Source organism: Mustelus asterias, chromosome 1 (genome assembly GCF_964213995.1).
Source record: "Mustelus asterias chromosome 1, sMusAst1.hap1.1, whole genome shotgun sequence".
Classification (NCBI taxonomy): domain Eukaryota; kingdom Metazoa; phylum Chordata; class Chondrichthyes; order Carcharhiniformes; family Triakidae; genus Mustelus; species Mustelus asterias.
Genome location: NC_135801.1, coordinates 70,262,068 through 70,334,156, shown reverse-complemented (window position 1 = coordinate 70,334,156; position 72,089 = coordinate 70,262,068). Strand labels below are relative to the sequence as shown.

The 72,089-nt window shown below is 42.9% G+C and overlaps 1 protein-coding gene across 2 annotated transcripts; it reads right to left on the bottom strand.

Moving 5' to 3' along the window:
• Positions 1 to 25,976: 25,976 nt before the first annotated feature.
• Positions 25,977 to 69,176, bottom strand: larp7 (La ribonucleoprotein 7, transcriptional regulator). 2 transcript variants are annotated; one of them, XM_078213575.1, is made up of 13 exons: positions 69,014 to 69,176; positions 61,974 to 62,216; positions 61,781 to 61,881; positions 52,205 to 52,288; positions 51,014 to 51,178; positions 50,382 to 50,487; positions 49,949 to 50,299; positions 49,656 to 49,794; positions 42,163 to 42,317; positions 34,636 to 34,760; positions 32,909 to 33,068; positions 26,593 to 26,684; positions 25,977 to 26,432 (listed from the first exon to the last, which is right to left on the bottom strand). In XM_078213575.1, exons 2-13 carry the CDS (start codon positions 62,173 to 62,175, stop codon positions 26,352 to 26,354), a joined length of 1,761 nt encoding a protein of 586 aa, XP_078069701.1. In that variant the 5' UTR covers positions 62,176 to 62,216; positions 69,014 to 69,176; the 3' UTR covers positions 25,977 to 26,351. The 2 variants fall into 2 exon arrangements, with proteins under 2 accessions (XP_078069701.1, XP_078069708.1); XM_078213582.1 differs by lacking the exon at positions 69,014 to 69,176 and adding an exon at positions 68,717 to 68,829.
• Positions 69,177 to 72,089: the final 2,913 nt, after the last annotated feature.

Sequence of the window (72,089 nt, the reverse complement as noted above, 5' to 3'; positions counted from 1 at the left end):
CTGGCATGCATGAAGGAGGTGATGAAGAAGGCCCTTCTCACCACCAGCCAAACTAGAACTTGGTGCTTGTTTGAAAGTTCTGGTGATGAGGTGTTCTGCTAAATAACTTTGACAGACTGGTCAGGGAACGATCTGACGGGATCCACCATCTCCTTTCCCTCAGAGCCTCGAGGCCCTTACGAGCAGACAACTGCTTGACCACCTTGTGGGCAAAGGTGTTCTGAACCATTTTTTCCACAAGAGACAGATGGTACGGCCAGATCCATCCTTTGCAGGATTGGGGACAGGTAGAATCTCACTACTTAGTGAAACGTGCTTTTGCCTGCCAAGGATCTATGCACAACTTGGTGCATCTGCACACAAATGTGGCATTCAGGATGAGGACAGGGTTGGGTACATTTTTTCCTCCCTTATCTAGAGATTTGTGCATGGTGTCCCTTTGGACATGATTCACCTTGGATCTCCAGATGAATTTGAAGGTGGCTCGGGTGACTGCTGCGGCGCAGGATCGGAGTATAGTCAGATCTATGCCACGTACACCAACCCCGAGAGTACCTCACACTTAATGACCAGATGGTTTGCCCACAATGGGAAGGAAATGTTGCTCCCACATGCCTAGTTTCTGCTTTACCTTGACAATATGCTCCTCACAGTTTTTGGCGCATGCCCTAGCCACTCTGAACAAAATCCTCAGCACCCTCAGGGGGTGAAGGGGACAAAGGACCAATCAGCCCAGCTATAGAAACGTAGATAGCAGAAAGGAACTCGCTTGGACATGCAAGGCTGAGTGGGGTACCCAGCAACCAATCAATGAACAGCACAGGGAGCAGTCCACAAATAAGAATGAGGCTAGTTTGGGGATGGGGGCTCCTCTTGAAATTGAATTTTTTTAGAAGCCAAAATAGCAATTTTGTACTTCAATATTTTTGTACAAAGAGCAGTGGAGATTTGAGTATGGTAGGTTTTTGTGGGGAATATATCTATTTTATTGGAAGAAACTATGTCTTTTGGATGGAATATTGTGTGTGGGCTCGCTCTTGCTTGTTGTGTGTGAGTTTGGCCTGTATGGAGACAAAAGAAAGAGATGTGATCAGAAGGGATGCAGCAGGGTTTGGGTGGATTGCATGTTTCCTGTGTGTGGTGTGCCCTACCCAAAAGGAACAGAATAGAGTTCGAGCAACAAGGCAGATGGGATGGTGGTGTTGTGAAAATCTTGTTAGAGTACATGTTGATGTGTCCCTCCCGTGACTGAATGTGTGAGATCCATGAAGAGAGTCACAATCTGAGTACATGATGCCATGCTGAGAGTTTGATAGTGGAAGGAGCTGAGAGAGGACGGAGTGCATGAGATCGTTCATTTGTATTCGGCGCTGGGTGGTGTTTGGCAGGAAGGTGACGGCCACACTGACCTCCTGGGGAACAGCCTCCCAGGCCGGAGAGGTGAGGTTGGTGTGCTTTCTCAAGCTGTCCCTGGGATACAGCAAATGGCAGTGGGCCCAGACTCCTTGAATGATTGGCCCTGGCAGTGAAACATGACGCTGCCTTCTTCTTGAGGCTGCTAGGCTTTTCATAGAATCCTTACAGTGCAGAAGGAAGCCATTCAGCCCATCGAGTCTGCACCGACTCTCTGACAGAGTATGTTACCCAGGCCCTCTCACCTGCTCTATCCCCGTAATCTCACACATTTACCACGGCTAATCCATCTAACCTACACATCTCTGGACACTAAGGGTCAATTTATCATGGCCAATCCACCTAACCTTACATCTTTAGACTGTGAGAGGAAACCAGAGCACCTGGAGGAAACCCATGCAGACACGGGTAGAATGTGCAAATTTCACACAGAAGACAGTCACCCAAGGCTGAAATTGAACCCAGGTCCCTGGTGCTATTAGCCTTTTGTCTCTGGGTTCCGGTTATCCCAGGGAAGACAGCTGGGCTGGACAGAGAGATGTTAGTGCGCTGAACCGGTATTTAAATATGAGATGGGGACTTTTGAACCCGCCAGCTGATGGTGGATGGACAAATCTGGCAGGTGATTCACAGGGGAGCTCCCCTGCCCATAATTAATGAGGTTTTAAGCGCTAAATCTGACATGGAATCTCACCATTCTGGCCAGCGGGAAAAGTGCTGCTGGAGCTGCCAACCACTGTACTTAGTATCAGAAACGGAGAATTCTGCCTACAGGATGGAATTTTCCTATCATGTCAACTATAGGAATCATTGCAGGTGGGACACAGATCATACAAAGGTCCGTTGACCTTGGGCAGGATTCTCGGGTCGTGGGGCGAGCGTGGATATCCTTTACAGCCAATGATGCACTTTATGAAGTGTAGTCACTGTTGTACTAAGAGAACGTAGAAGAAGGGGGTTGGGGCTCCGAAAGCTTGTGTGGCTTTTGCTAGCAAATAAACCTGTTGGACTTTAACCTGGTGTTGTTAAACTTCTTACTGTACTACGAGAACTGCAGCAACTAATTTGCACACAGCAAGCTCTCACAAACAGCAGTGTGATAATGACAAAATAAATAATCTGGTTAGAAATGTCCATTCAGAAATAAATATTGACTAGGACACTGGTGATAATTCTCTTGCTCTTCTTTGAAGTAGTGCCATATGGGACCTTTAGTGCCCACTTGTGAGAACAGCAAGAGCCTCGCATCTCAGCTAAAAGACAGATCAGACAGCTCACCACTCCCTCAGGACAGCACTGAGTGTCAGCCTTAAATTTTGTGCTCAAACACTTGGGAGTGTAATTTCAATCTAAAGTCTTCCGACTCTCAGGCAAGAGTGTTAACAACTGAACCAATTCTAACAACCCCACAAGCCAAAAAGATTGGAATCCTGTCATTTCAGTGTACATTTCAATAATAAGTTGTACAAAATCAAAGAGGCTATTAAACCTCATTGCACAGTGCGGGGCCAGTTCCTGTGCCTGCTCCCTCTCATTATTCTCCTGTAAGGCTTCTGGATTCCCTCTAATTGGCTTGTCAGCTGGATATGTCAATGCCTGATAATGGCTTCTGCTATTTAAAGTACTTGTTGATAACATTATTGCAATGGTCCATTGTCTGGCATTGACTTTGCTACAGTACCCAGGAAAAACCTGAAATGTCATTTAAACCAGATACTGTTGAACCGAAGAAAAAACAAATATTTGCAAAGGAAAATCAACATTGAGCACAAACCTCTGAATACAATAGGATCTTTCTCAAACAAAAAGGGAAAGATAAAGATAAATCTAGAATAATAAAATGGAGTTTTTTTTCATTTGTCTGCTGGTCACCTGGACATGAGTGGTACCTGAATGTACAATCACAATATGAATCAACGATTTGGATGAGGGAACCAAAAATAATATTTCCAAGTTTGCTGATGATGTGAAACTTGGTGGGAATGTGAGTGGTGAGCAAGATGTTAGGAGGTTTTAAGGTGATTTCGACATGTTGAGTGAGTGGGTAAATACATGGCAGATGAAGATGCAGTATAATGTGGATAAATGTGAAGTTTAGATGGAGAAACAGAATGACAGAGTGTTATTTAAATGGTGATAGATGCATGAGTATGTCTGATTGAGTACGCCACTACAGTAACTGACTTCATTAGTAAGTGTATTTACAGTAACTGACTTCATTAGTAAGTGTGTAGAAGACTGCGTGCCAAAGAAATAAATCCACGTGTTTCCCAACCAGAAACCATGGATGAACAGGGATATCCACTGCTTGCTGAAGTCAAGTCTGAGGCGTTCAAGTCAGGCAACGCTGACCTATACAAGAAAGTGATGTGCAAGAAATCCAGATATGATCTACGGAGCTCCATCAAAGATGTCAAGAGACAGTACCGGACCGAGCTAGAGTCCCAGGCTAGCCACATGGACTCCCACCGACTATGGCAAGGTCTGAAAAGACATAACAGGCTACAAGATGAAAGCATGTAAAATCGCCGGCTCCAACTCGCCCCTCCCTGATGAGCTCAATGCATCCTACGCCTGTTTTGAGCAAGAGGCCAGTGAGAGCACACCCTCCACCCTGTATCGGAGGTCACGTACCAACCGACTCAAGAACAGCTTCTTCTCTGCAGCCGTCAGACTTTTGAATGGACCTACCTCGCATTAAGTTGATCTTTCTCTGCACCCTAGCTATGACTGTAACATTACATTCTGCACTCTCTCCTTTCCTTCTCTATGAACGGTATGCTTTGTCTGTATAGTGCGCAAGAAACAATACTTTTCACTGTATGCTAATACATGTGACAATAATAAATCAAATCAAATCAAAAGATTGGGAAATGTTGAAATACAAAGGAACCTCGGTGCCCTAGTACACCAGTCATTGAAAGCAAACATGCAAGCAATTAGGAAGGCAAATGGTATGTTGGCCTTCATTGCAAGAGGACTTGAGTACAGGAGCAAGGGTGTCTTACTGCAGCTATACGGGGCCTTGGTGAGACCACACCTGGAGTATTGTGTGCAGTTTTGGTTTCTAGACCTAAGAAAGGATATGCTTGCCTGAGAGGAAGTTCACTGGACTGATCCCTGGGATGGCAGGATTGTTATGTGAAGAGGGATTAGGTTGACTAGGCCTGTGCTCACTGGAATTTAGAAGAATGAGAGGGGATCTAATTGAAAAGTAAAGAATTTTGGCAGGGTTGGACAGACTGGATGCAGGGATGTAATTTCCTCTGATTGCGGGATCTAAAACAAGGGGTCACGATCTCAGGATACAGGGTACGCCATTTAGGATTGAGATATAGAGAAGCTTCTTTACTCAGAGAGTGAACCTGTGGAAATCTCTACCACTGAAGGCTGATTATATTTAAGAAGGAAATAGATAGATGCCTAGACCCTAAAGGAATCAAGGGGTATAGGAAGAGCATAAAGTAAAGTAAAATTTATTTATTAGTCACAAGTTGGCTTACATTCACACTGCAATGAAGTTATTGTGAAAATTCCCTAGTCACCACACTCCAGCGCCTGTTCGGGTACACTGGGGGAGAATTTAACATGGCCAATTCACCTAACCTGCACATCTTTGGACTGTGAGAGGAAACCGGAGCACCCAGAGGAAACCCATGCAGACACAGGGAGAATGTGTAGATTCCGCACAGACAGTGACCCAAGCTGGGAATTGAACCCAGATTCCTGGTGTTCTGAGGCAGCAGTGCTAACCACTGTGCTACCGTGCTGCCTCGGGAGTATGGTGTTGAGATAGAGGATCAGCCATGATCATATTGAATGGCGGAGCATGCTCAAATGGCCATATGGCCTACTCCTGCTCCTGTTTTCTATGTTTCCATGAATATAAAAAAAGTAATATTATGTATTACACTTAGCGTAAGAAAAGGGAACAGCGATTCAGTTTACATTACGCCTCATTTGGCTTGGCATATCTATTCTTTTTGATGATGTAATTGTAGAAGTTTTGAGATGTTATTCGATGTGCCACCCCATGTACTTCGAGACCTGCATTAATGGCTCTCAGTTCAGCAATGCCTCCATTTTAAAATTCTCATCCTTATTTTCAAACTTGTTCCTATCTGTGTAACCTCCACTCATTCTACAACCCTCTGATAAATCTACGCTCCTCAAATTCTCAGCATCCCTAATTTTAATTTCTCCATCAGGATGGCTATGCCTTCTGTTGCCTGCATATAGGCCCTAAGTTGTGGAATTCCTTCCCTAAACCTCTCTGCCTCTTTACCTCTCTTTCCTCCTTTATGATGCATCTTCAAACCTACCCCTTTCAGAGCATTTGGTTGTCCTTATGTGGTTCAGTGAACTGCCGTACGATATTTTATTATGTTAAAGGTGCTATACAAATGCAAGTTGTTGTTATTCAAGGCAGTAAATGAATGCAAGTTGTTTGCTGTTGTTGTTATCATAGAATCATAATATCCTACAGTGCAGAAGGAGGCCATTTGGCCCATCGAGTCTGCACTGACTCTCTGATAGAACATCTTTAACCAGGGCCCACCCCCTACCTTAATCCTGTAACCTCACACAGTTATCCCACTAATCCACCTAACTTGCACATCTTTGGAGTGTGGGAGAAAACCAGAGAACCCAGAGGAAACCCACGCAGACACGGGGAGAACATGCAAACTCAACACAAACAGTGACCCAAGGTTGGAATCGAACTTGGGTCCCTGGTGCTGTGAGGCAGCAGTGCTAACCACTGTGCTACCGTGCTGCCCCATCCTCTATCTGATCCTCAATCTCAACACCATACTCCCATATTGTTGAGTAGCCTGCCAACTATTTCCACCCTTCCGACGTTAGCATTTCCCAGAAGAATTTCAGGGCCACTAACTTTAAAATTGAATGTTTTATTATTTTACATCCTGAATAATTTACCGAGAAAAATGTAACTAATTTATAATTAATTGTTCCACTTCTCACAATACATTGAATTTATACACTTGCAACAAAATAATGAGACCATAAGACCATGAGATGGGACGTAGATAGGGTAGATAGAAAGGAACTAGTAGATGAGTCAATAATAATGGGGGCATAGATTTAAGGGAAGGGGCAGGAGACTTAGAGGGGATTTGAGGAAAAATCTTTTTTACCCAGAGGGTGGTGATAATGTGGAACTCACTGCCTGAAAGGGTGGTAGAGGCGGGAACCTTCACAACATTTAAGAAGCATTTAGGTGAGCAGTTGAAATGTCATAGCATACAAGGTTATGGCCCAACTACTGGAAAATACGATTAGAATAGATAGGTGCTTGATAGCCGGCACAGATGGGCTGAAGGGCCTCTTTCTTTGCTGTAAAACTCTATGGGTGGAATTTTCCCATCCCACCCACCACAGGAATCGTAGTGGGTGGGACATGGACCATGCAAAGGTCTGTTGACCTCAGGCGGGATTTTCCAGCATTGGGTGAGCACGACCCGGAAAATCCTGCCCTATGATTCTATAAGACAGGTGCAGAAGCAGGTCCTTTGGCCCATCAATTCGGCTCCGCCATTTAATCAGATCGTGACGGACCTGATGTGATAATCCTCAACTCCACCTCTCCGCCTTATCCCTATAACCCATGAGGGTTGGACCAAAAAGGATCTTATGGATTTGAAATGTGAACTGTGTTTCTGTCACCACAGATGCTACCAGACTTGCGAGATTTCCAGCATTTTCTGCTTTTATTTCAGATGTCCAGCATTTACAGTATTTTGCTTTTATATTAATGGTGGATGGAGTTTTCACTCTAATCAGCCCAGGCGGATAGATCAGGGAATTTTAAATTAGAATTAGACATAACATTTAAAGTTTAAAGTTTGTTTATTAGTGTCACAAGTAATACCATAAGACCATAAGACATAGGAGCAGAATTAGGCCACTCAGCCCATTGAGTCTGTTCTGCCATTCAATCATGGCTGATTTTTTTCTCATCCCCATTCTCCTGCCTTTTCCCCATAACCCCTGATCCCCTTATAATCAAGAACCTATCTATCTCTGTCTTAAAGACACTCAGTGACCTGGCCTCCACAGCCTTCTGCGGCAAAGAGTTCCACAGATTCACCACTTTCTGGCTGAAGAAATTCCTCCTCTCTATTTGAAAGGACCGTCCCTTTAGTCTGAGGTTGTGCCTTCTGGTTCTCATTTTTCCTACTAATGGAAACATCCTCTCCACGTCCACTCTATCCAGGCCTCGCAGTATCCTGTAAGTTTCAATAAGATCCCCCCTCATCCTTCTAAACTCCAATGAGTACAGAACCAGAGTCCTCAACCGTTCCTCATACGACAAACTCTTTATTCCAGGGATCATTCTTGTGAACCTCCTCTGGACCCTTTCCAAGGCCAGCACATCCTTCCTTAGATATGGAGCCCAAAACTGCTCACAATACTCCAAATGGGGTCTGACCAGACCCTTTTTGTATTCCGGCCCCCTCGACATGAAGGCTAACATTGCATTTGCCTTCCTAACTGCCGACTGAACCTGCACATTAACCTTAAGAGAATCTTGAACAATGACTCTCAACTCCCTTTGTGTTTCTGATTTCCTAAGCATTTTCCCATTTAGAAAATAGTCTATGCCTCCATTCCTCCTTCCAAAGTGCATAACCTCACACTTTTCCACATTGCATTCCATCTGCCACTTCTTTGCCCACTCTCCTAACCTGTCCAAGTCCTTCTGCAGCCCCCCTGCTTCCTCAATTCTACCTGTCCCTCTACATATCTTTGTATCATCTACAAACTTAGCAACAGTGCCTTCAGTTCCTTCCTCCAAATCATTAATATATATTGTGAAAGGTTGTGGTCCCAGCACTGACCCCTGAGGCACACCACTAGTCACCAGCTGCCATCCTGAGAAAGACCCCTTTATCCCCACTCTCTGCCTTCTGCCAGTCAACCAATCCTCTATCCATGCCAGGATCTTACCCTTAACACCATGGGCACTTAACTTATTTAACAGTCTCCAATACGGCACCATAGTAGGCTTACATTAACACTGCAATGAAGTTACGGTGAAAATCCCCAAGTCGCCACACTCCGGTGCCTGTTCGGGTACACTAAGGGAGAATTTAGCATGGCCAATGCACCTAATCAGCACATCTTTCGGACTGTGGGAGGAAACCGGAGCATGCAGAGGAAACTCACGCAGACACGGGGAGAACGTGCAACTCCGCACAGACAGGGACCCAAGCTGGGAATTGAATCCAGGTCCCTGGCGCTGTGAGGCAGCAGTGCTAACCACTGTGCCACCATGCTGCCTGCCCTTGAGGTTTGACAATCTTTTATACTGGTATTAAAACTTTGCAAAGTTACACTTAAATAATTCAAGATATATTTTCTAATGGGACAAAAATAAAGAGTGGGATTCCACCTACCACCTGCCCTCTGTCTCCCAACCACTCCCCGCCTTTCGCAGCGTACTTTTAGTGGTGGATGTAGCTTATCATTGGCTGCTGGATCTTCCACTCCCGTTGATGTCTGCGGCATTCTATGTGGCTCAGCCAGGCCTGCAGCCAGGGAACCCACCACGGGGGTTTGCCTTTGGCATGATTGGAAGTTCCTGCTTGTGGGAAGGGCTGGAAAATCTGGTCCAAAGCAACAATTAGTTCTATTATGTTGCCCTGATGGCCCAAATGCATGGAGGATTTACAGTCGGATCACAGAAATGTCTGTTAGTCAAAAACTTGAACCTAACCAGGGCAATTCTGCATCTCATTTCCTATGGATGCCCAGAAGGGAACTTCTATTGCTTAATATTTTTCTGTTAACATGCAATTTCCAATTTTAAAAAGTCAACAGACTATAGAATCACAGAATCATAAAATCCCTGCAGTGCAGAAGGAGACCATTCAGCCCATCAAGCCTGCACCGACAACAATCCCACCCAAGCCCTAACCCTGTCAACCCATCTACTTATCTTGCTAATCCCCCTGTCACTAAGGGGCAATTTAGCATAGCTAATCAACCTAACCCGCACATAGACTTCATAGAATTTACAATGCAGAAGGAGGCCATTTGGCCCATCGAGCTGCATCGACAACAATCCCACCCAGATCCTGTCCTATCCCTGTAATCCCTCATATTTACCTTCCTAATCCCCCTAACCTTAATGGGCAATTTATCAAGGCCAATCAACCTAATCCTTGATTTGATTTGATTTATTATTGTCACTTGTATTAGTATACAGTGAAAAGTATTGTTTCTTGCGTGCTATACAGACAAAACATACTGTTCATAGAGAAGGAAAGGAGAGAGTGCAGAATGTAGTGTTACAGTCATAGCTAGGGTGTAGAGGAAGATCAACTTAATGCGAGGTAGGTCCATTCAAAAGTCTGATGGCAGCAGGGAAGAAGCTGTTCTTGAGTCGGTTGGTACATGACCTCAGACTTTTGTATCTTTTTCCCAACGGAAGAAGAAGGCAGCGGAAAGTGTAGACAGAGTCAATGGATGGGAGGCTGGTTTGCGTGATGGACTGGGCTACATTCACGACCTTTTGTAGTTTCTTGCGGTCTTGGGCAGAGCAGGAGCTATACCAAGCTTTGATACAACCAGAAAGAATGCTTTCTATGGTGCATCTGTAAAAGTTGGTGAGAGTCATAGCTGACATGACACATTTCCTTAGTCTTCTAAGAAAGTAGAGACATTAGTGGGCTTTTTTAACTATAGTGTCGGCATGGGGAACCAGGACAGGTTGTTGGTGATCTGGACACTGAAAAACTTGAAGCTTTCAGCCATTTCTACTTCATCCCTCTTGATGTAGACAGGAGCATGTTCTCCACTACGCTTCCTGAAGTCAATGACAATCTCCTTTATTTTGTTGACATTGAGGGAGAGATTATTGTCATTGCACTAGTTCACCAGATTCTCTATCTCATTCCTGTACTCTGTCTCGTCATTGTGTGAGATCCGGACCACTACGGTGGTGTCATCAGCAAACTTGAGAATTGAGTTGGAGGGGAATTTGACCACACAGCACATAATTTAATCCACATATCTTTGGACTGTGGGAGGAAACCAGAGCACCCGGAGGAAACCCACGCAGACACGAGGAAAATATGCAAACTCCACACAGTCATCTAAGACCGGAATTGAACGCGGGATCCTGTGCTGTGAGGCAGCAGTGCCACTGATCTCCATTCATTTGTTGTTTAATCGTCTTTTTTAAGTAAACACTGTGGTGATAGGGGATAGTTTCAGTACCCTTCATGTTCATGTCTACAGTGATTGATCATTGACAACAAAAACTGCTGGAAATCTGAAACAGGAACAGAAAAAAAATGAAACCTTCAACAGCTCGGCTATTATCTGTGGAGCAAACTGACAAGATAATGGTTCATGGTAAACTCTTCAGCAGACTGTTATTGATGACAGGATGAGCAGTCCATCAGGCAAATGCAGCACGTCATTTTGTGTGCATTGTGATATCGTAATATTGCAGATCAGGAAGGTCCTTTGGTCAATATGTCCAGGCTGTGTTGTGTTAACTGACTGCAACCTGGGCAATAATTGGGGAGTCCATCTTTCCAGCCAGCGTCTGCATGTGGCAGGGAAGAATAAGATGTACACATGTTTCTTCTTGCAGAGGGCATAGAGAGAGACCTCTGTAATCAGCAGTGTGAAGAAAAAACTTGTCATGTCCTCACAATCCCATATTGAGGATCAGCAAATTGGGATTAGAATAGATCAGATGCTTATGGCCAATTCAGTCATGATGAGCTGAAGGGCCTCTTTTTGTGCTATAAAGTTCTATCACTCTAAGACTTTAAATTCTTTTATAACAGGGCGTACAATCTGAAAAGGGTGACAAATCACCTCGATTTTCCAGAACCACCCCATAATTTACCTTTTTGTCCCCCGTCCTGAATCAGGCGTAGCTCCTGGGATGCGCTTTTCTCCCAGAATTTTGTGTCTCGGCAGGTCTGTAATTTACGCATGTGTTTGACACAGCATATTCACGTCCTGAGTTCAGGGTTGGCCTTGAGGCCAGTCAGCCACACACACCCCTCCTGGATGTGTCACCATTACCCCTCCCTTTTTCCCCCAATAGGTTCGCCAGTAACCTCCATAGCAAAGTGTCCCAATTTTGTTCGACTGCAGTTGGTCACCTGGACCTGAAGCCCATAGCAACAACATAATCTCTCTGTCCTTGTCATTCTCTGTCTTGGGGAGCAGGAGAGTCTGGATCACCCGCTGACTCTGGACAAGCTAACAAAGACCTCAGAAGCTTCAAGAAGAGCCAAACTCCCGGAAGCGATAGTTTATCAGTTTAGTGGCATTTTATGGGACTAGATTGGCTCAGACTTGGTGGAGGGTGTATGAGAGTATGTTTCTGGATGGCAGCAGGTCAGGCTACGAGGAAGGGGCATCAATACCCTCAGCTCCAAGCCAGGAGGGGAGAGGGAACATTTAAACAACTAGCAGCCAATTTCACAGCGGACTATAAAACTCTACCCATGATCAGAGCCAATGTGGTCAAGTCTTCTGTGGAGTTGGTGATCCACATTGATCAGACCTGCATCATGCTCAGCAGAAGGATCTTTAATTGCCTAATGCTCAGAGATATAACCGCCTAAGGGTAGGACAGAGTTTATACAATTGCTCAAGCAGCTTAGGCCAGGTGAAGGCCACTGATGGAATATCGCACTTGTACACGATAGACAAAATGGGCTTTGGGGGAAGGAATCTATAGTGGAATCGAACTGCTCTATGTAGACATCAGTTTTAATCAATTTTCCAATCAAATTTGAAAAGGTCCTCTCTTCTCTGTCTTGTTCTGGTATTGTATCTTTTTTTTTTGGCCAGTTCATCAGGGAGGATAAGGGCATAAGAATAGTGATGATTCTTTGCAGCAGAAGAGCTAAGATCAAGGTCTGCCTGCACATGGCCAAAGTTGCCATTTACTTTTTGGGTCTCTGATCACAAATTGATCAGCAAATCATCTACACACAATGGTCCTCAAAGCCCAGCTAAAAAAGGAGATTGATTGTATCAAATGAATCCTGAGCTGACTGTCAAAAAGTCATTTTGCAGAATGTCTCCATAGAATCCCTACAGTGCAGAAGGAGACCATTCGGCCCATCGAGTCTGCACCGACCACAATCCCACCCAGGCCCTATCCCCATAACCCCACATATTTACCCTACTAATCTCCCTGACACTAAGGGGCAATTTAGCATGGACAATCCACCTAACCTGCATGTTTTTGGACTGTGGGAGGAGACCGAAGCACCCGGAGAAAACCCACGCAAAGGAAGAATGTGCAAACTCCACACAGACAGTGACCCGAGGCCAGAATTGGACCCCAGGTGCCTGGCGCTATGAAGCAGCAGTGCTAACCAATGTGCCACTGTGTCGCTCCACACCAGACAAGTTTCAAACAGGCACCATTACATAAATGAACTGGTAGTGAGAAGTGCCTGTCTCGATAGATGCTTCATGTCCCCCTGGAGTCTCTGCGCCTACCACACACTACCCTTAACAGCTGTAGTGAGGCAGAGCCCGTCACCCATGTTTTTCTGGAATGTGTGCTTATAAAGAATGTCTGGAAAGAGATGCAATTCTGGAGGTTCATCCTGAGCAGGTCCATAACACAGGATTCTGAGCTTACTCAACAGGCTGTTCCAGTCATGCCAACTGAGAAAATATCCACTATTTTGGGCTATCAACATGGTGAAAGATATTCTTTTGTGCGAAATGGGTGAAAGCAAACAAATACTTGTTTTACATCTCAGCTAATTTTCATTCCTTTTTAGTCAAGTGAAAAAACGGCAGTCATTTTATACAACTCCACTTTCAATCCAGCTTCTAGTTTTATTTGAAACAACACCAATACCAAACAGAGGAATCTTGTTTGCTCCATTGACAGCGATAGACCAACCTTATGGGCTCTGAGTCTCTGTGGGGTCAAAAATGACACACACATTTACAGTTCAAATATAACAACATTTCCAGCAATCAAGACAGCAAGATTTATACTGTAGATGGTGTAAATGGCAGGAAGATCTCTGATAGCCTCGCGCTACTCAGGGATACGATCGCCTACGTGCAGGACAGGCAGGTGGATACCTGCCTCATCAGCCTAGACCAGGAGAAGGCGTTTGACAGAATATCGCACAGCTACATGATGGATGTGCTCTCCAAAATGGGCTTTGGGGAGGGAATCCACAATTGGATCCAACTGCTCTACACAGACATCAGTAGCGCAGTTTCAATCAATGGGTGGGAATCAGATAGGTTTCAGATCAGGTCTGGAGTCAAGCAGGGCTGCCCTCTCTCCCCCGTCCTTTTTGTGTGTTGCATTGAACCCTTTGCCGAGGCCTTCAGAAGCGACCCAGGCATCAAAAGGGTTACAATCCCAGGCAGCGGAGACACGCAGGTCAAAGCCTCCCTGTACATGGATGACATGGCTGTCTTCTGCTCGGACCCCTCGTCTGTTCACAGGCTCCTCCAAGTCTGTGAGCAGTTCGAGCTGGTCTCGGGAGCCAAAGTCAACCGGGGCAAGAGCCAGGCCATGTTCTTTGGGAACTGGGCTGACAGATCCTTTATCCCCTTCACCATCAGGGCAAACTACCTTAAGGTGCTGGGGATATGGTTTGGAGCAGCAGGGGCATGCAGCAAAAACTGGGAAGAGCGCATTGCCAAAGCCAGGCAAAAATTGGGCTTGTGGGAGCAACTCTCTAGCACCGGAAAAAACCTGGTCATCCAGTGCGAGGTACTGTCCGTGTTGTTGTATGTGGCGCAGGTCTGGCCTATCCCCAAATCCTGCACAGCAGCAGTCACCCAGGCCATCTTCAAATTTATCTGGAGATCAAAGATGGATTGTGTCCGGAGGGAAGCGATGCACAAATCTCCAGAGAACGGAGGGAAAAACGTTCCCAACGCTGCCCTCATCCTGATGGCCACCTTTGTGTGCGGCTGCATCAAGCTGTGTGTAGATCCTCGGTACACTAACAGCAAGTGCCACTACTTTTTGAGGTTCTACCTGTCCCAAGTGTTGCGGAGGATGGGTCTGGCCACACTGCTGCGGAACGCTCCAAGTAGTTGGACCGTACCACAGCACCTGTCCTTCGTGGAGAAAGTTTTCCGGAAACACACCTTTGACCACATGGCGATCAAGCAGTGGTCAGCACGTACTGTCCTTGAGGCCCTGAGAGAAAAGGAGATGGTGGATCCTGTTGGATGGTTCCCTGAGCAGACTGTCAGTGTCATCTGGCAGAATGCCTCATCACCAGAACTCACAAACAAGCACCAAGACCTGGCTTGGCTGGTGGTGAGAAGGGCACTCCCCGTCCTTTGTGCACGCTCGAGGTCTCAACATCACCGCACGCTGCCCTCGAAGCGGCTGTGGGGGTGATGAGACGGTCGCACACCTCTTTGTGGAATGTGCCTTTGCAAAGAAGGTCTGGAGTGAGATGCAGTGATATTTGTCGAGGTTCGTCTCGAGCAGCTCGGTGACGCAGGACTCTGATCTACGGGCTGTTTCCGGGGACGCACACCGAGACAAATATCAACAGCTGCTGGAGGGTCATCAACTCGGTGAAGGACACACTTTGGTCCGCCCGAAACTTGCTGATCTTCCAGTTGAAAGATTTGTCCTCGACCGAGTGTTGCAGACTGGCACATTCCAACATCGAGGACTACGTGCTCAGGGACACGCTCAAGCTTGGGGCAGCAGCCGCAAAGGCACAATGGGGAAAGGCCACCGTGTAAAGCTTTTCAACCGAGGCAGACCGAGGGCCCGGTAACTGCAGAACGCCCTCGGCCTGCGTAACTGTGTGATTATCTGAAAAACAAAAAGCACTACAGTAAAATCTGATGTATGTATATAGTTTTTAGTAATGAAATGTAATGTTGTGTAAATAAGCATCGTATAGTACTGAAAAAATGACTTTTTATTTGCACTGGTTGTAATTTTTGGATATGTCGTTTTGCAATGGTTTATTTGAGAGTTTTCTTTTGTGAATAAAGTATATTTTTGAAATAAAAAAATACTGGAGATGGTGTAAGTGGCATGTAAAAACTAATTAATGTTTAGCAAACCCTCCCTGCACCAATTAAAAATTCTATCCCTTTGGCTATGCCTCAGACACTGATGCCTTGTACAATCAATTTACTTATCCTATGCTAGTCTCTGGATGCTAATCAAGTGGCATTAACCCACCCATACTAACCCAGCCACACATGTCTCAGGAATTTCTGGCATTTCTTTAGGTCTATTGACTGTTTAAGTTTACACAATGCACAATGCTAATTAGGCTGAATTAATCCTATCTCTATGTAGATGCTGGGCACTTAAATCTTGTGCATAGTATGCATTTTTTTAATGAAGATCAAATGGATAAAGTAACTCCTTGTATGCATTCTCAGTAAGACAACAGCAGCACCTTTTGGTGTAATCGCCACTCTGTTGTCACATATTTACTATGCAAATAGCTTTCCTCTCCTACTTCAAAAATGAAGTGGTCAAGCTGGTGGGATCGGAGGGGGAGGGAGGAAGAGGTCGAATGAATGTACTAAAAAAAATCTTTCAATGGCAAAAGGGCCTAAATTCTTTAGATTTAACTTGCAGTGAAAGGGCAATCGGGTGGTTGTGCGATTGTGCAAGAGGTTATAATAATACAAGTACAAGTTTCAATAATACTGGTATTTTCATATGGTATTGTATTTTCTGCATGGGTTTCCTCTGGGTGCTCCCCATAGTCCAAAGATGTGCAGGGTAGGTGGAATAGCTGTGATAGATTGCACTTAGAACCATAAAATTCAAACAGTGCAGAAGGAGGCCATTCGGCCCATTGAGTCATAGGGGTTTACAGCAAGGAAATAGGCCCTTTGGCCCAACTTGACCACGCTGCCCTTTTTTTCAACCACTAAGCGAGTCCCAATTCCCTGCATTTGGCCCTTTTCCCTCTATACCAATCTTACCCATGTAGCTGTCTAAATGCATTTTAAAAGACAAAATTGTACCCGCAGCTTGTTCCAGACACTCACCACCATCTGTGTGAAAAAACTGCCCCTCTGGACCCTTTGTATCTCTCCCCTCTCACTTTAAACCTATCGCCTCTAGTTTTATACTCCCCTACCTTTGGGAAAAGATGTTGATTATCGACCTTATCTATGCCACTCATTATTTTATAGACCTTTATAAGATCACCCATCAGCCTTCTACGCTCCAGGGAAAAAAGTCCCAGTCTATCCAGCCTCTCCTTATAACTCAAACCATCAGTCCGGGTAGCATCCTAGTAAATCTTTTCTGCACTCTTTCTAGTTTAATAATATACTTTTTATAATAGGGTGACCAGATCTGTACACAGTACACAGTATTCGAAGTATGGCCTTACCAATGTCTTGCACAATTTCAACAAGACGTCCTAACTCCTGTATTCAATGTTCTGAACAACGAAACAAAGCGCGCCAAATGCCTTCTTCACCACCCTGTCCACCTGTGACTCCACTTTCAAGGAGCTATGAACCTATACCCCTAGATCGCTTTGTTCTATAACTCTCCCCAACTCCCTACCATTAACTGAGTAAGTCCTGCCCTGGTTTGATCTACCGTTGCATTTATCTAAATTGAACTCCACCTGCCATTCATCAGCCCACTGGCCCAATTGATCAAGATCCCATTGCAATCCTAGATAACCTTCTTCACTGTCCACAAGGCCATGAATCTTTGATGCCATCTGCCAACTTACTAACCATGCTTCCTAAATTCTCATCCAAATCATTAATATAAATGACAAATAACAGTGGACCCACCACCGATCCCTGAGGCACACAGCTGGTCACAGGCTTCCAATTTAAAAACAACCCTCTACAACCACCCTCTGCCTTCTGTCATCAAGCCAATTTTGTATCCAATTGGCTACCTCACCCAGGATCCCTTGAGATTTGACCTTATGCAACAACCTACCATGCGGTACCTTGCCAAAGGCCTTGCTAAAGTCCATGTAGACAACATCGACTGCACAGCCCTCCTCTACCTTCTTCATTACCCCTTCAAAAAACTCAATCAAATTCATGAGACGTGATTTTCCACTCATAAAGCCATGCTGTCTCTAATCAGTCATTGCTTTTCTAAATGACTGTAGATCTTGTCTCTCAGAATACCTTCTAACAACTTACCCACTACAGATGTGAGGCTCACTGGCCTGTAGTTAGAATCATAGAAACCCTACAATGCAGAAGAAGGTAATTCGGCCCATCAAGCCTGCACCATCAACAATCCTACCCAGGCTGTATTCCTGTAACCCCACATATCTACCCTATTAATCCCCCTGACACTAAGAGGCAATTTATCATGACCAATTCACCTAACCCGCACATCTTTGGACTGTGGGATGAAACTGGAGCACCCGGAGGAAACCCACGCAGACCCAGGGGAATGTGCACATTTACAGCGCAGAAGGAGACCATTCGGCCCATCGGCACCTACGTAAACACGGGGACCCACGCAGACACGGGGGAATGTGCAAACTCCACACAAACAGTGACCTGAGACTGGAATTGAAATCGGGTTCCAGGCTTTTCCCTGGAGCCCTTCGTAAACAAAGGCACAACATTTGCCACCCTCCAATCATCAGGCACCTCACCTGTGGCTGTCGGTGAATCAAATATCTCTGCTAGGGCACCCGCAATTTCCTCCCTAGCCTCCCACAACGTCTTGGGATACGCTTCATCAGGTCCCAGGGATTTATCTATCTTGATGCGCTTTAAGACTTCCAGCAGCTCCTTTTCTGTAATATGTACACTCCTCAAGACATCACTATTTATTTTCCCAAGTTCCCTAACATCCATGCCTTTCTCAACAATAAATATTGATGAGAAATATTCATTGAGGATCTCAGCCATCTCTTGTGGATCTGCACATAAATGACCTTGTTGATCCTTAAGAGGCCCTACTCTCTCCCTAGGTACATTGAGTCTGTACTGATTCTCCGTAAAGGCATCTGAGCCAGGTCCATACCCCTGCCCTATCCCAGTAACCCCACATATTAATCATGGCCAATCCTACACATCTTTGAACCTACAAACCTTTGAACACTAAGGGGCAATTTTGCATGGCCAGTCCACTAAATCTGCACATCTTTGGATTGTGTGTTTAATTCTGGCGTTGAGTAACTGTCTGTGTAGAGTTTGCATGTTCTTCCCATATCTGCGTGAGTTTCGTCCGGGTGCTCCAGTTTCCTCCCACAGTCCAAAGATGCGTATGTTAGGTTGATTGGCCACAGAATTTGTGAACAGAATTCCCACTCACCTGAAGAAGGGGCTTGCAGCTCCGAAAGCTTGTGTGGCTTTTGCTACCAAATAAACCTGTTGGACTTTAACCTGGTGTTGTTAAACTTCTTACTGTGTTTACCCCAGTCCAACGCCGGCATCTCCACAGCATCTGTGGGGACAGAATAGAGCCAACATTTCAAGTCAGGATGAGAGTCAGCCACATGTAATGTAGACAGAATTTGTTCAAATATGCTTGGCTGAATCATGAAATGGTCAGAGTCATAGAGGTTTACAGCATGGAAACAGGCCCTTCAGCCCAACTTGTCCGTGCCACCTTTTTTTTTAAACCATTAAGCTAGTCCCAATTGCCCATGGTTGGCCTATATCCCTCTATACCCATCTTACCCATGTAACTGTCTAAATGCTTTTTAAAAGACAAATTGTACCCGCCTCTACTACTACCTCTGGCAGCTTGTTCCAGACACTCACCACCCTCTGAGTGAAAAAATTGCCCCTCTGGATCCTTTTGTGTCTCTCTCCTCTCACCTCAAACTATGCCCTCTAGTTTTAGACTCTCTTCCTTTGGGAAAAGATGTTGACTATCTCGCTGATCTATGCCCCTCATTATTTTATATACCTCTATAAGCTCACCCCTAAACCTCCTACACTCCAGGGAAAAAAGTCCCGGTCTATCCAGCCTTTCCTTATAACTCAAACCATCAAGCCCGGTAGCACCCTAGTAAATCCTTTCTATAATAGGGCAACCAGAACTGTACAGAGTATTCCAAGTGTGACCTTACCAATGTCTTCAACTTCAACAAGATGTCCCAACTCCTGTATTCAATGTTGGGAAATGCATTCTGGGGCAAAATATAGGTTCAGTGTTGGGAAAAACCTTCTGGGGAAAAATATAGGTTTCAGGATGGGACGTTCCAGTCCCCATATTATAAATATGATGTAGAAGCATTGGAATAGGTGCAGAAAAGAATTACTGGCGTGCTACCAGACTCAAGAGGACCCTTCAGGAGGATTAAGGAATGTGGAGGTTCTTTGCTGAGAAAATTAGAAGGTTTGAGGGGTGAACTGATTGAAATCTTTAAGATGATGAAAGGTGTTAATAAGGTAGATGCAGAGAAAGTGTTTCCACATACAGGGTATAAGAACTAGAGGCCAGGGTTATGAGCAAATTAGTAATAAATCCAATCAGGAACTCAGAAGAAGCTTGTTCATTCAAAGAGTGGTAGAATGTGTAAATTTACAAAGAGTAGTTTAGGTGACTACTGTGTATATATTTAAGGCAAACTAAACACAAGGAAAAAAATGAGATATTTGTTAAACACTCAAATAAAAGCAAAATACTGTGGATGCTGGAAATCTGACATAAAAACAGATAATGCTGATAAACTCAGCAATTCTGTAGAAGGATCATTTAGATCCAAATCATTAACTGTTTCTCTTCACAAATGCTGCCAGACCTGCTGCGTTTATCCAGTATTTTCTGTTATTATATGAAATATTTGTTGATGAGGTTAAATTAAGAAGGGTGGGAGAAGGCTCAAGTGCACCAGAAACACCAGCAAGCTGAACTAAATGTATACAACACAAAAAAAGGCCAATGTAAAACTATTTTACTTCTTTTTTCCACTACTTATGGGTGGCATGGTGGTACAATGGTTAGCATTGCTGCCTCATAGCACCAGAGTTTGATTCCCAGCTTGGGTCACTGTCTGTGTGGAGACTGTACGTTTTCCGTGTTTGCATGGGGTTCCTCCCACAATCCGAACAACATGCTGGTTCGGTGTGCTGGCTATGCTAAATTCACCCTCAGTATCCCTGATCAGGCACCGGAGTGTGGTGACTGAGGGATTTTCACAGTAACTTCATTGCAATGTTAATGTAAGCCTACTTGTGACACTAATAAATAAACTTTAAACTTTGCTCGTAGTTCCCTTTGATGTTCTACCAAGTCATTCCCTATCTTTATTTGGACACCAATTGCATGAGACCATGGATATCATAATTTTGCATTTCTGTTTTCTCATTAATCTAATAATGCTGCTGGATATCACTTCTCTGTTCAAAAGACTTATAGCATCCCTTCATTCGCTCCCTCTATTGCTCAATCTGCAACTCTTGTTTCATTCTAAATCTCATAGAATAGAGTCCCTCCAGAGAAGGAGGCCATTCGACCTATCGAGTGTGTACTGACCACAATCCCACCCAGGCTCTATCCCTGAACACCTCATTTACCCTGCTAATCCCCTTGTCACTAGGGGCAATTTAGCATGGCCAATCAACCTAACCTGCACATCTTTCAACTGTGGGAAGAAACCGGAGGAAACCCACGCAGGCACACGGAGAAAGTGTGAACTCCACACAGACACAGACTCCAAAACCAAGCTGGGGTATGAACCCGGGTCCCTGGCGCTGTGAGGCAGCAGTGCTAACTACTGTGCCAGCGTGCTACCCATCTCTAGGCTATGTTGTTAACATGCAGTTCCACTCCATTTCTCAGCGCCAAAACATTCTCTTGCCACTAACATGTTTGACAGCTCCAAGCCTTGCCCTTTGTGGCACTGCTTACTTGTGATCCCATTCATAAAGCTGCTTCACAGACATTTTATCCTGTCTGGTAGCTTCTCCTCCCTTCCTGGTCACTCTCTTGTGTAGCTCAGCATCCTATTATTTACAAGTACTTAGATAAGTCTTTTTTTCTTCAAACTTTTATGAAATAAACCATAAACAAAAACTTTCATGAAAGCCGCATCATAGTTACGAAAATAGTTAGACGATATTAATTTGTGCCATAACTGTAATCTGGTCAATCTTTTACATGAGGTACACGACTAAATGCAGACACATAGGATTCCAGGTTTTGAGTTTGCGGATCAGCTTTGAAGAGACATTCTTGTGCATGGGCAGGAAAATTGAATATGATCAAAACACGCATCTAAGAAAAATGTTTTTGCAACAGTAAAGCACATCAAAGCATCAGTTGCCTTTAGCGCCTTACACACAAAAAATTGCACAAGCATCACCCCCTGAAAAACAGGTGATCACATTTTTTGTGGATCTGCTGCTGGGTTTTGGGTGGAATATTTACTAAGGTACAAATAATTTCCTTTGACACAGGTTTTCTGCTATCTTTGCTCTTTTCCTCTCATTTAGAAAGATGAGATCCCCCTCTCCAATCATTTCCCTGGCACGATGGTCAGGTCACCTGCATCCAGACATCCGAGGAATCCATTCTTTAGTGAGTTGTTATCAAGTGAGAGTAACTTGCAAGTTTAATTTGCCTGCAGTCACCACCTTTCTGCAAAAATGTAATTTTAAATTGGATTTATCTGTATCTGTGTGCTTTTGAAGTATTTTTAGTTGTCATCCACAACTACTGAATCCTGGCCCGCACTCACCAGAGCTAAAGGCAATGCCAAACATGTCCCATGTTTCCAACTATACATGTTTGGCAGTAGAGAACACTCAATTATTTGAAGTTGATTTATTAATTTCACAAGTACATTAACACTGCAATGAAGTTACTGCAAAAATCCCCTTGTCGCCACACTCCGGCACCTGTTCGGGTACACTGAGGGAGAATTTGGCTTGGCCAATACATGTAACCAGCACGTCATTCGGACTGTGGGAGGAAACTGGAGCACCCGGAGGAAACCCATGCAGAACGGGGAGAATGTGCAAACTCCACACAAACAGTAACCCAAACCAGTCTCTGGCGCTGTGAGGCAGCAGTGCTAACCACTGTGTTACCGTGCTGCCTCATTTTGTTGGAGCTACAAATCATCCACATTAATCCCTGAAGTCCATTGAATCAGCTCAGTAAGTGTAGAGAGGCAACACCTTGCCACTTCACGCTGTATTGCATGAGCCCATCACTTTTTGTTGTTCTCATCCTGCAGCTAAAGGTGCATCAGAACACACACAGTGAAAGGTCATAGGCATGAAAAATGGACCGTTTCTCTCGACACAGATGTTCCAGACCCACAGAACATTTCTAGCATGTTTTTTTTATTTTTGATTACCAGCATTTGTAGCATTTTTGCTTTAGTGTTATGGCAATATGGGATCTAGACACCACAGTATGCTTAAAACTACAGAAATGCTGTAAAATCTTAGCAGGTCTGAGCATCTGTGGAGCGAGAACAGAGCTAATGTATCAAGTCTGTGTCAGAGTCAACAAGACTTGAAACATTAGCTCTGACGGTGGCACAGTGCTTAGCACTGTTGCCTCACAGTGCCAGGGACCCGGGTTTGATTCCCAGCTTGGGTCACTGTCTGTGCAGTGCCTGCACGTTCTCCCTGTGTCTGCATGGGTTTCCTCTGGGTGCTCGGGTTTCCTCCTACAATCCGAAAGACATGCTGGTTAGGTGCATTGGCATGCTAAATTCGCCCTCAGTGTACCCAAACAGGTGTTGGCGTGTGGCAACTCGGGGATTTTCACAGTACCTTCATTGCAGTGTTAACGTAAGCCTACTTGTGACACAAATAAATTTTAAAACTGACAGTCATCGAGGCTTGAAATGTTGGCTCCATTCTCTTTCCACAGATGCTATCAGAGCTGCTGAGATTTTCCAGCATTTTATGTTTGTTTTCCGGTTCCAGTATCCACAGTAATTTGCTTTTATGCCATGGGCACTTGAAAATATTAATAGCAGGAAAAGCAAAAAAAAAGAGAACTACTGACTGCTTCTGTTCAAGATAAGGTGGCTAAGGGAGTGTACCTCAGAAGAATCACTATATAGACCAGCTTTAATTTTGAAAAATAAAACCCTCCAATTTAAAACAGATATGTATTTCTAAAAGCTGTTGGACTTTGGGTTGACAATTACCTCATATTTTTAGAAGTTACAATTTAGCTTTACGTGAATTGAGGACCACACTTGATATTAATCAATGTATTGCCCTATATTTTATATTTTGACTTCACAAGTAATTTCACACAAAAAGCTAGAATTTGATGTGGGAGGTGTGAAAAAGGAAGTAGTTCTGAGTTGTGAACAGCCCACTGAATACAAAACACATTGACCAGTTGCCTGTGGAACTGCAAAGAAAGACATTCCAAAAGACTTCACAATTAAGTATCCTCTAAGTAAAATAGTCACTGAAATGCTAGTGGTCCTCATTCATCAAGCAGGGGGCCGACCACATGCTGTGAGCCAATCCTGCATAGTAGAAATCTCCACCCCATGCAGAGACAAGTTTTGCATATTTAAAAACCCACAGGAAAGAGCATGCACCATTCTCTCAAAATATTCGTAGCAAAACACCCCAAGCAGCCTTTGGCACGTTCCCCTGCTGCTTCCCTTTCTGTCACATTTATATCCAGCGAGTGGATTTCCATTGTGTCCTGAGGCTGTTGGCCTGTAAGGAGTTCAGTCTGCTCATGTCTGTGCGTGGATTTCAGAGGACCAGAGTGATCCATGTAGATTGTCCAGAAATAATAACCATATTTTGTTTATAGGTGTGGGCCTTCTGCAGTGAGGGGTAGCACTGCAGATGTCACATTGCTGGTCACTACAGGCAGGGTACATGCTCATAGAAATGCTACTCTCGCAGCAGAGAGAGACCAGCATCCGTCGTTTCCCTTCCTCCTCTACAGGCTCAGCCAATTAACACAGCGAGCTGAGTTGTTCAGCCCAGGAAAATTTGTGCTATTGAACTGATTTCAACCAAAGCAATGATAAAGCTGCCACAATTAAGGATGGTAAAGTAGTAATTAACCAGAAACTCCTTAGGAAGTGCAGACAGTTCAAGACAATATTAGGCTTGGCTGTGAGTAATTTCCCTCCACTAGCCCCCAGTTCAATTAAATAAGCCATCAACAATAGGTTCAGATAAATGGGAATGACAAAACCCCATAGACTGTACCCCAATAAATCATTGAATAAGATCCCTACAGTGCAGAAGAGGCCATCAAGTCTGCACTGATTCTCTGACAGAGTACCTTACCCAGGCCCTCTCCCCTGCCCTATCTATCCCTGTAACTCCGTACATTTCCCATGTCTAATCCATCTAACCTACACACCTTAGGACACTGAGGGGCAATTTAGCATGGCAATCCACCAAACCCGCACATCTTTGGACTGTAGGAGGAAACCCACGCAGACACTGGGAGAACGTGTAAACTCTGCACAGTCACCCAAGGCCGGAATTGAACCAGAGTCCCTACGAGGCAGCAATTCTGTTTCAGATGCTTGATATTGCAACAACAGTCTCCATTTATACATTGGATAATTTCCATGGCAGCCCAACCAACGCTGGACAATTAAGTAAAGCACAAATGACAAGTGACTCCATGGGTGTGGGCATCTGGCATATCTGTAAATATTTGGAGACTAAAATCTTATTTTTGCATCAGCAACATCCTGCAGTAACACCATTATAATGGTACCAGAGAGAGATTTCCTGAGAAGGAATTTACACAGTGAGAATACCAATGCAAAATGAGCTATATTTCTTCAAGGCAAAATACTGTGGATGCTGGTATCTGTAACAAAAACAGATAATGCTGGAAAATCTGAGCGAGTCTGACAGCATCTGTGGAGAGAGAATAGAGCCAATGTTGAGTCAGGCATTCTGACTCGAAACATTGGCTCTATTCTCTCTCCACAAATGCTGTCAGACCTGTTGCGTTTTTCCAGCATTTTCTGTATGTGTGAACTATATTTCTTCCCTTCTTAGAGGTGCAGCCTGCTTAGATGCAGATTAATGAGTCTCTAGTATCCCGATTTCCTAGTTTTCTTATGTGTGAAGCATATGGGCAGCTGACTATGGAGAAGACCATAGTGGAGCTCCCCATGGTTTCCTCCAATAGTCTGAAAGACTTGCTCATTAGGTGCATTTACCATGCTAAACTCTCCCTCAGTGTACCTAACAGGCGCCGGAGTGTGGCGACTAGGGGAGTTTCAAAGTAATTTCAATGCAATGTTAATGTAAATCTACTTATGACACAAATAAATAAACTTTATTAAACTTAAAACTCATGACTACACGGGTACTCTTTCCAGCAGAAGCTAGGGCATTGCAATCAAGAGCAGAAAGTTTAGATAATGTTTTCCGACCCCAATGCCTGGGGTAAGAGTGTTGACCTAATAGAGATCATGTAACTCAGCACAGACCAGGACCCAATCGTGACCTTATAGAACCTGTCCATGTGAATTTGAAAAAAATCATATCTCCCCTTTTTCGTGGAATTTTCACATCTCAAGGCATATTGACAGGCTCGATCATCCAAATCAACCACTTACAAATACTTGTGTAGATCTGACAAAACGCAAGGAGGCATTTTTGAAAAACAAAAGTTTGCAAAGTGTTTATTTTCAACAGTTTCACAATGCCAAATTTTGGGTCAATGTTTAAAAGTATACACTTAAAATGATTATCCAACCACATCTGCCATTTCAATGCATCTAAGCAGCTTTAGTACCAGAAAAGAATGATGGAAGTAGATTTATGACTTTTAAATCTCATCAATGAGAATATACTGCAAACCCAAATTTACACAATTCATAGAAAGTTGAAATGCATTGCTAGAGTGTTCAAGAGTGTGATTGAGAGAATCTCTGCAAACAGTATCGGTATTCAGTATAAAACTGTTAAAATTCTTCAAAGTATAAAAAAAAAATCCAGAAATGGAAACAATATACTACATGGCGTGACCATCTTCAGTCTTCATCAGAGAAATGTATGTGCTTCCCCGCTTTGTGTGTCTTGGCCACGATTATCTTTTCAGCCTTGACAATCAACTGCAACACAAAGAGGTTTTAGCAACTTATTTCTTTTTTTCACTTCAGTTTGAGAGGAAAAAATATGACTTAAAACAAAAACATCACAATTATCGGGGCTGAGCATTTTATTTTGAAAGCACTTAATATACTCAAAAGGACGACGTTTTTTGTCAACTACCTTCTCCATGCCCCGCTTTTTGTCCCGGGGTCGGTTTAGCTTCGCTTGTCTATCCACTAAAATCTTCTGCCAATAGCGTTGTTCGCCGTCACCTGTTGACAGAATGAAAACAAAACAAGGAGTTATTTAACAAACGAGTTTTGCTGAAAGATCATCAACCTGAACCTCTCTCTCTGCGTAGCTGCCCATTGACCTGCAGAGTGTTTCCAGTATCCTTTGTTTTGCTGGACAATTTCTACATTTCTTTCAACTGAAGATCTTAGCCTTTATTGGCTTTGATTCTGTACTCCACTCAAAAAACCATTTAACTTGACAGACCCCAGATAGCGATTGTTTGTAGGTGACAAGAGAACAAAATTACAGCTTCTTCTCATCCAGTGGGTGGTACGGTGGCTAGCACTGCTGCCTCACAGTGCCAGGGTCCCAGGTTCAATTCTGGCCTCGGGTCACTGTCGGTGTGGAGTTTGCACATTCCCCCCCGTGTCTGCGTGGGTTTCCTCTGGATGCTCTGGTTTCCTCCCACAGTCCAAAGATGTGTGGGTTAGGTTTATTGGCCATGCTAAATTGCCCCTTATGTCAGGGGGATTAGCAGGGTAAAAGCGAGGGGCTGCAGGAATAGGGCCTGGCTGGAGATAGTGGCCGGTATAGACTCAATGGGATGAATGGCCTCCTTTTGTACTGTAGGGATTCTATGATTAAGTCCTTAATGGCTATCTACAGAGTCATTCTTACTGCATCAGGAGTTCAGTGAAAGCAAGTGTTGGAACCATGACTCATTTTCCACTCAAAATTCTCTTGGGTACCAGCACTATTTGTAGTGTCCATGGCTTGTCTGAGAAAACTAATGTGATATAGCCCAGTGGTTGTTACACTACTTTACTGCCTTAAAACAGCTGCTCCATTCAGGAACATTTTAAGTTTTAATTGTATGTTTTACAACATGGTTATTTATTAACATATCTCAGCAACTTTGCAAAGCCTCAATTTCTCAGTATAGGGCAGCCTGCGCGCATTATTTTGGTCCCTCCACCTCCAAAACGAGATGGTGCCTCTGAAAAGGGCATGAGGGTGAATCCAACCCGAGTACTTTGTGCTTATAGACACAGATTTTGTTCCTTGGATTTGGATTTGCCCGAGGGCTAGATATAGGGTCGGATTCAACTATTTAAAATGACTGAAGGGCATCAATAACCTCCAAGTGGATCAAATTGAAAAAGCAAGGATAAAAGCATATTACTGCGGATGCTGGAATCTGAAACAAAAACAGAAAACGCTGGAAAATCTCAGCAGGTCTGACAGTATTGGTGGGGAGAAAACAGATCTAATGTTATGAGTCTGGACTCAAAACGTCAGCTCTGTTCTCTCCTCAGATTTTCCAGCATTTTCTGTTTTTGTGTTGAAAAGGCAAAGAGTCAGGCCAGAAGCTTTACTTTCCTCATCAGTCTATGGACTAGCAAAATGGAGGGAAAGAGGATTGCAAAAAAAAAGAAAACATTCTTTGTTAATATCTAAACTACTACTGGAGTTTGCCTGATTGCCTTTGGGAACATCGGCAACAAAATGACTGCAGTGCTTTAAGAGGATAGCTCATTATTTTAAGGGCAACTAGGGATGGGGAAAACAATGTTGGCCTTACCATGTAGTAACATCTATGTCCTGTGCATGAATAAAAAAAACTACAGACAAGTATCCAACTCAGTTATTTTAAAAGATTGTAGTTATATAATGTTCGTTGCAATAAAATATCTCAAAGTAGAATGACTTTTACACAAGAAAATGCACAAGATAATCTGCACCAGTAATATCCCACAGCAACAAACAGGTTCCAATTCTTCAGCTACATGTTGCCCACTGTGACATTATGCTTAAGCGTGGAGCCATGTTAATATCTGTGCAGATGACATTTGCTTTTATCTCTGCAAGTGTCACGCAATAATCCCCCGCTATCTGTTGCCAAGGCTTTCTGCCATAAAGTGATGGGTCAGTCTGCACAACCTGCAGCAGGAAATTGGATAAATGCAGCAATCCCATTTGCCTTGATCCAATATTTTTGGAACTGCGTTCCCAATTGCACCACTCTTCCCAGATGTACATTCAATCGCAACCTAACATAACCCAGGAGTTGCAGTTGCATCCAAACCAAGTTTAAATTCCCATATCCTCACCAAAATTGCACACTTCCACCCACAGCCCCGATCGTCACTGAAACACTAACCCACTTCTTTATCATAGAATCTTACAGCGCAGGAGGCGGCCATTCAGCCCATCGAGTCTGCACCGACCACAATCTGACCCAGGTCCTATCCCCATAACCTCATGCATTTACCCTAGCTAGTCCCCCTGACATTAAGGGGCAATTTAGCATGGCCAATCCACCTAACTCGCACATCTTTGGACTGTGGGAGGAAACCGGAGCACCTGGAGGAAACCCATGCAGACACGGGGAGAACGCGCTAACTCCACACAGTCACCCAAGCTGGGACTTGAACCTGGGTCCCTGGCGCTGTGAGGCAGCAGTGCCGCCCTTTGTTCTTTGAATCGACTTTCTTTCTTGCCTCTCAAATTTCACCGGCAAACTCCAAAACTCTTATGAGTGCAACTTTTTACAAATCTATTCACCAGATCTTTGACACTGTTCCTTAGCATGCTGTCCTTCATACCAAAATTAATAACTCTGCTTTCATATTGCTTGATGATCCTGTCCTTGCTACCTCTGAACTCTCCTCCAGTGCCATTATCTTTGCCTGCTGGCCGAATTCTAGTCAACAGAGCATTCAATCGCCCACTATCAACTTCCAGGGGCCTACCATTGATTAGAACTAATATTTATATGGCTAGTCCAGTTCTATGGCTACAAGAGCAGGTCAGAGGCTAGGATTCCTGCAGCGAATAACTCTCCTCCTGAATCCCCAAAGCCTGTCCATAATCTACAAGAACTGTGATGGAATAGTTTCCTCTTGTCTGGAGCAATGCAGCACCAGCAACATTCAAAAAATGAAACACCATCCCAAACAAAGTACCCCACGCTTGATGACACCCTATCCACCACCTTAAACATTCAATCTCTCCACTGCTGCACTGTGGCAGCAATGTACCATCTCGAGAGAGTCGGTGCAGACTCAGTTGGCCGAATGGCCTCTTCTGCACTGTAGGGATTCTATACAAGATACACTGTAGCAACTCACCAAGACTCTTTTGACAGCACGTTCCAAATCCATAACTGCTACCATCTAGAAGGACAAGGGCAGCACGTGCATGGGAACACGACAACCTGGAAGTTCCCCTCCATGTCACACACCATCCAGACTTGGAAATACATCACATTCCTTCACCATTGCTGGGGTTAAAATCCTAGAACTCCTTCCCTTAGAGTACTGTGGGTGCACCTACATCACATGGATTGCAGCAGTTTAAGAAAACAGCTCACCAACTGCTGCTCAAGGCCAATTAGGGATGTAATAAATGCTGGACGAGCCAGTGATGCCAACATTCCATGAACAAATTTTAAAAATATCTTGTCAGGACCATATCTTGGATGAACTGGGCTCCATAACTTCAGCAAATGATAATTAGAACTTAAATGATTTTATTTTCTACTGTAAACCTTCTTTGATTGAATAAGCATGCTGTGTGGCATAGTGGAAAGGAGTCACTGAAATGCTGCCTCTCCCTCTGAGGCACCTGGCACAGATGAATCTGATACAGGATTTGGGACTGTAAGAGGACTTTGGCAAGTTCCACCAAACAGCATTTTTGCCCAAGCAAGTTTAATGTGTCCTATTCATTAACATCAACAACTTATATCTATATAGCACCTTCAACATAACAAAACATCCAAAAGCACTCCACAGGAGCAAATAAAACAAAATGTGACACTAAACCACATAAGATATTTGCAAAATACTGCAAATGCTGGAACATAGAAAGTAGAACCAGGAGTAGGCCATTCGGCCTTTCAAACCTGCTCCGCAATTCATTTTGATCATGACTGGTCATCGAATTAAATATCCTGATTCCGCCCTTCCTCCCATATCCTTGATCCCTTTAGCCCCAAGAACTATATCAAATTTCTTCTTGGAATCAGACAACGTTTTGGCCTCAACTATATTCGGTGGTAATGAATTCCACACATTCACCACCAAATGCTGGAAAATCTTAGCAAGTCTGGCAGCATCCCACAGACTCAAAACATTGGCTCTATTCTCTCTCCACAGATGCTGTCAGACCTACTGAGATTTTCCAGCATTTTCTGTTTGTGTGTAAGAAGATATTTCATCAGATAACCAAAAACTTGGTCATAGGGAAAGGTTTTATGGAGCACCTTAAAAGGAGAAAAGTTAGGTAGAAATTTAGGGTGGGAATTTCAGACCATACACACTAATGAAGGTGGAAAATTTTAGGTGTCTGACAAGAATGCTGACCAAGAGCCAATAAAAAGTGGGAGTCGCTTGGTGCTGTTGAACCCCAGAAGGGGAACACATGACAGCTTGAATTAAAACCTAACCCTAAGTAAGGCCTAGGCAACTGAAGGCATGGCTGCCAATATTGGAGAGATTAAAATTGGTGAATTAGTGAGTGCGGAGACCATGGAGGGTTATGGGGCTAGAGGTGATTAGAGAGATAGGGAGGAGCAAAGATCTCGAGAGATTTGAAAACAAGGTTGAGAATTTCAAAATCAAGGTGTTACCTGACTAGAAGCCATTGTCGGCTGGTGTCCCACATTCTACTTCACATAAAATTCAGGCAACTTGCTACCCATGTCCTAACTTGCACCAAGTCCTTTTCACCAATCATATCTCTGTTGTCTGACCTCCAATGGTTCCTGGTCAAGCAATATCTCGATTTTATAACTCTCATCCTTGTTTTCAAATCCCTTCATATCTTTGCTCCTCCCATCTCTGTAATTATGCCTTCGTCATTTCTAGATTTCACTATTACAATGCACTTTTGGTGGGTCCCCCACATTCCACTTTCCATATACTTGAGGTCATCCAAAAAGCTGCTGCCCAAGTTCTAACTCAAATCAAGTAAAAAAAAAGTAAAGTTTATTTATTAGTCTCAAGTAAGGCTTACATTAACACTGCAATGAAGTTACTGTGAAATTCCCCTAGTCGCCACAGTCCGGAGCTTGTTCGGGTCAATGCACCTAACCAATACGTCTTTCAGAATGAACAAGAGCTTTAATGTTGGATGAGCTGAGACAGGAACTAAATTGAATGATGTATGGGAGGTGGAATGAGGCGGCCTTAGGGTGATAGCGCAATTATGTGGCCAAAGGCTCATCTCAGGGTCAGGTATGACACAAAGTTGCGAACAGTCTGGTTTAGCCTCAGTCAGATGCCAGGGAGGTGAGTTGACACAGCTAGGGAACAAGAGTTTAGATGGAGACTGAAAACAATGGTTCACACGGCAGTAATTATTAGAAATGTTCAACAGCAAAATAATTTTATCCTTAATTCCACCAATCAAAACTGGGCTTGGGTTAGGGTGCAGTAACCCATGAACAAAATTCTCTGCAGTTAAATGGACATAGGTCCATGCAGACATAAGAAAAAGGTTTCAAAAGCATTTGTCAGTGGTCATTTTCCTGATGTTTATAAATGTCACTACCTTTCTCGCCACACAGCATATTAAGAAGTCAAGATGAGTGTTGCTGTCTGCAAACTTTATTGAGATAAATGCTAGAGGTTACATGAAACACCTCTCTCCAACTGCATGTATTGCTTTACACATCTGGAGAGATGCATTCAGCACCATCCCACAACAGGGAGTTGAGATATGCATTTCAGCATTGCTGGTGTTCAAACCACCTTCGTTACAGCAGCCCCCTTTCTCCTCTCCCCATCATCCACTCTCCTATGTTCCCCCAACAGACAATGCATTCCACTCTTATGTATTTTTTATTACTACATCAGACAGTAAAAATCTTAGAAATTCTTTGACCGACCACAATCCCACCCAGGCCCTACCCCCATATCCCTACATATTTTACCCACTAATCCCTCTAACCTACGCATCTCAGGACACTAAGGGGCAATTTTAGCATGGCCAATCAACCTAACCCGCACATCTTTGGACTGTGGGAGGAAACCGGAGCACCCGGAGGAAACCCACGCAGACACGAGGAGAATGTGCAAACTCCACACAGACAGTGACCCGAGCCGGGAATCGAACCCGGGACCCTGGAGCTGTGAAGCAGCAGTGCTAACCACTGTGCTACCGTGCCGCCCTCACTTCTGACAATAAAATGGACTTTTCTTACATGCAGCTAAATATTTGTGAGGGAAATCAGATATGAAAATTTATGAGCGCAGACCTGTGAGAAGTTCAAGCTTCCAGTTGTATTTGCTCTGTATCTCCCGTTGTGCCCTCATCACAGTTTGGGCATCTGCAGGGGTTTTAAACCGAGCGTGTCCCTCGGTATCTCCTTCAAGCAGGTCCACATACAAAACCTCAGACGTCGCCATCAAAGCATCCTTCACAGAAAAAGTAAAGTTTATTAGACAGGAGCATTCAAAATGTTTGAAATATGAAACACGGTGCTATGGAATGACAGTGCTTGTCATCAGGTTATATAGCAGTGTCTAAAAGAGGCTTTTGGCACTCTAGGTCATGAGCTCAGAGACCGGTTATAACACAGCTACTGCTGCCCCCTTGATATTAGCTAATCTACCTCAGACCAGAATCAAGCCCAGTAACCTTCTTTGTCTGCATTGCCGCCAGGGACTGTATATGGTTAAAGAGTGACTGGAGAAGTTACTGTGGTGGACCTGCACTACATCACCCAAATGATTCTTCCTTGAGTTGGTGGGCTAAACGATCATCTGGCTTTCACCAAGGACCCTCAAACTGTTGTCCTATTAGAGGGAGTAATGGGGCGATATCCAGCAGCAAGTGTCATTCGTAGCGGTGTTTTTTGTAGCTCTGTCATTCATTCTGTGGAACTCTTTGCCGCAGAAGGCTGTGAAGGGCAGGTCAGAGTGTCTTTAAGACAGAGATAGATTGGTTCCTGATTGATAAGGGGCTCAGGGCTTATGGGAAAAGGCAGGAGAATGAGGATGAGAAAAATATCAGCCATGATTGAATGGCAGAGTAGACTCGATGGGCCAAGTGGCCTAATTCTGCTCCTATGTCTTATGGTCTTATCTTATGGTAGCTGAGTTTGCCCTCCTAGCTCAGAGACCTTGAAGTCAACGGCAGCAATCTCATTTCTGCCTGGTTGAGATCAACCAACTTTAACTTTCTGATCTATGCCCAGTTATATCCCAAGCAGTTGTTCCTGTGAACCTTGACAGGAACCGGCGGGCTATCCAACTGCAGAAAGCATCACATTCCAGTTAAATTTTCCCCCTCATCCTGTAGTTATACATGTAAACTGTCAGTACAGGTCATTGGGTGGTAATCAGAACAAAAACACTAACAAATTTTTCAGGCCTGTTTTAAAACCACTCCTGTGGTCTTTGCTGAGGTTTACCAAAGCTCAGCAAAGAGCTGAGATCAAACTGTACCAGTGTACGTAGCTCAGTAGCTCCACATAACTCCACATCATAGCTCAGTAGGCCAGGCATTGAGTTTACACAGAGTTACTGGGATAAAAATTAAATTAAAAAGCTATTTTAAAATATCAAGTAAAAACTGTTTGACTTGCAACAAAAACTTTGGAATTAGACTATAGGTTTCTAAAGAAGGTTGATCATATCGGCCAGTTAGCCTTTACAATCAGTAAATACTTTTTTGACCATCAGCCTGATTAACAAGGCTCTCATTCAGGCTTTTCGGAGGGACAAAATATAACAAGAGGGCATTTTGTATATGAGACGTGGGCGGGTGGGGAGTTTTTTTTTAAACATATAATTTTACTGTAATGGAAATAAATTATATTTTTGAAGCCTACATTAACTCTGAATCAAGTTGAAATACCCATTTGTCCAGGGGAAAAAAAAAGATTAAATCCTAAGAAAACCATTCAGACGCATACAAAATGTTATAGTATAACCTCGAGAACCGGTCTGATGAAAAACTAGCTCGAGGACACACATTTACCTTGATTCGTTTCCTGCCCAGCAGGGGTTCAGTACTGGTGATCTTCACAATGACTCCACTCTCAAACTGAGGCCCCAGGGTGTTAACCTTCAAAGAGGGCTGAGCTCCTTCATCGTTAACCTTTGCTTTAGTACAAGAGAACAATACAGTCTGCATCAATGGCTTTGAAATTCAAGATATTTTACACTAACACATTCATTCAAGGAAATCTAGCATTCCACCCCCATCCCGACAGCCCAAGCACAATTTCAAAGCCTTTTGTTTCTCAAAACTATTTGCATACTAATTGACTTCCATCTTCCAGTTGATTCTCCCTTCAGAGAATGTAAATTCCAAATCTTCAATGCATCCATAATGCTCAACTGATTTGACCAGTGAGTATAGCAGAGGCTTACAAAAATCTTACAAAACCAGATTTGACCCTGATCTATGTTGAGTTATTTGATCTCATATTGGCAAGAGTGGGAGTGCTGCAATTTGTGTCAGCATCCCAGAATTTTGTGGAGGGATTGGGGCAACAGCCAGTTACCTAGTCCTAATCTCCATCTACAAATTGTTCTTTAAAAATGTCTATGATTAGCAGGGTGAGTGGTTAAAGTCTAAATTGCACAGCCCCAAGTGTGTGGTGGAGACAGATTAAATTGAAAATTCAAAACAGAATTAGACTCTCATCTGAAAATCAAGAAGGTGCAGGGTTACGGGGAGATAGCAGGGGTAAGGCACCAAGTGAATTGCTCATTTGAAGAGCTGGCATAGGTGTGATGGGCTGGGTGGTCTCATATGGTGACAGTGATGTGATTCTGTACGTGTGCACACGCATGAGTGCATTATACACAAGGCAAGGTCAGATTTAGGCCTGCCTATTGTGCCTTCCGCCTAATTAATTGGACAATGTTCAAAGCTACCACTATCAGGGCTCACAAATGAATAGTGACCAGGTACCTCAGTGCAATGGTCATTTGCAGAGCCAAAGGCCACTGATGAGTTGTTGACACCAGCTAGGTTTCACATTCCGGGCGGCACGGTGGCACAGTGGTTAGCACTGCTGCCACACAGCGCCAGGGACCTGGTTTTGATTCCTGGCTTGGGCACTGTCTGTGTGGAGTCTGCACACCTTCCCAGTGTCTGCGTGGGTTTCCTCCAGGTGCTCCAGTTTCCTCCACAGTCTGAAAGATGGACTGGTTAGGTGTATTGGCCATGCTAAAATTCTCCCTTAGCATACCCGAACAGGCGCTGGAGTGTGGCGACTGGGGGATTTTCACAGTAACTTCATCGCAGTGTTAATATAGCCTACTTGTGACAATAAAGAAACTTAAACATAAACTTAAAATGTGGTAAAATACCCTAAGATACTTCACAGTGGCATTTTAGAACAACATATAGCTAATTATCATGCTATTAAGGCAGATGACCAAAAGCTTAGTCAAAGAAGAATGCTATAAGAGGCATCATAACAGGTGAAAATGAGGTAGAAAGATGGAGAGGTTTTGGGAGGGAATCCTATACCTTAAGGCATTGTCAGCTGAAGACATAGCCACCAATGTTGGAGATTAAAATCAAGATACGTAGAAGGTTAGAATTAGACGTGTGCAGATATGGGAGTGTGTTTTGGGGCTGGGGGCGATTCTAGAGATAGGAAGTTAACATCTACATATGATGTGGAGATGCTGGCGTTGGATTAGGTGGGCACAGTAAGAAGTCTCACAAAACCAAGTTAAAGTCCAACAGGTTTATTTGGAATCACGAGCTTTCGGAGCACTGCTCCTTCATCAGGTGAATCATCATTATAAGGAGTGAAAATTTGCATGTCAAATTTACCCAACTGCACAGCTGCCCAGGGCACCGTGGACTCCAGCAGCAGTGCTACAAGGCAAATAAGACTGTTTGTGCATAGCAACCACAACTCACAGAATCATTGAATCCCTACAGTGCAGAAGGAGGCCAGTCGGCCCAAGGAGCCAGGTCTGAAGAAGGGCCATCCAGACTCGAAACGTTGGCTCTATTCTCTCCACAGATACAGTTAGACCTGCTGAGATTTTCCAGCATCTTCTGTTTTTGGTTTCTACCAACCATTTCCCAGCCAAACTTTTGGTTTCCCAGAATCTGGCTTTCAGGAAGTTTTCTCTCCCATCGTCTGCCATCAATAGATGTGACTTCAGTCACCTAGATGTCACATTCTACAACTTCCTCAGAAACTGCCTCTTCGGCCAAGTTTGTGCTCACACATGCTAATATCTCTTTCTTTAGCTTGTCAGTTGTTTTCTAGCAACACCATGGTTAAGCACCTTGGGATATTTTTTCTTTGATTAACTCATTATATAAACATGAACTGTTGTTGACTAGTCCAGAACTCTTTCCATATTTATCAAGTTTGTCACTGAAGTTTTCAATTGGTGTGTTAAGACATATTTTCCACATAAGTTAGACAACTTGTCGCCAATAATAATCATGATGTGGAGATGCCGGCGTTGGACTGGGGTAAACACAGTAAGAAGTTTAACAACACCAGGTTAAAGTCCAACAGGTTTATTTGGTAGCAAAAGCCACACAAGCTTTCGAGGCTCTGAGCCCCTTCTTCACCTGAAGAAGGGGCTCAGAGCCTCGAAAGCTTGTGTGGCTTTTGCTACCAAATAAACCTGTTGGACTTTAACCTGGTGTTGTTAAACTTCTTACTGCCAATAATAAATACAGCTAACATTTCAATTAAAATGCATTCCTTTCTGAGAGTTACAAAGCCAATGCTCAGGGTGGACAGGGCAAGCCCTGAATCCATGTCCTTGCTTGCTCCAAAAACCAATTCAAATTGAATCCAATTCATGGTCCCCACAAGAGAGACATACCAGATCCAAGCTGATATGTAAAGGCATTACAATGGATATTGGGCTTGTTTTGACACTTGATTTTAGCCGAGACGCAGCACTGAAAATACTTGGGCGCACTTGTCGCTCTGTAACCCAGCCATCGTATATATAAAGTGCAGAATATGATGATATATTCCAATCCCAGGCTTCTGCTAACATGAACATCCAAACAAATTACGTTCTGTTGTGTACAACACAACAGTGCATTCAAGTTTGTCTGACACATTCTTGACGTGTAAATGAAACAGTGAGCATGTTCAGCCTGGATCAAGATAACCGCGTCTGAGATAAATCAATCGGAATTAATTTAATCTACTAAAAGAGATTAGTTTAGACAATTTGCGTTAAGTAGGTTTTAGATTTCCTATCATTCCTTTCTTAATGTATTCATCGAGTTCCAGACACAGTTCGCAGCAAGATTGCGGAGCAGGATAAATGAAGCATTGCAACTCTGCAACAAAAAATTAAAAACACATAAGCATCAAAAGCCATTGTTCTATTCATTTTATGGGGATGTTACTTCATTCCTGTTAACTTTTCAGCTGGAACTGAACAGTACAAAACGGGGCAAATAAATGGTTAAATTTCAAATAAAAGCTTCTTCAATTAAAGCAGTTAATATTGTCATCCTTTCAAAAATTTAGTGAGTATACATGTAAACATTGTATTGTAGATATTTGCCTGAATAATATTAGTTAAGATCAAACAGGGGCTAGAAAGACAATTGTATTTTCCTTTGAGCAAGGAACAAAAGAAAGCATGTTCCCTCCTGCAGCTTACTAATTATCAAATTTTGTTTACACACTTCCTCAAAGGAACCAAAAGGTGCACATTGATAATCGTAATTGCACAAGGTATAAAAGTTGAAGTAAATTTGAACTAAAAAATTCACTATTTGTCCTGTGGACATAGAGGTACAATATGAAAGACACAGAATGCCGTCAGTATTCCTTCTGGCCTTTTGGCGAAGATCAAGCATTAGAACAAACCCAAGATGGGGTGTAATGCCTTATCTTGTCAGCTTGAATCAGTTTGGAGTTGGAGCAAGCAAGGAAAGGATTTAGGTTTGCCTGGTCCATTCTGAGCACTGGCTTTGTAACTTTATGGATGGAGTAATTTTTTTTAAAGAAAAGGCACAGAGTGCCATCAATACACTGGCCATTGTTCCAGGAGTCCAGCAGTTCAAGAAGTCATTTGGCATGGATGATCTCTCAGCTTTTTTGCAATCCAAGTAGGCTCCAATAAGGTTCACTGGAGAGGGATCAAAAACAAGATTTTCCCTTTCCTCAAACAGGCTGCCAAGAGGTCAAATACAACAATGTCAACTCCTGCCCAGTTAGCACATGTAGCATCTCCACATCAGTTAGCACAACACAGACCAGAAAACGACCCAAAAGACATTCCATACTGCATCAATTGATAATACATGATGCAGTGCCTTTACCCATGAGGTCTTGAACTTATTTAACTTTCTTAAGGGTAAAAACAATATTCATCCCGAGCCATCACTATAGAAATGTTGCAAGTAACAAGTAAAATCAGCAAGAGTGACACAAACAAACCCATCGACTGACACTGATTAAAACCGAAATGTGCAATTAATAATGTTACTGCATGTCTGATCCACTGCTATGTACAAAACTTGTGGTGATTGAACATAAACTTGAAGGATGGATTTACATTTCAGTTGTCAGTGTTTCACAACCAATGAAGTATTTTCGAAATAAAGGCCAAATATTGTGGATGCTGGAATCCGAAACAAAAACAAAAAATGCTGGAAAATCTCAGCAAGTCTGATAGCATCTGTGGAGAGAGAATAGAGCCAATGTTTCAAGTTTGGATGACCCTTTGTCAGAGCAAGTATTTTTGAAATGTAGCCACTGTTGTAACATGAGAAAACATAGCAGCAACTTGCACACAAGACCCCACAGAGGAAACTGGTCAGTTAATCTTGTGATGCTGGTTTTCTGGCCTGTGTTATGCTGAAGGAGCAGTGCTCCGAAAGCTTATGGTATTTGCTACCAAATAAATCTGTTGGACTTTAACCTGGTGTTGTGAGACTTCTTATTGTGCTAACTGGGCAGGAGTTGACATTGTTAGAAAGGGTACCAGAACTGCCCTGTACTTTTGCAATTAATTACATGGGATATTTGACATCCATCTGCAGGGACAGAAAGGGAACTCAGTTTCTCTCCCCACAGATGTTGTCAGATCAGCCTGGTTTTTGCAGCATTTGCCGTTTTATTTCAGATTTTCACATCTGCAGTATTTTAATTCTATTTTAGGACAGAAAGGGCCCTTCGTCATCATTCTTGAAACAGGGCATCGCTGACAGAGCAACACACTATTAGGAAATACATTGAAGTGTATTACGTGCTCAGGTTGCTGAAATGGATTGGAGATGGGCATCATGAAGTGAACACTGTTGTTCCCTTAGTTGGAAAAGGCCCTCCCCAAATGTATGAATATAATGTTGCAAATGTCAAAATACTAACAATGAGACAATTTCCAAAGTTCACCCTAGATTGTGCTCAACATTCAGTTCTTCCATTAACTGTAAAATTGCTTCGCAAACACCATCCCAGTTAACACCTCGCTTAACACCCCTCTCTGTCTAGAGAGATAATGGCACCTATTTCACAATCCTCAAACTTCTAAATTAGCTGGAATTAGTCATCACACAAGTTAAACTTCTGCAGTCTAAATTTTGTTCTGATTTTTTGGCTTTTGATAAAGATTTTCACAGTTTAATACATGTTAATTATTGTACTCTGCTGCAAAACAAAATCAATCCAGTTAATTTCCTGTTGGAAATTTTTGCAAATGGTCTTGATGTTGGTTTCTATAACTTAAATTTAAGACAGTGTTTGCTGGCAACACCATGCGTGTGCGCAATTGTATGCTGATGACAGGCACGGGTTGAGTGCTCCCTATGAATATAGTGGCCATGTGCAGCGGGGCTCATGTGCTGTTATCACTTGCAGCAGGAGCAGAGAATGCTGTGAATTTCTATCCAGGACTGAGATATTTTACAAGTCATTTTGGTCAGTGTTTCTTAACTCCAGTAAATGTAAATGGATTGTAGGTTGCTGAGTGTTATATCACCCCTCCTCATTTTTCCCCCTTCAGAGTTTCAGGCTGGAGGCTCCAGCAGTGGCATCATTGGATTTCTGCGCATGTAAAGACCAGTGCACATGCACAGACCAGTGCGCATGCACAGACAAGCATTGGTGGCCATCTTGTGTGGCCATATTGCACTGGCAGCAGACACAGTATAAAGTTGAGCACCTAAATACTGGCAATGCAAGCCTTCAATTTACACTGAAGATTATCAAAACATAGACTAACATTTCAATATGAGACAAAAACAGAAAATGCTGGAATATTTCAGCATGTGGAAGGAGAATATAACAAACGTTGAGTCTGGATGACCCTTCGTTAGCAATACTGAGCACTTCACATGAACATAATTGTACCTGTTTGATTACTTTATGTTTCTCGATACAGGCTTCCTTAAGTGGGTGGATTGAGATCTATTCATTAGCAGTTTGTCCAGAAGCTGCCAGCAGTAGCTGCTTAGCTAAAAGATTATTTATCACAAGTAGGTTTACATTAACACTGCAATGAAGTTACCGTGAAATTCCTCTAGTCGCCACACTTCAGCGCCTGTTCAGGTCAATGCACCTAACCAGCAGGTCTGTGGGAGGAAACTGGAGTACCAGAGGAAATCCATGCAGACACAGGGAGAACGTGCATACTCCACACAGATAGTGACCCAAGCCTGGAATCGAACCTGGGTCCCTGGCGCTGTGAGGCACAGTGCTAACCACTGTGCCACCCATGCTTCACGATCAAAAGAGCTCTCTCCCTTGAGTACAGTGGACAGAGCTACCTACTGAGGTGGATCTCATGACAACCATGGCTGCTTACATAACAAAGTTGCATTATAAACGCAGACAGATGCTCCCATTTAATTAACACTTCCCCGTATTTACTTGCGATTGGATTCAATTCATTACAGATTTCTGTTGTGAATTGGTTTTGCTTTCATGTCCTAATACTTATTGTTCAATATATAACATACTTCGTGCAGTTCACATGCTATACTGCATAGGTGATCACTTTATCAAGTAGACTTTTATTTCTGTTAAGTCCTGGGTTGGGAGGTGGGAAGTGTCCCTTACTTGGGCACTTAAGTGGCTCAACTGGCAATCGATCTGCTGCCAACTGTCCCACCACTGGCAAAACGACATGGCAATGGGAAGAATTCACGCACCATCCCAACACCTTCCTGCCTCCCAGCCCATCCTCATCCTGGCATTATCCATTCTCAAGATTTTTTTCCTCCCTGAGGGGACTCATCACTTCCCCTCCCAAGGAGTTATTTGGAAATTTGGGGAACCCGGTACAGAGGGACTAGAAAGAAAAACTCACATTTATTTTGTAGTTTTCAAGCCCACTGGATCTCAACCCATGAAGTACTTCTGAAGTGTAGTCATTGCTGCTGAGGCAAAAAATGCTAACCTGACACTATGCTCCCATCTTTCCAGAATGAAAATAACTTCAAGAATGCAGGGGAAAAAAAAAAATTGCTACAGATTTATAAAATATGATTAAAGATGTTATGATGACATGTTTTTAGTATAATATATTCACAGAAACCAACCTTTATTGTTTTCAAGTTCTTGTTTGCTTTTGTCAGTCACTTCCATAACCTCTCCGTCATTTTGCTGTTTGATTTGTAACATAGTTTTCTTTAAACTGGACATGCTGGACTTCTGCAACGTCAAGTACTCTTGCTTCAAATCCATCCACTCTTTTCTGCCAAAACAACAGCACAATTATGTGGATACTTTACTTAGACTTAACAATGGATTGGCGCCACACTTTCACTACGAAATACATCCCCTTACACATTCTCTGGTGAACTACCACTGAATAGAATCCATAGAATCCCTATAGTGCAGGAGGCCACCGTTTGGTCCATTGGGTCTGCACTGGCTCTCCGAAACGGCATCTTATCCAGACCCATCCTCCCTGCCTGCTCCCTTAATCCCATGCATTTACCAAGGCTAATCCACCTAACCTCCACATCTTTTGACACTAAGGGACAATTTTGCATGGCCAATCCACCCAACTGTTCCATGGATAGCAGCAGCTATAGTTTCACACCCATCATCTTTTGTTTTCATGGATAAATCTGAGTGAAATATGGTGGACTATTTGACTGGGCAGATTCCAGCTGGTAGTTGGTGCCCATGGATTCAGACAATGCAGAAAACCCTTAATGGGAGTCCCATCATTTCTCAAGTTCAAAATATGTGAGGGGGAAAATAGGAAATGACAAAGTGAGTCAAGTTCTGAGCATTACTCTGCTAATTGGCAAAATCCACTGAAAAATTTAAAACAACTAATGCTTCGACCTAAAAGGACATATAGGAAAACGTATAACCTGATTTCCACTTTTTTAAAAAAGGTGTTTGGTGACTGATTAACTTTAGCAATTTTGAGACAACATACTGTCAAAAACCTTTTCAAACTGGGTATTTGGCAATCAATCTGAACCATTTTTCTTTGCTTGGGATATTGCAAACTTTAAAAAAATTACTATTGTTTTGCCTGGACTTAACCTGTGAAGGGTCGTGTCAAGTCACACAGAACATTTGCCTATTGGAAGACTGCCCATCACACAGATATTTGGAAATTAATTTTGAAATATGCAAAAGCAAAGAAAATATCGCAAATAATAACAATTGTAATGTTTCGAAGTGTTACACCCAGATAAATATTAGTCTTCATTAATAGGGACAACACAGTGGCTAGCACTGCTGCCTCAACGCCAGGGACCTGGGTTCGATTCCCAGCTTGGATCACTGTCTGTGCAGAGTCTGTATGTTCTCCCCATCTCTGCGTGGGTTTCCTCTGGGTGTTCCGGTTTCCTCCCACATTCTGAAAGATGTGCTGGTTAGGTGCACTGGCCATGCTAAATTCTCCCTCAGTGTCCCTGAACAGGTGCCGGAGTGTGGCGACTTGTGGATTTTCACAGTAACTTCATTGCAGTATTAACGTAAGCCTCCTTGTGACACTAATAAACTTTAAAAACTTTAGTGTCACAAGAGCATGAAATCCTTGCATTTATGAATGCCACATGTATGGGAAAGGCACTAAGCCATAATGCTTGTTTGGAAAGCCAGTGCAGATATGATGGACCAAATGCCCTCCTGCTGCGCCGTAAAGATTCTGTGATCAGAAAGACAGCTCAAGATATTTTGCTACATCACCGAGTTCAGTGGTTTCCATCATACTGGGAAACACAGCAGTCATTTTTCAGATATCATTCTATAAACCAGAAACAAGAACATTAATGAGTTAAAAATATCCTCAGTGGGATTTGTTGAGTCAGAAATATGGAACAGGCCACCAGAACTCTTTGGCTTTCTTCGAATAGTGCAACACAATCATTAATGTTCACTGGAGCATCAGAAAAGGTTAATGGGACATTGTTTCAATATCTCGGCAGAACACTGTACTTCTTAAGGGGAAACAGTGGCAGAGTGGTAATATCGCTAGTAATCCAGAGACCCAGGCTAATGATCTGGGGATAAGGGTTCAAATCCCACTATGACAGCTGGTAGAATTTAAGTTCAATGAACAAACATGGAATATAAAACTAGTCTCGGTAATAGTGATCATGAAACCATGATCGATTGTTGTAAAAACCCATCTGGTTCACTAATGTCCTTTTGGGAAAGAAATCTGCCATCCTTACCTGGTCTGGCCCACGTGACTCCAGATCTACTGCAATGTGGTTGACTTTTAACTTGCCTCTGAAATGGCCGAGTATCCACTCAGTTTAAGGGCAATTCGGGATGGGCAATGAGTGCTGGCCCAGCCACAACACCCAAATCCCATGAAAGAATACAAGGAATGAAAATGCAATTCAGATATGGAGCCCAAATTCCCTGAATGGGGCGCAAACCCAAATTCTTCTAATGAAGAGGCAAAAGTAATACCAAATGATGCAAGACAATAAAGTTTTCTTTACTTTCTTTTTAGATCATTTTCAGGATATGGTTGTTATTGGCAAAAATGTCATTTATAGCCTATCCTTAGCTGTCGGTGATATAATGGTGGTGAGCCATCATCCTGAACTGCTGCAGTAGGTATGACAAAAGCCTTCAGAATTTTGACCGAGCAATGAAAAAACAGCAACACATAGTCCAAGTCAGGGTGGCAAATGATATTCTTTCCACGCACCTGCTGTTTTTGTCTTTCTGGCTGGTAGAAGTCATAGATATGCAAGTTGCTGCTGAAGAAGCTTTGTCAACTTGCTATAGTGCATATTGTAGATAGAATGCACTCCCAATGTGTAACTCTGGTGGTGATGAGAGTGCACATTTGAGGTACAGAATTAATTGCCAAAGCATTCCAATTGCTTTGTCCAGGATGGCACTAACCTTTGAGTTTTGTTGCATCCACCCATGCAAGTAGAGGATATTTAATCAAACACCTAACATGCCTTATAGGTAATGTTGGCTTTCAGGGAGTCAAGAGGTGAACCTTTTGCTGCAGAATACTTAGCCTAATTTTGCCACCTATACTGGTATGATAATGTGATTGCACTCATACTCGCAAATAACAATTAAAAAAATTGGAAACACTGCCAGGTCTTGTTAGCATTACCCTTTGTTTTATAACTGATCAGAAATTCACAGGAAATATATTGCAATGTTTTGGCTAAACTTGAATTTACTTTATGATATGAGCTACAACATAAAATTATTAGAAAACATTGAACATGATAGCCTAGGAATGGCCAATATCCATTTCGAAAGATTCCATCACCCATCCCCAATTCACACTATCAGACCTTCACCCGAGTGGCGCAACCTACAGGGTTAACAAACACTGGAATGCTACGTGGCTCATTTTTCAGCTGGCACAGACACAAGGGGCCATGTGGCCTCTTTCTGTGTTCTAAACCTTCTATGATTCTAACAGTCTAGGCTGACTTTCATCTAAGTCATTGCTTACTGTCTTCTTATAGCACCATTTTTAATGTTTACTACATCCAATGCTCAGAATGCACTGGGCAAAGCCAAATCCATTTCTTGCTTACTCTAAAAACCAAATTCAAATTCCAATTGAATCTAATTCATGTTGTCCACAAGGGAGACAAACAAGATCCAAGCTAACAAGATAAGGCATTGCACCCCATCTTGGGCTTGATCTGTCGTCACTTGAACTTAGCCAAAAGGCGCTTTTCGATAATGAAGCACGGTGGCACAGTGGTTAGCACTGTGCCTCACAGCGCCAGGGACCCGGGTTCGATTCCTAGCTTGGGTCACTGTCTATGCGGATTCTGCATGTTCTCCCGCAAGTCAGCATGGGTTTCCTCCGATTTCCTCCCACAATCGGAAAGGTATCAATTGGCCTTGCTAACTTCTCCCTCAGTGTATCCGAACAGATGCTGGAGTGTGGCGACTAGGGGATTTTCATGAATATACTTTTAAACTACAGCTTGTTTCATAAGTACTATGAAGTGCCCTTATTTTTGATATTCATCATTGACATATTGTTTGCATATTTTTAATCCATCTATATATCTTGAAACCAACAACTGAAATTCCACATTTTGACTGTATATTACTTGCTCCTACCGAAGACTAGTTGTTTTGTGAAACATTGAAAATTTGAAATGAACCTGCAGATTCTTGGTTTGAATTTTAGCCCATGTTACGTAAATGATTTCTGTTGGAGAATGGATATGACTATTGACTTCCACACTTTTATGGATAAGGAGCTCTCCCAATGTAATCACCAGTTCTGGGGGACTTGGGGGCATGTGAACATGAACTCGGGTGCAGAACAGAGTTTAGCTCAACTTTGATGCTTCTGCAGTCAAATAGATTGTGGGGGAGGGGGGGGAAAGAGAAATTAAGAAAAAGTAAAAGAACATCCTGGACCACCAGCAATTTATGGCTTCCCTGATTGTTTTTGACATTCAAAAGTGCCCTTAAATTTGGTGCTTCTGTAACTTAGGTTACAATGTTCAGCATCCTTATGTTTTACATTGCTAAAACTAACTCCCTATATCAGTTGCAGAACAAAGAAGCACATGGTTTAAGCAATATAAATTCAAGGAGCCGATTCATAGATCTTGCTCTTCCTCACTGGACTAAACATTCACTAAGTGTAAAACCATATGCACATTGATAAAAATCTCAAAAGCTACAACCTTACCCAATAACTTTAATTGAAATGCATCACTAACTTGCATCACTTTTCTAATTTCTGTAAGGAATTTAATTTTGATCAAGGTTTCATTTCTCAAATCATCAGGACACCACACAGGTTTCATCCCAACTTATTTATTTTAAAAGTTGCTCAAAAGGTCTCTCCTCAGACATGTTTAAGGTTTGCATTTTTAAAAAGATTACAATTGAATCTTCAAACTCAAAACAGCTCCTGCTTTCAATAATTAACTGCAAATGTTCAGAACAATATCCAACAGAGCCACATTGTCTAGAAAAAAATGTGTGTTAATACATCATTGTGCAGACTATCTTAATACCATTAAACAAAAGCAGATACTGCATTAAGAGTCAGCTTTCTGGTGATTGCCCCAAATGCTGCCATTTACAGCTTGTTAACATGCCGGCACCACCCACTGGGGCAAACAGGTTTAGATACATCACCTAAACAATAGAAATTCAAATGCCCACCCCCTTTAGAAAAGGTGCCTCATTAAAATCACTTTACCTGGAACAAATATAAATATCAGCAAGTGAGAAGTGAAAAGAGTCATTTAGCTGCAGCAGAGAAGAAAAGGCAGGAGCATAGAAACAAGGACGACTTTTGAGTGCAAGTATACAAACTTTGGCTGTTTATAATTCTGATGCTTTACTTTTGTAACTTATCCTTTTACTAAGCTGGTTTCCTCTCTAGAGTTGAAAGGAATATTTCCCATCGTGAATTAGCTGTGAAATGTGTCCCCTGTTACGTCAACATTGAAGCCTTTCTGTGATAAACTTGAGTAAGTGCTTTTATGTTGAAGTGGTAGTGGATACTTCATTCTCTGCCACTCGTGACCTTTTTAAGATTTATTTCTGCAAGTGTTCTTGCTGAAATAATTCACTGCAACCTTTTGTAATGAGAACTATTAAAGACTGCTAAAAGTGGTGCAAAGAAAATAAGAGGTGCTACATTGGGGAGAAAATTGTCTACTCTAATGCTTTTAACATGGAAACTGTTTCTGTAATTGCAAGGAAGTGCTTCTGTGTTAGGGGCACTAGAGCAAGAGAAAAGCCAAGTTTTTAAAGGAATCTCAAGGGTAGCAGCTACAGACCACCACCACTGCGATCGTGCAATGCTGTTTTCTTACATTGGTATTGCACTTCAGCAATGGTGATGTACTGTCCAGTACCATCATGGAAGCTGCTCTCAATCAACTTCTACCTAAAATCTGTTTCAATGCATGTCTTGTGATTAGACACCTAATTTGCTTCTGTGAAAGAAGGTGAACTGGAAATCGGGAGCAGAAGGCCTGCTTCCCCTCGGCTCATTTAAAATTTTTTGATGCCCTGGAAATTTGCACTCGTGTGTCCCTGAGGCTCAACTTTCCTGCTGCCCATACTGTTGCTAGTTACTCCAACAAGTGAAGCTTGCTGTCGAGTTTCATTAGTAAGTACTCACATGTTGGAATCTCTAACATACAGATTTAATATACATGTGTTAAAAATGTGTAAGCAGTTGGTGCTGTTGCATGATTCAACACGTGGCAATTTTCAATATCAAGTAAAAAGATCCAATTTTGACTTTGTTGTTTCAGAGATCCTAGTATGCAAGCACTTACTGTGTATATTATAAATAAGTGCTTATCATATTGGGATTTCTGCTGCACAATTGCAGCCATCAATTACCCATAAAGGACAAAAGCACCTCAGGAAGTCTGGTATCCTGGCCCTCAACTAAACTGCACAACAAATTGGAAATGTTTTCTGGGACATCCGCAAGGTTATAAGATGCTTGAAGGGAAGATAACACAAAACTGTTGCTTTATGGAGCCTCTAACATGTGAGTACTTGCCTTCTCAAGTTCAAGTAAGTGCTCTCATGTTGGGATTTCTACTGCACAGAAACGCAACTAACAAAATAAAACAGAAAAGTGGATGTTTAATTTGTTTTCCTAAACTTAATTTTGATATTCTTTTTGTTCCTTTCCAGTTTCATCATGGAAGCGTGAGACATTGCTGAGTCCTTGCACCAAGATGGCAATTGCAAATGGGAATAATGTGTGGTAAGAACTCCTAACATACATGCACTTCCTGTTAAATTGCTGAAGTAAGTGCTTTTATGTTGGGATTTCCCAACACACAACTTGCATCGATAAGAAACGAAACTTCAAGAATCATCTCTTTGCTGTGTTATTATTCAAAAATACTTTCAACAATTCTTAGCATGCCATTTTCCAAGACTAAATTGAACCACATTTGATATTTGCAGCCTCTCAAGTTTATGTTTCAGTTTACAACTTTATAAACAGATAATTGCAGTCGTTTCCAATGGAATTAATTGTGAAGTGGAGCCTCTAACATGTGAGAACTTGCTATATCATTGAAGTAAGTGCTCGCTTGTTGGGATTTCTACTACTCAATAATACAGCTTTTTGAGAACATCCAATTGCACCAGAGGATTATGTAGTTTTGAAGCACCAACATGGAAAACTTGCTGTTACCTTTTAAGTAAGTGCTTCATATTGGTGTTTTTAAATGTACAAACTAGCAAGAATTGGAATGTTGAGAGTTATGTGGAAATTAAATGGATTCTTAATTTAGTGCACTGTATGATTTACTAGTAGACAAGAAAAATTACTTGTCCTGGGAGGCTGCGAGACCTGCTTGAGTTTTGCCAGTGTTTTCTGTTTGTTTCAAATGTCATGCCAGTTTTGAGAATCTAAATTCAGTTCATAAGTGACCCATGAAGTCACTGGATTATTAAAGCCCAGTTAATTCACTAATCAAACATCAAATGCATCCAAGGGAGGGACAATCTTTTGACAGTGGCACCAACTTACCAGGGATTACTAATCCAGTGACATTACCAGTGCACACCACTGTTGCCCCCCCCAAAGGTCTTCCATCAGCAATATTCCACTTACTTGGATAGCACTCGCAGAGGAATGACTTCTTCTTCCACCTTGTGCCGATCCTTGTGTTTCTTTTTACGTTTTCTCTTGCTTTTTGAAAGGGACTCATCTTTCTTATCTCCAGAACCACGCTCATCTTCTGTTGAAACATCTTGAAAGTAAAATTTTAAAAATTAACTCTGCAATTAGTGTAGATACTGTAGATATAATGTGCTGGAAATTGAAAAAAAATGTTAACGAACAGCTTGCAAGATTTCAGTTAAATTGAGTTGACTTCTGGTAATGTCTGGACACCAATACAATACCTTTAATTTCTTTTTCACTATCTGTCCTCTCTTTTTCTCGGTCACTAATTCTTCTCACTTTTGCAGAGGACCCTTCTTCCAGTTTCCCAGGACTACTTCTCTTGCGCTTCCTCCGACTGATCTCTTCTGTTTTCTCTCTTTTCCCTTTTGATGATTTGTTTCTGCACAGATCTGGCAAATCAGTTTCTGAACAGTCAGATGTTACTCTGCTCCCCTTCCCTTTTTCTAGGCTCTCTGTACTTTTTGAGTGAGACTGTTCCATTGGCTCTGCAGTTGACGGATTACAGTTATCTGACTTTCGAGGTTTCTTTTTTTTCTTCTTTTTCTTCTCATCCACAGATTTATTTGTATCTGAAAGAATATTTATGTGCAATTTATTAACCACCCCAATAGCTTGTGTATAATCACCAAGTTACTAAATAGTGTTACATACCAACATTGCAGTCGCTGGTATTCAACACTGGAACTGGTTTGCTCTTTACGGTTTTGGGGAAAACTCCAGGTTTTCGTGGTGCATCTTCTGGGGGATTATTTAGCAGCTTGGAGAAGGGAAAAAAGATGAATTGGATATAATTGAACATCCAGCAGTGTACAAACTTTTATATATTAATAAAAAATATTTCTGTTATTACTTTGTGTTCCTCTTTAATTGTGTCTTTAAAAAAATTGCTGAAAGGTCATCAGATAGTGCCTGATCCCAAGTTTTCCTGCCATTTGTACCATAGCTCAAAAAGGGATTATTGCTAAATTGTCTTGGGGCACCTGCAATTGGTGGACATGCTGCATGGTTTAGTGAGGATGCTCATGATGAAATTGGCATATTCTGTTTTTGGCATAACCAATGGAGCACATAAGATGTCAGAACTAAGCTGTCAGAACTAAGCATTGAAAATTCCTCAAAAAGGGGCTCCCCACCACCTTCTTAAAGCCGACAAAATAAGTTGTATTTTGGGATGCTTGCTTCTTGAGGGTTGGTACCTTGGGATGATTTCTTGGTCTAAGAGTGGGTGTGTGGTGGGGTGGTGTGCAATTAATTAAAAACATCCACATTTGTCTTATTCTTACCTCCAAGGCCTTTTGGGCTCCTGATGCAGTTTCAAATTCCACAAAGGCAAATCCTTTTGGGTCACCAGTTGTTTTGTAACGTGGAATGCTGACGTAGACTACGTTTCCACATTTACTGAATACTCTGTCTATCCAACTATGTGAAACATTTCTGGGCAGCAACTCCTAAAAAGCAAATGGACAAAAAACATGTACGATGCTGAGTGAATGAATATAAGAGGGAGTGCTTATTAGCAGGCATGAACTTTCAAATCGGCAATTGCCAAAATCTCAGTGCAAGATCACTGAAATGTAAATTTAAATCTCTGGAAAAATTTAAGAAATTCCTTTAGCAATTTTTAATCCTTCCATTTTACTAGGTTCTGAGTTCTTTTTCCTCTATTTACTGACTGGGAGTTTTAAACATGCAGAATATAAACCTGCATTTAAGATCATGTTTTGTTGCTGGAATAACAGGATTTTCAATCATTGCTGGTAATTCATATAATCACAAGAATTATAAAATTACCAGTCAGAAGGAGGTAATTCGGCCAATTCGGTCTGCACTGACTGAGCATTTTACCCAGGCCCACCCCTGTATTTTTACCCTACTAATCCCCCCTAACCTGCATATTTTGGGACACAAGAGGGGCAATTTAGCATGGTCAATCCACCTAAGCTGCACAACTTTGGGCTGTGGGAAGAAATGGGAGCACCTGAGGAAACCCAATGCAGACATGGGGAGAATGTGCAAACTCCAGTCACCCAAGGCTGGAATTGAAGTCCCTGGCGCTGTGAGGCAACAGTGCTAACTACTGTGCTGCCCTAATGTTGAGGTAAAGTGTAGCTGGCCTCCTGTTGAATAGCACAAGGGACTGCCATTGTGAAGTGTCTTGCGATTGATTCCATTCCTTGAAATGGGGTTTAAAACGCAATCAATACTGGGCCGCAATAATATACAACAACCATTACTGTAACCCCGCAATACCATCAGCCACATGGTGATGGCGTATTCATTGGCTTCTATTATTTCTGGTGGAAAACTGCCAGTGCTTGTGGGAAGCTGATAACTCAATTCTCTCTTGCTCATTCCAAAAGTGTCAAATTCAACTGTCCAAGGAGATTTCATAAAATGATTCTAACAGGAAATATTTTGGCAAAGTTTTCTAATTGAGGACAAATTAGAAAATATTTTGTGTCCCTCATACTTACCACGTAAACTGTACGGTCATCAACATCTTGCGGCTGAACTCCCAAGGCCATACGCCGCCTTAATTTTGTTCCTTCGACATTTAGCTGAAGGCAATATTTAAAAAGCATTTTACTCAAATGCATGATTAAAAGGGGACAGATTACTATAATGCTGCGAGTACTGAAATATAAAACTCATACATACATAATCTGCCATTGTTCATTACAAATTGAATTATCAAGCTGCAATTTGCGACTTGAAATTGCCATCTGAGTGGTTCATCCCTTGTTGGCAAGAAATCACCTTCATTTTTTTGTCCTGATTAGCAATCACGATTTAAGGTTAAGAAAAAACACGAGGTCCCATGAAATGCATTCTAGGTTATGGAGAAAAATAAAGGTGAAAATTCTGGAGGCTCTGGCCGCAATCTTCTAATTCCAAAAGGGGATTGGAGGTTGCAAATATTACATCCCAATAAAGGGGGATGTCAGTGACAGGCTAGTTTGCCCACTATTGGCAGAGAAGAAAATTTAAGGAACAATAATCTGGGGGAAAGTAAATCGGCTCTTGTAAAAGTGCAGGCTAATAAATGAAAGTAATGGATGGTTGTGATAAAACAAGTAAAGAGAAACATCCCAGTGGTTGAGGAGTCAATAAATAGAAAATGCAGATTTAAAGTAATTGACAAAAACACAACATGCAAGCAGTGAGCATATCCAGTAGTAACTTGCAAAAGGCAATTTGGTACATACATGAAGGGACAATATTTACAGGACTATAGAGTGGAATTAATTGGATTGCTCTACCCAGGAGACAGTACATGGGCCAAATTACCTTCTCCTGTGTTGTATCATACTAGTGGGCTCGAGTCTACAACGTTGTGTGTTTTAAGGCAAGAATGCCACTGACTGAGCCAAAATACTTGGTTTTCCAATTGCATGAGGGTTTGGATACTTTGTAGAAATATCCTGAAAAATTTGAAAAGAGATGCACTTTAAAGTTGGCTCTATAAATCAAGGCTGTAGGCACAAAGAGAAGGTTCTGATCTGGATTCTGCATGTTGAGAATTTATTGAGTTCTAAAATGTTTTAGTTGAGTAGCCAAACTGAGCTGCCGGTGACCATGGTCTTTTAAAAAATAATTTATGTTGCATAATGGCGGCACGGTAGCACAGTGGTTAGCACTGCTGCTTCACAGCTCCAGGGTCCCGGGTTCGATTCCCGGCTCGGGAAACTGTCTGTGTGGAGTTTGCACATTCTCCTCGTGTCTGCGTGGGTTTCCTCCGGGTGCTCCGGTTTCCTCCCACAGTCCAAAGATGTGCGGGTTAGGTTGATTGGCCAGGTTAAAAATTGCCCCTTAGAGTCCTGGGATGCGTAGGTTAGAGGGATTAGCGGGTAAATTAGCGGGTAAAAAAAAAAAAGGTATTAGCGGGTAGGGCCTGGGGGTGGGATTGTGGTCGGTGCAGACTCGATGGGCCGAATGGCCTCCTTCTGCACTGTAGGGTTTCTATGATTCTATGATTCTATGATAATGAGATAGGCCCGTACATTCCAGTCACAGCAGTAATCTTGGACACTGATCTTCAGCTCCAGACCCCCAAATGATAAGCACCCAGATAAATGACGCATCTCAGCTGACAGTTTCTCTTACTCACATTGTTAAATGCTCCTGAATTCAAATCCAATTCTCCCAATTTCAGTAACACTTATTATTGAAGAACAAATGATGTGTTGTTAATCTCAAAAGTTCGTCATTGGCTAAACACCTCAGGATGTAGTGATGCCATGCTTAAAATTCTTGACTTTTAAGTACCTCTATCTTCCCCAATATCACTACCACCTCATTGTTTACTGCTACATTGGCAGCATCCTCTTCCAGTCAACTTTGATGCAAAGTGCGAATTTAGCACTCTGGAAAATTAATTTTCACTCTGCAAAACACATTGTGCCGAGGATCTGTTGGAGATTCCCTTGCTAACTATTTTTACACTTAATTACTCCTTGTCCAATTCTGCCTCTATTTTAAACCTGGTGATATTATGCTCACTGTTCCCTTAATCTGCTTCCAAGGAAATATGTTCCACTTTGTGCCCCCAAACCAAGTCAAGCACTGTTTCCTTTCTTGTTGATGGAGAATCACACTAAGAAAGTTCCCTGGTAAACATTTCAGGAATTTCTGTAACTCTTTTCTCTTTATACTGATTATCCTCATATAGACTGGGAGATTATTAAGCCCACTGTTACCATGACACTGGAATTCAAGGTATGTGAAGAGAAAAAGATTGATGATGACAAATGTAGATCCCTTACAGTGAGAAATAGGGGAGTTTATAAATCGGGAACAAAGAAATGGCTGACCAACTAAATGCATACCTTGGTTCTGTCTTCACAAAGGAGGACACAAATAACATTCAGAAATGTTAGGGAACACAGGGTTTAGTGAGAGGGAGAAACTGAAGGAAATCAGTGTTAGTAGAGAAAGGGTGTTGGGGAAATTGAAGGCTGATAAATCCCCAAGACCTGATGATCTATATCCCAGAGTACTTAAGGAAGTGGTCCTAGAAATAGTGGATGCATTAGTGGACGCATTAGTGGACATCTTCCAAAACTCTATAGACTCTGGAACTATTCCCATAGATTGGAGGGAAGCTAATGCAACCCCACTATTTAAAAAGGGAAGTAGAAAGAAAACAAGGAATTATAGACTAGTTTGATATTGGCAGTAGAGAAAATTTTAGAGTTCATTATCAAAGATTTTACAGGAGAACACTCGGAAAACTGGTAGAATCGGACAGAGTCAGCATGGATCTACAAATGGGAATTCATGCTTGACAAATCTACTGAAATTCTTTGAAGATACAACTAGTAGAGTTCATGAGGGGGAGCCAGTGGATGTGGTTTATTTGACTTTCGGAAGGTTGTCGACGAAGTACCACGTAAGAGGTTAGCAAGTAAAATCAAAGTACATGGGGCTGGGGGCAGTGTGTTGAGATAGATAGAAGACGGTTGGCAGACAGGAATGAAAAAGAGTAGGAATGAACGGGTCTTTTTCCGAACGGCACGCAATGACGAGTGGTGTACCGCAGGGATCGGTGCCAAGACCCCCACTACTCACAATATATATCAATGATTTAGATGAAATAATGCAATATCTTCAGATTTGCAGATGACACAAAGTTGGGTGAGCTGTGAGGAGATTGCAGAGATGGTTTGTGTGATTTGGACAGGATGAGGATGAGTGAGTGGGCAAATGCATAGCAGATGAAAAATGTGGATAAATGTGAGATTATCCACTTTGGTACCAAAAAACAGGAAAGCAGATTACTACCTGAATGGCTATAAATTAGAAGGGAATGTGCAACGAGACGTGGGTGTCCTCATACACAAGTCACTAAAAGCATGCATGCAGGTGAAGCAAGACGGTGAAGGCGGCAAATGGCATGTTGGCCTTCATAGCGAGAGGATTCGAGTACAGGAGCAGGGATGTCTTGCTGCAATTATAGCGTCTTGGTGAGGTCACACCTGGAACAGTGTGTGCAGTTTGGTCTCCTTATCTGGGGAAAGATGTTCTTGCTATAGAGGGAGTGCAGCGAAGATTCATCAGCCCGATTCCCGGGATGGCAGGACTTACATACGAGGAGAGATGGAGTCGGTGAGGATTATATTTTCTGGAGTTCAGAGGAACGAGGGGAAAATCTCATAGAAACCGATAAAATTCTAACAGGACTAGATACAGGATGTTCCAGATGGTGGGGGTGTCCAGAACCAGAGGACACCGTCTAAGGGTACGAGATAAACATTCTAGGACTGATGAGGAGAAATTCCTTCACCTCACTATCACTTATCACTATCTTTAGTGATAAGCCTGTGGAATTCGCTATCATAGAGTGCAGTTGAGGCCAAAACACATGTTTTCAAGAAGGTATAAGATATTGCTCTAGGGGTGAAGAGGATCAAAGGTTATAGGGGAAAAGCAGGATCAGGCTATTGAGTTGGATGATCGAAATGTAGAAAATTGTAGAAAGGGCCGAATGGCCTACTGCTCCTATTTTCTACATTTCTAGATTTGCAGCATCATTCTGTAATTTGCATCCGTTTCTCTGTCCTGCTAATTTTTGGCATGTAGCATACATCGAGCAACACAACAGCTCCTCTATTGTTCCTTAATTCAAAGAAAATAGACTCGGTCTTTGACCCCTCAACTACCTCATCCCTCTGCAGTGCTGCAATAGTTTCTTCGATCAACACTGCCACATACCCAGCTTTCTTTCCTGAATACATTGAAGCCAGGAATATTAACCCCTCAATCCCCGACATCTTTGAACCAAGGTTTTGTTATTGTTACATATCATAGTTCAATGTGACGACTTGTGTCTCCAGCTCGACAATCTAATTTACCACACTGAGCCTTTTAAAAAAAAACGGAACTCTTAACTGCTTCTATAGTGAGGGGGTCGGACAGGCGATTCTGTGGATGCAGACAAGAAACTCGGATGGTAGCTTGCCTCCCTGGTGCCAGGATCCAGGATGTTTCTGATCGCGTCCAAGATATCCTGAAGTGGGAGGGAGAAGAGCCAGAGGTTGTGGTACATATTGGTACCAATGACACAGGTAGGAAAAGGGAAGACGTCCTGAAAGGAGAATATAGGGAGTTGGGAAGGGAGTTGAGAAGAAGGACTGCAAAGGTAGTAATCTCGGGATTGCTGCCTGTGCCACGCAACAGTGAGAGTAGGAATGGAATGAAGTGAAGGATAAATGCATGGCTGAGGGATTGGAGCAGGGGGCAGGGATTCAGGTTTCTGGATCATTGGGACCTCTTTTGGAACGGGTGTGACCTGTACAATAAGGACGGGTTGCACTTGAATCCCAGGGGGACCAATATCCTGGCGGGGAGGTTTGCTAAGGCTACTGGGGAGAGTTTAAACTAGAATGGTTGGGGGGTGGGAATCAAATTGAAGTGACTGGGAGAGAGGAGGTTAGCTCACAAATAGAGAAAGCTTGTCGACAGTGTGAGAGGGAGGGTAGGTAGGCAGGTGATAGAGAAGGGGAGCGCTCAGACCGAAGGTTTGAGATGTGTCTATTTTAATGCAAGGAGTGTTGTGAACAAAGTGGATGAGCTTAGAGCGTGGATCACTACTTGGAAATATGATGTGGTGGCCATTACCGAGACTTGGATGACTCAGGGACAGGACTGGTTACTTCAAGTCCGGGTTTCAGAAGGGACAGGGAGGGAGGCAAAAGAGGTGGGGGAGTGGCACTGTTGATCAGAGATAGTGTCACGGCTGCAGAAAAGATGGACACCATGGAGGGATTGTCTACGGAGTCTCTGTGGGTGGAGGTTAGGAACAGGAAGGGGTCAATAACTTTACTGGGTGTTTTCTATCGGCCGCCCAATAGTAACAGGGATGTTGAGGAGCAGATAGGGAAACAGATCCTGGAAATGTGTAATAATAACAGAGTTGTCACGATGGGAGGTTTTAATTTCCCAAATATTGATTGGAATCTCCCTAGAGTAAGGGGTGTAGATGGGGAGGAGTTTGTTAGGTGTGTTCAGGAGGGTTTCTTGACACAGTATGTAGATAAGCCGACAAAAGGAGAGGCTGTACTTGATTTGGTATTGGGAAATGAACCTGGGCAGGTGTCAGATCTCTCAGTGGGAGAGCATTTTGGAGATAGTGATCATAATTCTATCTCCTTTACAATAGCATTGGAGAGGGGTAGGATCAGACAAGTTAGAAAAGTGTTTAATTGGAGTAAGGGGAATTATGAGGCTATCAGGCAGGAAATTGGAGGCTTAAATTGGAAAGAGGTTTTCTCAGGGAAATGTATGGAAGAAATGTGGCATATTTTCATGGAATATTTGTCAGGAGTTCTGCATAGCAACGTTCCAATGAGACAGGGAAGTTATGGTAGGTTACAGGAACCGTGGTGTACAAAGGCTGTAATGAATCTAGTCAAGAAGAAAAGCTTACAAAAGGTTCAGGGAGCTAGGTAATGTTAGAGATCTTGAAGAATATACGGCTAATAGGAAGGATCTTAAGAAGGAAATTAGGAGAGCCAGAAGGGGTCATGAGAAGGCCTTGGCAGGCAGGATTAAGGAAAACCCCAAAGCATTCTACAAGTATGTGAAGAGCAAGAGGATAAGACGTGAAAGAATAGGACTTATCAAGTGTGACGGTGGGAAAGTTTGTATGGAACCGGAAGAAATAGCAGAGGTACTTAATGAATACTTTACTTCAGTATTCACTATGGAAAAGGATCTTGGTGGTTGTAGTGCAGACTTGCAGCGGACTGAAAAGCTTGAGCATGTAGATATCAAAAAAGAGGATGTGTTGGAGCTTTTGAAAAGCATCAAGTTAGATAAGTCGCCGGGATTTGCATCATCAATGGAGACGGGCGAAGTTCCGGAGGATTGCGGATGTTGTTCCTTTATTCAAGAAAGGGAGTAGAGATAGCCCTGAAAATTATAGACCAGTGAGTCTAACCTCAGTGGTTGGTAAGTTGATGGAGAAGATCCTGAGAGGCAGGATTTATGAACATTTGGAGAGGTATAATATGATTAAGAATAGTCAACATGGCTTTGTCAAAGGCAGATCATGCCTTACGAGCCTGATTGAATTTTTTGAGGATGTGACTAAACACATTGATGAAGGGAGAGCAGTAGATGTAGTATATATGGACTTCAGCAAGGCACTTGATAAGGTGCCCCATGCAAGGCTTATTGAGAAAGTGAGGGGGCATGGGATCCAAGGGAACATTGCTTTGTGGATCCAGAACTGGCTTGCCCACAGAAGGCAAAGAGTGGTTATAGATAGGTCATATTCCGTATGGAGGTCGGTCACCAGTGGAGTGCCCCAGGGATCTGTTCTGGGACCCTTACTCTTTGTGATTTTTATAAATGACCTGGAGGAGGAAGTGGAGGGATGGGTTGGTAAGTTTGCTGATGACACAAAGGTTGGAGGTGTTGTGGATAGTGTGGAGGGATGTCAGAAGTTGCAGCGAGACACTGATAGGATGCAAGACTGGGCGGAGAAGTGGCAGATGGAGTTCAACCCAGATAAGTGTGAGGTGGTTCATTTTGGCAGGTCAAATAGGATGGCGGAATATAATATTAATGGTAGGACTCTTGGCAGAGTGGAAGATCAGAAGGATCTTGGGGTCCGAGTTCATAGGACGCTCAAAGCAGCTGTGCAGGTTGAGGCTGTGGTTAAGAAGGCGTATGGTGTACTGGCCTTCATCAATCGAGGAATTGAGTTTAGGAGTCGTGAGATAATGTTGCAGGTATATAAGACCCTGGTCAGGCCACACTTGGAGTACTGTGCTCAGTTCTGGTCGCCTCATTACAGAAAGGATGTGGAAGCCATAGAAAGGGTGCAGAGGAGATTTAGAAGGATGTTGCCTGGGTTGGGGAGCATGCCTTATGAGGATAGGTTGAGTGAGCTCGGCCCTTTCTCCTTGGAGAGACAAAGGATGAGGGGTGACCTGATAGAGGTGTATAAGATGTTGAGAGATGTTGATCAAGTGGAGAGTCAGAGGCTTTTTCCCAGGGCTGAAATGGTTGCCACAAGAGGACACAGGTTTAAGGTGCTGGGGAGTAGATACAGAGGAGGTCAGGGGTAAGTTTTTCACTCAGAGGGTGGTGGGTGCGTGGAATGGGTTGCCAGCAACAGTGGTGGAGGCGGATTCGATAGGGTCTTTTAAGAGACTTTTAGATAAGTACATGGAACTTAGTAAGATAGAGGGTTATAGGTAAGCCGAATAATCACTAAGGTAGGGACATGTTCGGCACAACTTTGTGGGCTGAAGGGCCTGTATTGTGCTGTAGTTTTTCTATGTTTCAAGTTTGCCCCTTGAGTGATTATTCTTATTTCTGAGCTTTCCTTTGCTCTAAGCTATTTGTCTTTCAACGTGGTTCTTCTTTCTAATGCTTCATCATGAGGTCTATTTGAGTACTTGATATAGGTTAACACTTTAGTGCAACAGTGAGAAAGCCCTTCACCGTCAAAAGTGCTGGCACGGTGGCACAATGGTTAGCACTGCTGCCTCACAGAGCCAGGGAACTGGGTTCAATTCCGGCCTTTGGACCCTCTCTATGTGGAGTTTGCACATTCTCCCCATGTCTGTGTGGGTTTCCTCCGGGTGCTCCAGTTTCCTCCCACAGTCCAAAGATGTGCGGGTTAGGTTGTTGGCCATGCTAAATTAACCCTAGAGTCGGGGGATTAGCAGGGTAAATATGAGGGGTTACGGGAATCGGGCCTGGGTGGGATTGTGGTCGGTGCAGGCTTGATGGGCTGAATGGCCTCCTTCTGCACTGCAGGGATTCTATGATTCTAATGAACATGTTAAAATCAAGATGGAGTTAAAAGAATCCCATGCAATATTTGAAGAAAAACTAGAGGTTTAAACAATATTCCCCCCATACCTCACCACAAATGTCCATTAATCTGTCCTCACTTACCATTGGCTTTCTATCATAGAACATAGAACAGTACAGCACAGAACAGGCCCTTCGGCCCACAATGTTGTGCCGAGCTTTATCTGAAACCAAGATCAAGCTATCCCACTCCCTATCATCCTGGTGTGCTCCATGTGCCTATCCAATAACCGCTTAAATGTTCCTAAAGTGTCTGACTCCACTATCTCTGCAGGCAGTCCATTCCACACCCCAACCACTCTCTGCGTAAAGAACCTACCTCTGATGTCCTTCCTATATCTCCCACCATGAACCCTATAGTTATGCCCCCTTGTAATAGCTCCATCCACCCGAGGAAATAGTCTTTGAACGTTCACTCTATCTATCCCCTTCATCATTTTATAAACCTCTATTAAGTCTCCCCTCAGCCTCCTCCGCTCCAGAGAGAACAGCCCTAGCTCCCTCAACCTTTCCTCATAAGACCTACCCTCCAAACCAGGCAGCATCCTGGTAAATCTCCTCTGCACTCTTCCCAGCGCTTCCACATCCTTCTTATAGTGAGGTGACCAGAACTGCACACAATATTCCAAATGTGGTCTCACCAAGGTCCTGTACAGTTGCAGCATAACCCCACGGCTCTTAAACTCCAACCCCCTGTTAATAAAAGCTAACACACTATAGGCCTTCTTCACAGCTCTATCCACTTGAGTGGCAACCTTTAGAGATCTGTGGATATGGACCCCAAGATCTCTCTGTTCCTCCACAGTCTTCAGAACCCTACCTTTGACCCTGTAATCGACATTTAAATTAGTCCTACCAAAATGAATCACCTCACATTTATCAGGGTTAAACTCCATTTGCCATTTTTCAGCCCAGCTTTGCATCCTATCCTTCACATACTAAATTTAAAATTCTATTTCTTTGGTTATAAATCCATGGACACCTTTCCTATCCCATCTCTGCTGCTCTAATCTATAACCCCTCCCTATTGTCTCAAAATCTATTCCGCCATGCTTTCTTTCTTGACCTCTCTCCCTTTCTGGCACAGTCCCCTCAAATGCACCTTAAGCTACTTTTTTTTCCCCCTCGGTGAAAATTTCGAAGTGATGCATAGCTTGTACAGGTGACATCAGGTTGGAGTTAACCTTTAATCATAATATGTAAATGAAAATATTCGAACTCACCTCAAGGACATCAGAGTTCTTCAGTGCCCTTGCTATTAATTTTACATCTGTAGTTAGCTTTTTCATTTTGTTGAATGCCGTCAGCACGGAAACGTCAACATCTGCAGAGTTGGAAAAATGATGAGACGGAGCATTGGCACAGTTAAAGATTCATACATTTAAACCAATGGTCACTGAGAAGTATATTACTTACATCCATCTCTGGATTTCTGAATCTGTTCCTGAAGGAATCGGTCTTTGTGGAGGTTCACATCGCCAAACCAGAACTCAACCTGTTTTTTAATCTCAGAAAGCACCTTGTTGACCCGCGACCTTTTCTTTTTCTCCTTTTCCTTCTTCTGCATGCTGGATTCAGTACGCGGCGTCTCACTCATTGCTTTCTCGGTCTCTCCCATATTTAGCAAAGCAAGGCAGCAAACTACTGGCAGAGAAAAATCTTGGATGGGAGGGGGGGGAGAAGGATGTTAAGTTTATTACATTAAAAATAAGTATGAAACCAGAATGCTAGGAATACTTTTTTTAAAAACTGTTCGCTTTCAGGCAGTCACTGATGCTTCAGCTAAGATCATTTAATTCAGCACAGGCTGATCTTCCAGCTCATATGTCTCAGCACCATACCAACTTCCACATACCGGGTCGTCAGGGGAACCAGCTAAATTTGTGAATTACTATTCTTTGCACAGGCATGTCACTTGAAAGGGGTATAAATTAGTATTGGGCAGAAGTGCAAAGCAGGCAATGGAATACCCCAAGCTGTTTACAGGTGTATAAAGCTCTATTGAGTACTGCACTCAGTTGTGGACACATAGAAATCATAGAAACCCTACAGTGTAGAAAGAGGCCATTCGGCCCATCGAGTCTACACCGACCACAATCCCACCCAGGCCCTACCCCCATATCCCTACATATTTACCCGCTAATCCCTCTAACCTACCCATCTCAAGACACTAAGGGGCAATTTTAGCACGGCCAATCAACCTAACCCGCACATCTTTGGACTGTGGGAGGAAACCGGAGCACCCAGAGGAAACCCACGCAGACACGAGGAGAATGTGCAAACTCCACACAGACAGTGACCCAAGCCGGGAATCGAACCCAGGTCCCTGGAGCTGCGAAGCAGCAGTGCTAACCACTGTGCTACCGACACCACACCTTAGGAAGGATTTATTGACTTTGAACAAGGTGCATTGCAAATTTACCAGAATGATACCAAGGCTAGAAGACTGGGCCTGTATTCCCTTTAATTCAGATTAAGGGGTGATCTAATGGAAGCATTTAAGATGATTCAAGGATTTGACAGGGTAGATGGAGTTGGAGTGTTCAGGACAATGCACATGACATTAAAGTTAGAGTTGGCTATTCAGGAGTACATCTGCACGTAAAGTAGTGAAAATATGGAACATTCTCCCTCAGGAGACTAAGTCTATTAACATTTTCAAAACTGAACGGATGAATTAGGAGCAGACCACTCAGCCCCTTGAGCCTGCTCTGCCATTTCTGATCTGATTGGAACCTCAACCCCACATTCTTGCTTGCCTTGCCCCGCCCCTTGCTAATCATGAATCTAGCTCGCTCTGCCTTAAATATATTCAAAGATTCTGCTTCTTTTGTGGAAAGGAGTACCAAAAGCTCACTACCCTCAGAAAAAAATTCTCCTCAGTTCTGTCTTAAATGAGTGACCTCTTATTTTTAAGCAGTGATCCCTAGTTCTAGATTCTCTGACAAGAGGAAACATCCTCTCCACATTCACCCTGCCAATACCCCTCAGAATCTTCAAGGATTTGATCAAGTCGCCTCTTAACTCTTCTAAACTCTGGAGCATCTCCAACCTTTCCTCATAAGATAACTTGCCCATTCTTGGCATTAGTCTAGCAAACCTTCTTCTCTGAACTGCTTCTAATCCATTTACATGTTTCCTTAAATAAGGAGACCAATGCTGTACACAATTGAGATTGATAGATTTTTGTTAGGCCATGGTATTAAGCGTTAGGGAATGAGGCAAGTAGATGGGTTCAGGAACAGATCAATCACGGTCAAAGTAAATAGTGGAATAGGTCTGAGGGGTTGAATGGTGTACGCCTGTTCCTATGTTCAGGACTTGGCCCAATTTTCTTTTCTATTGGAGTTAATGGAAAAGAAAGAAAATGGGCTTGAGTGACTTTGTCCATTCGGAGCAAGAGTTGATGTGTGACATACTGACTTGTAAACATAAAGAGTTATATTGGTAGACCAAGGGAGATGGAAATATCTATGTTTTCAATTTAAAAAACATACTAGAAAAATTAACAATTCAAGTTTTCCACTCCAATGAAGAAAATATTTCTGCTTCGTCAGATAAACAGCCAGTTACTAATATGGCTTCACCACCATGTACATAGAGGTCCATAGTTACATTGTGTTCAGCAACCTTTTGCTAACACACTTTCTTTTTCCTGCCCTATGACTCTTTTGGCCAACCTCCTCCTTCCCCTCACTTCTGGCTGGCTGCAAAAAGAGACCCAATAACAAGCAGATTAGATGTCAATTATGTCAAGTCTGCACTGATCACAAATCCACTCAGGCCCTATCCCTGTAATCCCTATTTACCCTAGCTTGTCCACCTGGCATTGTGGTGCAATTTAGCATGGGCAATCAACCTAACCCACACATCTTTGGACTGTGGAGGAAACCGGAGCACCCAGAGAAAATCCACACAGACATGGAGAACATGCAAATGCCACACAGACAGCGACCCAAGGCCAGAATCAAACCTGGGTCCCTGATGCTGTGAGGCAACAATGCTAATCACTGTGTCGCCCTTTCTTACCATGATTTACAACATAGAAAACTGCACCACCTTGAAAACAATTCTACAAAGTTAAAGTTTATTTATTAGTCACAAGTAGGTATACATTAACACTGCAATGAAGTTATTGTGAAAATCCCCTAGTTGCCACACTCCGGTGCCTGTCTGGGTACACGGAGGGAGAATTTTGCATGGCTAATGCACCTAACCAGCACATCTTTCGGACTGTGGGAGGAAACCCACACAGACAAGGGGAGAACATGCAGACTCTGCACAGACAGTTGTCTCTGCACAGTGACCCAAGCCGGGATTCGAACCTGGGGCCCTGGTGCTATGAGACAGCGGTGCTAACCACTGTGCCACCGTGCTGTCCCTTGTTTACATCTTCCACCAGAACTCCTTGAAGGATGCAGCACAGGAGATCATTCAACCCATTGTGCTTCCAAAAGAGCTATCCAATCTCACTCCCTGCTCTTTTCCCACAGCCCTGTCAGTGTTTTTCAGTTTGAGTATTCACCAAATCTTTTTTAAAAATGTTATCGAATCTACTTACGAATTAGAGGAGTCAGCCACTCCGCCCTTCAAGCCTGCTAGGCCATTCAATAAGAGCATGGCTGACCTGATTGTAACCTCAAACCCATATTTTCACCCAACCCCGAGTTCCATAAACTCTCAATCCTCAGAAATAAATTTCCATAATCTCTGTCCTAAATGGGAAAACACTTATTTTTAATCAACGACCCCTAGATCTAGATTCTCCTTTCCACATCCACTCTGCCAAGACCCCTCAGGATATGTTTCAATCAAGTCAGCACAGTAGTTAGTATTGCTGCCTCAGTGCCAGGGTCCCAGATTCAATTCTGGCCTCGGGTCACTCTCTGTGTGGAGTTTGCACATTCTCCCCATGTCTGCGTGGGTTTCCTCCAGATGCTCCCGTTTCCTCCGAGACTCCAAAGATGTGCGGGTTAGGTTGATTGGCCATGCTAAATTGACCTTAGTGTAAGAGGAATTAGCAGGGTAAATGCGTGGGGTTACGGGAATAGGGCCTGGGTTGGATTGTGGTCGGTACAGACTCGATGGGCCGAATGGCCTCCTTCTGTACTGTAGGTACCGTTAAAAAAAAAGTTGCTTCTTAATCATCTAAACTCCAGCATACACACCTAACCTATATAAGTGAAGCATAACTTCTCCACTTTTGTATTCAATTCATCTTACAATAAAAAATAACATTCTATTAGCTTTCTTAATTACTTCCCCTTACCTGCATACTAACATTTTGCGATTCATGCACAAGTTCACCCAAAAGCCTTTCCATCTCAGAGCTCTGCAATACCTCACCAATTAGATAATATGCTTAGCCCTACGAGTTGGCCTGTCATTTAACAGGATCATGGCTGATCTGACAGAAACCTCAAACCTGCATCCTATCTACCCCAGATAATGTTTCACCCCCTTGCTTACCAAATATCTATCCACCTTTGCCTTAACAATATTCAAAGACTCTGCTTCCACCACTTTTTCAGGAAGAGAGTTCCAAAGTCTCACGACTCTCTAAAAGAAAACATTTCACCTCATTGCCGGTTTAAACGGGCAACTGCTTATTTTCAAACAATGGCCTTGAGTACTAGATTCTCCCTCAGGAGGAAATATTCTCTCCACGTCGGCCCTGTCAAGACCACTCAGGATCTTATAGGTATCAATCAAGTTGCCTCTTACTCTTCTAAACTCCTGCAGATACAAGCCTAAACCATCCAACCTTTCTTCATAAGATAACCCGTCCATTTCTGCGATTAGGTTAGTAAACCTTCTCTGAACTGCTTCAAATGCATTTATATCCTTCCCTAAATAAGGAGACCAATACTGTACATAGATTCCAGATGTGGTCTCACCAATACTCTGCATAACTGAAGCATGACCTCCATACTTTTGTAATAGATTCCCCTTGCAATAAATGATAACTCTCGATTAGCTTTCTTAATTACTTGCTATATCTGTACGCTAGCTTTGTGTGATTCATGCACGAGAACAACTAGATCCCTCAGCATCACAGAGCTCTGCAGTCTCTCACCATTTAGATAATGTGCCTTTTTTTTTATTTTTCCTGCAAAAATGGACAATTTCCCACATTATATTCCATTTGTCAGGTCTTTGCCCACTCACTTAACCTATATCTCTTTGTGGTCTCCTTAATCTATCGTACCTTTGTGTCATCAGCAAATTTAGCAACCACATTTTCAGTCCCATCATTCAAGTCATTTATATAAATATAAAAAGTTGAAGTCCCAGCATTGATCCCCATGGCACATCACTCATTACATACTGCCAACCAGAAAAAGACCCATTTATGCCTACCCTCTATTTTCTGTTAGCTCACCAATCCTCTATCCATGCCAACATGCGATCGCCTACACCATGAGCTTTTATTTTTCACAATAACCTGTGATGAGGCACTAGTTTCCCTTTATCCATAGCATATGCTTCTTCATTGATTTAATAGAATCCTTACAGTGCAGAAAGAGGCCACCTGGCCCACTGAGCCTGCACCGATTCTCCGAAGGGGTATCCCATCCTGTCCCTGTAACCCCATGCATTTACCATGGGAATCCACCTAACCTAGACATCTTTGGACTATGGAAGGAAACCGGTGCACACAGAGAAAACATGGGAGAATGTGGGAATTCCACACAGACAGTCATCCAAGGCCAGAATCAAACCTGGATCCTGACGCTGTGAGGGAGCAGTGCTAACTACTGTGCCACCCTACTTCTTCAAAAGAACCCCGAATTGGTCAAACATGATTTTCCTTTCACAAAACTATGTTGACTCTACCTAATTATCCTGAATTTTTCCAAGTCCCCTGCTATAACAACTTTAATAATTGCTTCTAATATTTTTCATTTGACAGGTCTGCAGTTTCTTGCTTTCTGTTATTCTCCCTTTTTGAATAAAGGAATTATGTTTGCTATTTTTGAATCTAATGGAGCTTTTCCTCAATTCAAGGAATTTTGGAAAATTAAAATCAATGCATCAACTATCTCACTACCACTTCTTTTAAGACCCTAGGATGAAGTGTATCAGGATCCAGGGATTTGTCAGCCCACAGTTCCAACAATTGTCTCAGTACCAGTTCCCTGGTGACTAATTTTCCTGAGTTCCTCCCACCCATTTTCTGATTTACAGCAATTTATGGGGTGTTACCTGTACCTTCTATGTGAAAACTGATGCAAAGTACTGGTTCCATTCATCTACCACCTCTTCGACAATATATTCTAGGTCACAATCCACTTTGCAAAAAATATTTCCACATGAGCTTCTGGTTCATTTGCTCCATACTTTAGATCTGTGTCCTCTTAGTCCTGTCATTAACCTTTTCTGGTAAACTGGTTTAACAATCCATAGTAACATCATCTCAGTCTTGGTGCAGTGGTGATCCTCTCACCTCTAAATTGGGAATTTGCGGATTCAAGCATTCACTCCAGAGGTCAGAGCACAGAAATCTAGGCCAAAACATTGGCAGTGTTGTTACATAGAAACATAGAAGATAGGAGCAGGAGGAGGCCATTTGGCCCTTCGAGCCTGCTCCGCCATTCACCACGATCATGGTTGATCATCCAACTCAATAGCCTAATCCTGCTTTCTCCCCTTTTACTTTTTGACCGAGAAGTTCAAAAAGGGGCCCAAGGCTGTCCTCAGAGGTGGACATAACAACATTGTTTAAAATGGCCTTCCTACCTGGCCAACATTTATCCTTCAAATCAACACTACCAGAAGACAGACCATTTGTGTTGGATACCAAGATAAACTCCCAATGCAAAAATCTCAATTTGGTGGATTGTGGATTCTAATTTTGATACTGAGCAGTTCATTTATTACAATATCATTTCCCGCCTACCTCAAAGACTATAGAGTTTTGTCGGTTTCAAAAACAAATCCGTTTGAAATTACTGGTGTAAAAAAAAAGGACTAGTGGCGAGGAAAGGGTCGTCATCTAGTCTCAAACCAAAAAAAAATTGCTACGGCTTTGAAGTAATTCTAACGGCGAAATCTCACGCAAGTGAAATATGTGGAGTTGTTATCAGAAGTAGGTACGATATTGAGGGATATTTGTTTATACCTCCTCTCCCGGTGAGTATGAAGGTACTATTACTTACCCACTGTGTCTTTAGACTCTGAGTGTCGCCTGCATTGCTCAGATTACCTATTCCCCCCTCCTCCTGCAGCTGCATTGAAACGCGAGCCGGAGCGCGCGGCGCCCCCAAGCCGGAAGGACCCGCGTTCTCACCGCCTGCACAACATTCCAAACCTCACCAGGTTCAGCAGCACAATGTATCAGATCAACTTAGTAACACACACACAATCAAACCAAACACATATCACATTGCATCCAATCAAATAACATATGCTGCAAGCTTCATATCAACTCAACACACGCACAGAGGGATAAATACCTTATGATCCCATTTCTGCAACTTTTGCACTGTCAGCCTATTAATAAAACATTTCAATTTTGGGGTTCGGTTGCTGTCTCTGCGAGATCAAACTGCGAAAAGCTCAGGGGTTTTTTTTTAATTGCACCACTTTCAGTTGTGTTTAATGTTTGGGTGCTTGGGTAATTGGTCGCGGGTTGATGACGTCCAGCAGCGGGAATATTCGAGGTTGTGTTGTTGAAGGGATTGAGGACTCAAATCTCCCGAATCCTCCTGCTGACATTTCCTATATTTTTTGGAGGGAGGGACAGAGCGAGCGATTTGGAGATGGTAATTTTGGAATGTACGTTCTTTTATCTTACCGTGTCTTTGTGATCGTGTCGGGCAGTTGAACCGTGTTCTGATTTGGGTTTTCATTACTTGTCTGAAGCCTAAGTTTCATCAGGCAAGGGATGCCCCAATGGGTTGAGATTCTCACTTTTGTTAATGTTGCCACCTTGATTGCAGAGTAAAGTCCAATGGTTGATGGGCAATTTATTGTGGCCGTTTGAACTTGAGTTCCGTGATGTGGCATTTTTTTAATAGTGTAATTCAAATAAGACTTTTTCTGAATGGAGGTCGGTCACCAGTGGTGTGCCCCAGGGATCTGTTCTGGGACCCTTGATGTTTGTCATTTTCATAAATGACCTGGATGAGGAAGTGGAGGGATGGGTTGGTAAGTTTGCTGACGACACGAAGGTTGGTGGGGTTGTGGATAGTCTGGAGGGATGTCAGAAACTGCAGCATGACATAGATCGGATGCAAGACTGGGCGCAGAAGTGGCAGATGGACTTCAACCCGGATAAATGTGTAGTGGTCCATTTTGGCAGGTCAAATGGGATGAAGGAGTATAATATCAAGGGTAAGACTCTTAGCAGTGTAGAGGATCAGAAGGACCTTGGGGTCCGGGTCCGTTGGACTCTTAAATCGGCCTCGCAGGTAGAGGAGGTGGTTAAGAAGGCATATGGTGTGCTGGCCTTCATCAATCGAGGGATTGAGTTTAAGAGTTGGGAGATAATGATGCAGCTTTATAAGACCCTCGTCAGACCCCACTTGGAGTACTGTGCTCAGTTCTGGTCGCCTCATTACAGGAGAGATGTGGAAATTATTGAAAGGGTGCAGAGAAGATTTACAAGGATGTTGCCTGGATTGGGTGGCATGCCTTATGAGGATAGGTTGAGGGAGCTCGGTCTTTTCTCCTTGGAGAGACAAAGGATGAGAGGTGACCTGATAGAGGTGTACAAGATGTTGAGAGCTATAGATCGGGTGGATTCTCAGAGGCTTTTTCCCAGGGTTGAAATGGCTGCTACGAGAGGACACAGGTTTAAGGTGCTGGGGAGTAGGTACAGAGGAGATGTCAGGGGTACGTTTTTCACTCGGAGGGTGGTGGGTGAGTGGAATCGGCTGCTGTCAATGGTGGTGGAGGCAAACTCGATAGGGTCTTTTAAGAGACTTCTGGATGAGTACATGGGACTTAATAGGATTGAGGGTTATAGGTAAGCCTATATATAGGCCTAGGTAGGTAGGGACATGACCGGCACAACTTGTGGGCCGAAGGGCCTGTTTATGCTGTAGGTTTTCTATGTTCTAAGACCTCAAGTTTCAAAGCAAATTACTGCGGATGCTGGAATCTGAAACCAAAACAGAAAATGCTGGAAAATCTCAGCAGGTCTGACAGCGTGGAGAGAGAATGGAGCCAACGTTTCAAGTTTTGTCAGACCTCACGTTTTGTTTGGATAGTTATACACAGATGCCAAGGCGTTCAGGTTATCTGGCAAAATTTTTTCCTAACCACCACCACCAAAAACAGATTATATCATCACAATTCTTTGTGAGGCCTTGCAATCTTCAAATTGGCTTTTTAAAAAAAATTAATGAGATGTGGATGTCATTTATACCCATAATTGCCCCTTGCCACAGCATTTCAGAGGGGTAGTTAAGAATCAACTGTGTTGCTGTGGGTCTGGAAGCATCTGACACCAACTCCCCATAATTAGTCCTCATGATTTAAGCAATAGTGACTAAACTTCAAAATGCAATTCATTGGATAATGACAACTTTTAAAACAAAGTATGTCACCCAGCCACATGAGTTAATATTAGGTCAGATGACCAAAGCTTGGTCAAAGAGGAAAGGCTTAAAGGAGGGAAGCAAACTGGGGGGGCGGGGGGTCCAGATCTTAGTGCCGAGGCAACAGAGGCATGGCTGCTAAAGGTGGAGCAATTAAAATTGGGATGCTCATGAGACAGAATAAGAAGTGCGCCGGGATCTTGGAGGTTTGTAGGTCTGGCGGTAATTTTGGATTCAAAGCAAGATTGAGAACTTTAAAATCAGGTTTTTGATTTACAGGTTAGCAAGCACAGTTGGACAAGGTAAATGGGACTTGGCGCGAGTTAAGACATGGGCTGCAGTGATTTGGATTACCTCAAGTTCATGGAGTGTGGCATATGGGAGACCAGCCATTGATTGCATTAGAATAATCTCGAGGTAGCTAAGGCATGAATGAGGCTTTAAGCAGCTGGTGAGATGAGGCAGAGGTGATATTGGGGAAGTGATTTATATTCAAGAAAGGAGTGAGATAAAAAGCAGGAAACTATAGGCCAGTTAGTTTAACATCCGTCATTGGGAAAATGCTTGAATCCATTATTATGGAAGTGGTGGCAGGACATTTAGAAATTCATAATACGGTCATCTCAGTGGAGTTTAGCAGAATTAGAGGTGATCTTATTTAAAAATATAGAATTCATCTGAAGTTCATCAGATCAGTCATGATCTTATTGAATGGCAGGCTTGAGGGGACAAATGCTGCTCCTATTTCTTATATTCTTATGTCGGTGGTTTTAGCGATGATGTGTTTGGAATTTATTGAAGACATAACAAGGCATTGTACAAATTCAAGTTTGACCTTTTACCAATGATGTATATATATCAAATAATACAAATTACAATTGTGAATTCCCTGATCTTTGAAACTGTTAATTTCAACCCACAAATTATGATTAGGCTCTGCCAGAAATAAAAACTAAACTCAACCGCAAATATATTGCAGATTTCACAA

Coding starts and splice junctions, on each gene's coding strand:
- larp7 (XM_078213575.1), bottom strand. CDS start 62,175: ATGGGAGAGACCGAGAAAGCAATGAGTGAGACGCCGCGTACTGAATCC. Junction 50,488..51,013: donor GAGCCCAAAAGGCCTTGGAG/GTAAGAATAAGA, acceptor CCCTTCTCCAAG/CTGCTAAATAATCCCCCAGA. Junction 34,761..42,162: donor AGAACTTGAAAACAATAAAG/GTTGGTTTCTGT, acceptor CTTGTACTAAAG/CAAAGGTTAACGATGAAGGA.